Source organism: Schistocerca cancellata, chromosome 6 (genome assembly GCF_023864275.1).
Source record: "Schistocerca cancellata isolate TAMUIC-IGC-003103 chromosome 6, iqSchCanc2.1, whole genome shotgun sequence".
Lineage (NCBI taxonomy): Eukaryota > Metazoa > Arthropoda > Insecta > Orthoptera > Acrididae > Schistocerca > Schistocerca cancellata.
Window position 1 is genome coordinate 417,556,835 of NC_064631.1, and position 68,110 is coordinate 417,624,944.

At 40.3% G+C, this 68,110-nt stretch overlaps 1 protein-coding gene across 2 annotated transcripts; it reads left to right on the forward strand.

Moving 5' to 3' along the window:
* The first annotated feature begins 28,943 nt into the window (after positions 1–28,943).
* LOC126191227 (uncharacterized) lies at positions 28,944–60,737 on the forward strand. 2 transcript variants are annotated; one of them, XM_049932030.1, is made up of 5 exons: positions 28,944–29,075; positions 40,651–40,994; positions 48,205–48,272; positions 55,926–56,136; positions 59,543–60,737. In XM_049932030.1, the coding sequence occupies exons 2-5, from the start codon at positions 40,674–40,676 to the stop codon at positions 60,230–60,232; spliced, it is 1,290 nt and encodes a 429-aa protein (XP_049787987.1). In that variant the 5' UTR covers positions 28,944–29,075; positions 40,651–40,673; the 3' UTR covers positions 60,233–60,737. The 2 variants fall into 2 exon arrangements, with proteins under 2 accessions (XP_049787987.1, XP_049787989.1); XM_049932032.1 differs by lacking the exon at positions 28,944–29,075 and adding an exon at positions 30,231–30,303.
* The last annotated feature ends 7,373 nt before the right edge of the window (positions 60,738–68,110 follow it).

A 68,110-nucleotide genomic window follows, 5' to 3' on the forward strand; every position in this document is an offset into this window, starting at 1 on the left:
GCCGAGAAGCGATTCTTCTTAGTGTTCTAGCTCCCTTCAGTACGTAATAAGAGTTTTTTGGCTTTAAAAAAAAAAATCTCACGAGATAGAATAAACTGATCCTACTTCATTAAGCAATCAGTAAAATGATGCACCCAATATCAAGCGATCGCTTTTAGATTTACATTCAATTATTTTAATGATAGTGCTTATTAGAACACAGAACTGCTTTATTATCTATGTCTCGAAGTGAAGACATTACGATCTATGACTAAGGAATGACGTCATTGTTCAAAGCCGACGGGTTGTATCACCACCACCTACAGACAAGGCCGCGGCGCGAAATTCATAGCAGGTCGTGACGTCACTCCAAGCGGGCCACCATATTGTGTTTCGAAGCGTTTGTTTATTTACACGTTTGTTGGATCGAGTGCTATATTCGTGCTTAAAACTAGCGATTACAGTGTTTGCGTGTAGTGAAGCTACTGTGAACATGGTTTAAAAGTGCTGTGTGCCAAGGTGTCGTGTGAATTACGGAACTCGACCGAAAGTAATGTTGTTTTCCTTTCCGAAAGATGCGAATCTGCGTTGGAAATGTCTTTTAGCGATTCATCGGGACAATTTCCAACCCACTGAGCACACGAAGGTATGTAAAAACTATATACCTAGTACAATTGTTATTTTTTCTGGTGGAATATCTTGCATTTTGGATACATTTGACTAAAATTGTGTGCAAAAGTTCGCAGTAAGTAGGCCTAGTATTCGTTATCAAGTGGCTTTATTTTGATTTTGAAAACGAAATATAAATTTGTGGCTCGTGTTACTTTTTATTCATGTTTAAATTTCTCTGCAGTTCGTATTTTGTTACGCATTACCGATACGTTTTATTCTCTATTTGTGAGTGGGTGTTGTTTTTCACTCTCGCATTAGTTAGCATGAGTGCTAACGAATGTTGAAACTGCTGTTTTCATGTTTAAAAAGCGATCTCTCTGTATGAAGCATATCTGTGTTATTTTTCGATGTGTCAAACAATGGAACAAATTAATCTAGAAATAGGTTAAATTTATTATTGACGTTTTTAGCTTGACACATTCTCATTCCAACAGCTGCAAATGTCTGCTGAAGGTTTGTAGATTTTCACTGTTGACTTATGCTCAAAATCTGCCATATTTTTACAGGAAAGAAAATTTACATTACAAACAACGCATAATTGGTTTTGTGAGGTGAGTTAAAAGTGATTGTTTGCTTGGGGAATGTACTCAGCTTTCCTGAGGGAGTTCTATAAACAGCTACACAATATTTATTTAGGATACTGAAGGCAGAGGAATTTAATATTATACACTGTATTAGTGCAGAATTTTTCAAGTGAGTGTAAATAATAGTTGTCTGGTCCAGAAAGAATGTACTTTATCACAGTGCATTTTTCACAAATGTACCTTGTTTTATCATGTATATCGCAATATTATTTACATCCCGCACTCGTACGATTTCACTGGCTAATGATAAGTCTTATGCAATTACATTACCGGTAAAAAAGAATTATAAACTATAGTTTCTGCTATATCGCGATTGATAAAGTTACTTATTTTAACCATTCGGCAAAGTACTCTCCTCTTTGCGTGGTATCATTTGCCAAGATCTCGTTTCGTTATCTCCAGCGGTTTACGAGATATGACAGGCGTTATGAATATTTCATTCCCGCGCGTTGCGATCGGAAGTGAAGTTGCTGCAGATGCTCAAATTTTTCGAGATTGGAAGCAGATATTGATCCAAAGTTTTACGAAAATTTCAAAACCTCATATGTATTTCATACTCAGCAATAGAATGTGTAATATGCACCAAACACAAATTCACAGCGACCTCTATTTTTTATGGCAACGTTCTCAAATTTGATACTCATCTGTGAAATACCACAATAGTTATGACCATTATCGAAATGATTGGCACTTCATCATGAAGCTGCCATATAAGGCTAAAAGTATTTCAGAAATTAATTATTTTTTACGGAATAGGTTCTGTAAAACCGTTTGACAAAGATTTGCAGGCCGTGCGTCTCGATTCTTTAAGCGCAGCGCCAATCCAACCCCGGCCCGCTTTGCGTGACGTCACAAGAGCGCGCCGCGGCCTTCTCTTTAGGTGGTGGTGGTTGTATCCCCTGCTGCACTAGTCCCGATTTCTCATACACAAACAGCAGTTGACCGGCGTTGTGATGCCTCGTGTAAGGAGGAGAAATGCGTACCATCATGTTTCCGATTTTGATAAAGGTCGGATTGTAGCCTATCGCGATTGCGGCTTATCGTATCGCGACATTGCTGCTCGCGTTGGTCGAGATCCAATGACTGTTAGCAGAATATGGAATCGGTGGGCTCAGGAGGGTAATACGGAATGCCGTGCTGGATCCCGACGGCCTCGTATCACTAGCAGTCGAGATGACAGGCATCTTATCCGCATGGCTGTAACGGATCGTGCAGCTACGTCTCGATCCCTGAGTCAGCAGATGGGGACGTTTGCAAGACAACAACCATCTGCACGAAAAGTTCGATGGCGTTTGCAGCGGCATGGACTATCAGCTCGGAGACGATGGCTGCGGTTACCCTTGACGCTGCATCAGACAGGAGCGCCTGCGATGGTGTACTCAACGACGAACCTGGGTGCACGAATGGCAAAAGTCATTTTTTCGGATGAATCCAGGTTCTGTTTACAGCATTATGACGGTAGCGTCCGTGTTTGGCGACATCGCGGTGAACGCAGATTGGAAGCGTGTATTCGTCATCGCCATACTGGCGTATCACCGGGCGTGATGGTATGGGGTGCCATTGGTTACACGTCTCGGTCACCTCTTGTTCGCATTGACGGTACTTTGAACAGTGCACGTTACATTTCAGATGTGTTACGACCCGTGGCTCTACCCTTCATTCCATCCCTGCGAAACCCTACATTTCAGCAGGATAATGCACGACCGCATGTTGCATGTCCCGTAAGGGCCTTTCTGGATACAGAAAATGTTCGACTGCTGCCCTGGCCAGCACATTCTCCAGTTCTCTCACCAATTGAAAAGTCTGGTCAATGGTGGCCGAGCAACTGGCTCGTAACAATACGCCAGTCACTACTCATGATGAGCTGTTGTATCGTGTTGAAGCTGCATGGGCATCTGTACCTGTACACGCCATCCAATCTCTGTTTGACTCAATGCCCAGGCGTATCAAGACCGTTATTACGGCCAGAGGTGGTTGTTCTCGGTACTGATTTCCCAGGATCTATGCACCCAAATTGCGTGAAAATGTAATCACATGTCAGTTCTAGCATAATATATTTGCCCAATGAATACCCGTTTATCATCTGCATTTCTTCTTGGTGTAGCAATTTTAATGGCCAGCAGTGTATTTTCTGTGGCTTAAGAATTGCACTTGTTGCGTAGCTCGGAGGTTTCGGTGCTTAACCATCATTACTTATGAAAGTAGCTGTTGGTTTTTGTTACGATACATGTCTTGCGAACTTAATAGCTTTAAAAAATCAGTATCACTACCTTGTTAGACTATGAATTTTACGGTAGGTAACTAATTCTGAAATTGTCAAAGGTGAGCATGAACACGTGACGCGATGCGGAAACGTTCATTTTTGGCGCAACTGAGTTAATGGTTCGTTCATTGTTCTTTCGTTTGTCAGTGGTTCGCTCGCCAATCATGTCGACCGACACGTGGAATGAATGCATTTTTGGTGCCTCCGATTTAAGTACCAACTCAACGTATTTCAGACCGTTAGACGAGAAACAGAAACAAGTGAGAGAAATTTTTCCTATTCAAGCGCCAACTATTGGGTAATAAATTCCTAATTTACACCACTGCTTTCGTTTACTATTGGACATACGCAGCTGAGCGGGTAAGATGTAAATATACGTCCTTTCTTGTTTGTACATGTGACACCATTGAGCAGTAATCATAAGAAGATCATCACACAATCAAAAAATTACTACGCTGTACGGATAGAACAGAATTCCGTGTGTCTTTCAAGCCGGCTGTTTGATTACAGTATAAAAATTGCACACGCAGGTCTTTCGTGTCAAAAATCTTGCAAGCAAGCTTGCGGAGGTGAAGAAAGTCTTTATAGAAATGTATGAGACATACTGCGCTACACTATTTCATTAACATAAAAAGAGAAAACTATAATTCTGCCAGTTGACACGAACGACGATAGGATTATAACGTCACTTGTGTATTGTACTAAGATTTTCATTATTTTGAATATCGTCATTTTTTCTGTTTTCCTTAGGTGCTTCAACATTCGTGGAGGTATGTTTCGTATATGCAACTAAGTGAAGGCAGTTTGTTTATTGCCATATGCTTTTCGCTTCTTTTATTTGTGAAGCATCTCCAGTGGACAATCATAGTAACATTTTGTAATTATCACATAATACATTTGCTATATGTATAAAAAGTAAAGGGGTTGTCATAGCGAGACTGAATATTGTAACCCCCAAATCCCCAACAATAAACGAAAAACATACCTATCCCTGAGAGACAATCTCCACTCCTTCCAAATTAATGAGTGTTGACCAGATGTAGTTTGAATTCAAAGAAATAATATTGGCAGCAATTGTGAGACTTGTACCAAGTAAATTAACAAACGACGGAGCTGATCCTCCTTGGTACACAAAACGGGTCAGAACACTGTTGCAGAAAGAACTAAACAAACATGCCAAATTTAAACAGACGCAAAATCCCCAAGATTGGCGATCTTTTACAGAAGTTCGAAATTTAACGCGGACTTCAATGGGAGATACTTATAATCGTTTCCACAACGAAACTTTATCTCGAAATCTGGCAGAAAATCCAAAGAGATTCTGGTCGTATGTGAAGTATGCTTGTCTTCTCTGCGCGATAGCAATGGAGATACTATAGAAGACAATGCTGCCAAAGCGGAGTTACTAAACACAGCATTCCGAAATCCCTTCACAAAAGAAGACGAAGTAAATATTCCAGACTTAGAACCAAGAACAGCTGCCAACATGAGTAACGTAGAAGTAAGTATACTCAGAGTAGTGAAGCAACTTGAATCACTTAATAGAAGCAAGTCTTCTGGTCCAGACTGTATACCAATTAGGTTACTTTCACAGTATGCTGATGCATTAGCTCCATACTTAACAATCATGTAGAACCGCTCGCACGACGTAAGATCCGTACCCAAAGACTGGAAAGTTGCATAGGTCACACCAGTATTCAAGAAAGGTAGCAGGAGTAATCTACTAAATTACAGGCCCATATCATTAACGTCGATATACAGCAGGATTTTGGAACATATATTGTGTTCGAACATTTTAAATTACGACGAAGAAAACGGTCTATTGACACACAGTCGACATGGATTTAGAAAACATCGTTCTTGTGAAACACAACTAACTCTTTATTCGCATGAAATGTTGAGTGCTATTGACAAGGAATTTCAGACTGATTCTGTATTTCTGGATTTCCGGACGGATTTTGACACTGCACCACACAAGTGGCTTGTAGTGACATTGCGTGCTTATGGAATATCGTCTCAGTTACGTGACTGGATTTGTAATTTCCTGTCAGAGAGGTCACATTTCGTAGTAATCGACGGAAAGTCATCGAGTAAAACGGAAGTGATTTCTGGCGTTCCCCAAGGTAGTGTAGTTTTGGGACAACCTGAGTTTCAGGACAAAGTACCGTCATCCAAGATGGCAGCGATGACGTCAATCAAGATGACGGATTTTGGCGGGAAGTTCGAATTTTGGTGCGAAAGTGCCACGCACCACTCGCCCAGAAAAATGGTGCAAAGTTCAATTTCCATCATGATAATGTGTCACACCACGCTTATCTCTAATAAGCAAAGAAAATGGTGGGAAAAAGAACTTATCTTTATCATTTAACCAATTTCAAACAGCTGTGTTCTCCACTGGGTTTGGACTCCGACTGGCTTAGTTCATATCGTTGCCACCAGAGGGCGCTCTCCTGACGTCAGATCATGACGCAAGTACAGTCATTCAAGATGGCTGCACCCAGTGTATCCACCACGAGCTCAAGAGTCCAACTGGCTTAATTCATATCGGTGCCACCAGAGGACGCCACTGTGACAGCGGGTGATGACGCAAGTACCGCTATTCTAGATGGCCGTATACAGTGTGTTCACCGCGAGCTCCAGAGCCCGACTGGCTTAGTCCATATCGTTGCCACCAGAGGGCGCTCTCCTGACGTCAGATCATGACGCAAGTACAGTCATTCAAGATGGCTGCACCCAGTGTATCCACCATGGAGGTAAGAATAAGGGGAGATGGCGCTACGTATCCCAGCCGTACTACGTTTTGAAGCCATGGGGGCGTGGCTCGCTGCCATGACACTGACCAAAACATTGCCAGTGTGCTATAGCGCTGCGTGCATTACAGTCGCTAATTGCACCATATACGCATGTAACGTCATCAAATTGGTTGTTTCAAAGTTTTTGTTTAAAATAAAATCTCGTAAAGGCGAAATTCCGCGTTTCTTGTGATTAAAAATAGTTTTTAATGTAATATTACGAATAGCTAGCCTTAAATGTAAACGATACAATTTTGTTAATCCAGTAATAAACGTGTATCACAAACTAAATAATAGAAACTGAAAACTAAGTTAGCTATACCCTCCCTCCAAAGCCCCATAAATACATCTTGTTTGTAATACGTACTGGGACATTTCAGTTACGTTACACTACTGGGAAACACTGTTCATTACCACCAATATTTACTAAAATACGGCACACAGAATGGCGAATCTACAGTGTCCTGTTTAGGCCTATACTTTACGCCAGTTAATGTAGTGTTAGCTTTTAATTTGGTACATGATGAAGACAAAGTGAGTTACTCAACACTTCGATTATCGACGATACGTAGTATTATACTGAAACGTGAACTTGAAAACTAAGAATTTAATTCTTTGAATTAACATACCTTTTGCAAATGTTTTGGGTGTGTAGGGAAAACTGATGGTACAGCATTTTCTCGGAGCCTTACTGTTGAAAGGAAGTTCGGTCTATGTTCTTCTCTCGGAAATGCTGAGAACATATAGTGCTCCATTTAGACGCACGCCAATTCTTCCTCCTCACGGCATTCTCCCACAGAGCTTTCCGACTTTCATTTTTAGGAAATCTAAAATCATACAGGAGAAAAACACGCTATAGTACAAGTACCGATGTAGCACACGTTCATTCACAATGAAGTTGTAAAATCACACTTAACGAGACAACTTACACATGAAATGTTATTACCTTCGATTTCGCATCACAATCAGAACGATTCGTACATCCGAACACCACACAAGTCACCATAATAGCGCAAAATCCTTCCAAAAGCGAGCGACAAGCATATGCACACAAGCTTACAACAGCAATGTTTTGGTCGGATTGAGATGGCTACCCTCGGCTTCACATAGCTTCACAGCTGTGACGTCACGGCGTCTCCCTCTGTTCTTACCTCAATGGTATCCACCACATGCTCCAGAGCCCAACTGGCTTAGATCATATCGTGGCCACCAGAGGACGCTACCGTGATGTCGGTTGATGACACAACGTCTACGCTCTCTCTCGGCCGGCCGGGGTGGCCGAGCGGTTCTAGGCGCTACAGTCTGGAACCGCGCGACCGCTGCAGTCGCAGGTTCGAATCCTGCCTCGGGCATGGGTGTGTGTGATGTCCTTAGGTTAGTTAGATTTAAGTTGTTCTAAGTTCTAGGGGACTGATGACCTCAGAAGTTAAGTACCATAGTGCTCAGAGCCATTTTTTCTCTCTCGCGCGCCGTGTCACCAGCCCGCGGGCGACCGACTGCTTACGTCAAACACCCTCAGCCGCAACCTCCATACACGCGCCGTACATAGTCTTCTGTAAATATGCTAACTAAACTAACACCCACATCGCGCATCTAACGTGTCAATTACCTAACTACTTAATTCCGTTTCAATTTTAATCATATTCAATAAGTGAATTTAAAATTTCAATATTCCGTTATCAGATGAGAAGTTGGACATTTTCCCACTATCAGCGTGGTGTTCATTCATGACATAGCCCCCCCTCCCCCCTCCCGACCCCTAGAAGAACGCTGCACTACTATTAGCTGCTGCATTAGTCACGTGATTCGACTTCATTGTACCTAGGACTCGGAATCAATTTTCACCAATGCCACACCCACCTGGACCTGGAATCAAATAGTTAAAGTCTCCACCAGGATTCTCAACCCAACACCACGCCACCTTACTGACCCATGTTGACGGGCTAACGTGTACTAACCTGCACTAAAGTGTACTAATGTGCACAGCGCACTACTTCATCCAATATGGTGGGGCGAAATGACGGGAAAACAGGTCTGAACATAAGTCTTTCTTTGCAGGACGTGTCTCCACCATGAGATTTACTGTCCAACTGACATAGTACACATTACTGCCATCAGATCGCAATGTCATCCCTCCTATGACCTAATCCCAGATAGTGGTCTCTAGGGGCGAGAATTATGCTAAAATTACTAAGGCTGCACTAGGTTGCTGGGGAGAGTAAGGGAGGAGTCTGCTCTATTTACTTTCGAACATTTTATTTAGAGTTCGAATAGATTTATCACACTGAGGCAAAACACGCTCCATCTTATGCTTGTGCTCACAATACACACACTACAGACACGCAAACAACTCCTAATTTACGCAAATAATTTGATTACAGACATCACAACCCTCCTAAATATTTCAGCACAGGTATGTCTAGACACGCTCAGTACTTGTCGACTGTTCAAATTAATCATAGCACAGCCTACACATCTGCTCGCGAAATAATGCAATCAATGCCTGCAAGCACCGTCCGCCAACCCCTGTCCACTTGTAATTTTCGCATGTCGGACGCTGCTGTTATGCGTTTATCTGTTTCCTTGTAGGAGGTATGCCCCGCCACTAACTATCATTTTATATAGGCCTGATGCGTGCATCCTATAATTTCTGAACCGTGATTGGATGTGAACAGTGTACACTATACAACTCCGCAAAGCTATATTGTGCTCGTATCATGCAATGAAAATGTTTTACGGAAGCAGTTTTTTCGTTTTACTATTCGATAAGATAGTTCATCGTAGAGAAACCGTGAAGAAGAATGTATGTCATGGGCCTGAAATATATTTCTCACTATGCAATATTAACGGCGCTACATTCGATACGTCTGGTAGGTTGGAAACACAGGAGATCTAAAATTTGTAAGTAGGCTGTTTAGGTTCTTATGTTGGTAACGCCACGTAGCGCTCCGTATGAAAATCACTGACTTTGCTGTGTGCAGCCTGTGGCTGGTTGGCATTGTTGAAATATTCTCTATTGTAGTGTTGGGCAGTTGGATGTGAACAGCGCATAGCGTTGCGCAGTTGGAGGTGAGCCGCCAGCATTGGTGGATGTGGGAAGAGAGATGGCAGAATTTTAAGAGCGGGCGATCTGGCCGTGTGTCCGCCAGAAAGAGTAAATTGGTAATACTGAGTATCATGAACTGATATATACAGGGTGTTTCAAAAAGGTACGGCCAAACTTTCAGGAAACATTCCTCACACACAAAGAAAGAAAATATGTTATGTGGACATGTGTCCGGAAACGCTTACTTTCCATGTTAAGAGCTCATTTTATTACTTCTCACAGCAACAGAACGTACCAGCGTGACTTTAAACACTTTGTTACAGGAAATGTTCAAAATGTCCTCCGTTAGCGAGGATACATGCATCCACTCTCCGTCGCATGGAATCCCTGATGCGCTGATGCAGCCCTGGAGAATGGCGTATTGTATCACAGCCGTCCACAATAAGAGCACGAAGAGTCTCTACATTTGGTACCGGGGTTGCGTAGACAAGAGCTTTCAAATGCCCCAATAAGTCAAGAGGGTTGAGGTCAGGAGAGCGTGGAGGCCATGGAATTGGTCCGCCTCTACCAATCCATCGGTCACCGAATCTGTTGTTGAGAAGCGTACAAACACTTCAACTGAAATGTGCAGGAGCTCCATCGTGCATGAACCACATGTTGTGTCGTACTTGTAAAGGCAAATGTTCTAGCAGCACAGGTAGAGTATCCTGTATGAAATCATGATAACGTGCTCCATTGAGCGTAGGTGGAAGAACATGGGGCTCAATCAAGACATCACCAACAATGCCTGCCCAAACGTTCACAGAAAATCTGTGTTGATGACGTGATTGCACAATTGCGTGCGGATTTTCGTCAGCCCACACGTGTTGCTTTTGAAAATTTACAATTTGATCACGTTGGAATGAAGCCTCATCCGTAAAGAGAACATTTGCACTGAAATGAGGATTGACACATTGTTGGATGAACCATTCGCAGAAGTGTACCCGTGGAGGCCAGTCAGCTGCTGATAGTGCCTGCACACGCTGTACATGGTACGGAAACAACTGGTTCTCCCGTAGCACTCTCCACACAGTGACGTGGTCAACGTTACCTTGTACAGCAGCAACTTCTCTGACGCTGACATTACGGTTATCGAAGAATTGCCTCGTCCATTGCAGCAGGTCTCCTCGTCGTTTTAGATCTTCCCCAGTCGCGAGTCATACGCTGGAATGTTCCGTGCTCCCTAAGACGCCGATCAATTGCTTCGAACGTCTTCCTGTCGGGACACCACCGTTCTGCAAATCTGTCTCGATACAAACGTACCGCGCCACGGCTATTGCCCCGTGCTGATCCATATATCAAATGGGCATCTGCCATCTCCGCATTTGTAAACATTGCACTGACTGCAAAATCACGTTCGTGATGAACACTAACCTGTTGGTGCTACGTACTGATGTGCTTGATGCTAGTACTGTAGAGCAATGAGTCGCATGTCAACACAAGCACCGAAGTCAACATTATCTTCCTTCAATTGGGCCAACTGGCGATGAATCGAGGAAGTACAGTACATACTGACGAAACTAAAGTGAGCTCTAAGATGGAAATTAAGCGTTTCCGGATACATGGCCGTCCGTGGTGGCCGAGCGGTTCTAGGCGCTACAGTCTGGATCCCCGCGACCGCTACGGTCGCAGGTTCGAATCCTGCCTCGGGCATGGATGTGTGTCATGTCCTTAGGTTAGTTAGGTTTAAGTAGTTCTAAGTTCTAGGGGTCTGATGACCTCAGAAGTTAAGTCCCATAGTGCTCAGAGCCATTTGAACCATTTTGAACCGGACACATGTCCACATAACATCTCTTCTTTATTTGTGTGTGAGGAATGTTTCCTGAAAGTTTGGCCGTACCTTTTTGTAACACCCTGTATATATATTATGACTTTTGAACACTATTAAGGTAAATACATTGTTTGTTCTCTATCAAAATCTTTCATTTCCTAACTATGCTTATCAGTCGTAAGTGCCTTCAGTAGTTAGAATCTTTTATTTAGCTGGCAGTAGTGGCGCTCGCTGTATTGCAGTAGTTCGAGTAACGAAGATTTTTGTGAGGTAAGTAATTCATGAAAGGTATAGGTTATTGTTAGTCAGGGCCATTCTTTTGCAGGGATTTTTCAGAGTCAGATTGCTTTGCTGAACATTTTGGGCACTTTCTGACATCAACTTATTTATTTGACGCAGAATGTTACGAATAAACTGATGACGTGGCAATGAGTAGTCCGTTATCGACTGTCGTCGTGAACCTACACAGTACATGGAACATTTTTCAACAAAATCACTATAAAAATACCTACAGGGTGTCCAGAAAAGGGCTCCCTGATTTCAAAATTAAATATCTCGAAAACAAAGATCGATAGAGGAATGCAGTAAATGATATGTTTATTGTGAAAGCTGTAAGAAGTTTATACAGTAGTTTGAAATAATAGTTACAAAAGCTGCTAACAGATGGCGCTGTACGCTGTACAGCTCATATCAGCATACATAACTGAAATAATCTAATGAAAACAATCTTTGCAAACAATCACATCACAATGTTTTCAAAATGTTCACCATTGGCACTACAGAGGTGGCGCAAACGAAGAATGAAATTCGCCATTACATTTCGTAGTGTCTCAACCGAAATGGATTCACATGCCACAGAGATCGCCGATTCAATCTCATCCAGCGTGGCGGGATGCTTCGGGTAGACCATGTCTTTCACTGTGCCCCACAAACAAAAAAGTCACAGGGAGTCAAATCCGGCGAATATGGAGGCCAATCCATGCCTGCACCAATAAATTTGGGATATTCCAAAGCAATGACTTCGATTCCCGAAGTATTCCTCAAGAAAGCGAAACACTTGTTCGGTCCGATGTGGTCGGGCTCCATCTTGCATAAACCATTCAGTACTTGGTCGATCCTCTAACGCTTGCTGTGTGGCGACAAATTGTTCCAAAATTGCAACGTAACGTGCACCAGTGACCGTTTCTCGAATGAAACAAGGGCCAATAATGCCTCTGCTGCATACTGCAGCCCACACAGTAACTTTAGGAGAATACAGGGATTTCGCTTCACACCAATATGGCTTTTCGGAACCCCAAAATCGCCAGTTCTGCTTATTCACGTATCCATTCAGGTGGAAGTGTGCTTCATCTGTAAACCAGATGCAGCCAACATCAAATCCTTCACTATCAATCATTGTGAGCATCTGATTAGCAAAGGCGACCCTTTGTTACACAGCTCGTACGGGTATGGCCTGGTGCGTTTGAATTTTGAATGGAAACATGTGTAGGCTCTTTCTCAGTATTTTCTGCGTGCTGTAACGCTTCAAACCAGTCTCAGATGCAATTCTACGGACGGATGACATTGGATTTCGCTGAATAATTCCAGAAACTGTGGCGATATTTTCAGGCGTAACTGCGGTTTGCTTGCGGCCAACATGCCCCACTAGATCATCAGTTACGCTGCCTGTTCGTTGAAATTTTGCGAAGAGCGTACGAATGATTTTCGCATCGGGTCCTTTTGGAACATTAAATCGTGCTTGAAAACTTCGCCTTGTTGCCGCAGGACTCTCTTCTGACCTGTGGTACTCTAGCACCAGAAAAACGCGTTGCTCAATGGAGTACATTGTTTTAATCTCTTCCTTCGGTACTCTAACCTCCTTTCACGTTTCAATAGTGGAACTGATCGCTCTGGGCTTCGGATCACTATTTATACTAGGCATTACGTATGGCGATTACAGCGCCATCTGTTAGCAGCTTTTGTAACTATTATTTCAAACTGCTGTATAAACTTCTTACAGCTTTCACTATAAACATACCGTTTACTGCATTCCTCTATCGATCTTTGTTTTCGAGATATTTAATTTTGAAATCAGGGAGTCCTTTTCTGGACACTCTGTAAATAACATAACGCGATTTTGTAAGCGCCTCTATGGCAACGGTGTTCTCTCTGCTCACGGATGACTACTGTTTGCTTCTACAGCCATTAGCGCCATCGAAGAATATATATATATATATATATATATATATAAAGAAAAAGCTGACGTCCGCCATCTTACATAGCACAAAACACTAGGTTCACCGCATTTATGCCTACATGGTTCACCGCGGTGTTACTTCCTGTGATGTCACTCTGACATGCCCATGCCCAGGTTCGACCACTGGGGTTACTTATCGACTTTGTGGTCGTATCCCAAATAGCAACTTTGATTATTTGGAGAGGTAATTTTTTGATCAAAAATGCCAGCTTGCTTCGTTTACGTGTGTACTAATCGATTCAATCGTGATCTAAAGTTCACAGGAATCACATTTTATTCCTAAGTGGAGCCGTTCAGGCCATTTTTTCTTTTGTATGCATGAATTATGGTTACAATGTTTACAATTATTCTTTCCAGTTTTTCATTGCCTTCAAAACCGCAAATGCTCCGACATCCGAGCCACACTGTATTAACAGTCCCCACACAACACACGGTTACGTGATCGCGCTGAACGTTGACGTAGTATCTAATACCCTATATTCCTTCCGCCAATAATTATTCATTGTTCCCATTTCCTCCCTCTTTAAAAAAAGATCTTGGCTAGAACAGCAGGAGGCAGCGCTCATGTATTGTATGAATGTGTGTGTGCTTCCTTTCTGAAGTCTTCGGCCGAAATCTTAGTGAACATTCTTTTGGTCGTGCCTGCCTCTTACTTGGCATGTGAAAAGCAGTCTGTCCGCTTCACACTGCTGTTATTCCTCACGAGGTATGCTGTAAAAATAATCCACTGCACTTCAGCAGGAACAATCATGTGCACAATTACAACACTAGAAGAAAAAAAGACATTCATTACACCACATTAAGGTTGTCTGCAGCACAAACACGAGTTAACAATGCTGCAAGTTTTGATCACTTACCCAGTGACATAAAATACCTGCCAGACAGAAAAGTAGGATGTGAAACTAAACTGTAAATGTTTCTCTTTGATAAATCTTCCTATTCCGCAGAAGACTATTTACTAGTGGAAACTGTAAGTGGTGGTGGGTAGGAATTACCAACATCTGCCTGTATTTAATTTAAAAAAAAAAACCAAGAACACTAATAAGTGACGAGCATGGAGGCACACTTACAAAAAACAGAATGAGGTTACCGGTAATACAGTATAAAATAACTCATTCCAAATAATTAGGATTTATCTTGCAAGTGATACGTGGAACATGTAACTAAATAGCTAACTATTTGTACATCACAAACTGTGGTATGAACTTTTACACTTTGAAAACCTCAAAACGAGATTCAAAAGTAAAATGAAACTTTTGATAAAAGACGACGTACATTCCACTTATGACATGTTTGGTTATTCTAGAAAAATTGTTAGGGTTACTGGCAAGAAATATTCCGGGTTAAGAAGCAAACAGACTGGTGTTGGAAGATTAGGCAAATATGTTACACAATTTAGGCTATCATTGCTAAAAATGACTTGTTGTTGTGGTCTTCAGTCCTGAGACTGGTTTGATGCAGCTCTCCATGCTACTCTATGCTGTGCAAGCTTCTTCATCTCCCAGTACCTACTGCAGCCTACATCCTTCTGAATCTGCTTAGTGTATTCATCTCTTGGTCTCCCTCTACGATTTTTACCCTCCACGCTGCCCTCCAATACTAAATTGGTGATCTCTCGATGTCTCAGAACATGTCCTACCAAACGATCCCTTCTTCTAGTCAAACTGTGCCATAAGCTCCTCTTCTCACCAATTCTATTCAATACCTCCTCATTAGTTATGTGATCTACCCATCTAATCTTCAGCATTCTTCTGTAGCACCACATTTCGAAAGCTTCTACTCTCTTCTTGTCTAAACTATTTATCGTCCACGTTTCACTTCCATACATGGCTACACTCCATACAAATACTTTCAGAAATGACTTCCTGACACTTAAATCTATACTCGATGTTAACAAATTTTTCGTCTTCAGAAACGCTTTCCTTGCCATTGCCAGTCTACATTTTATATCCTCTCTACTCCGACCATCATCATTTATTTTGCTCCCCAAATAGCAAAACTCCTTTACTACTTTAAGTGTCTCATTTCCTAATCTAATTCCCTCAGCATCACCCGACTTCGATTACATTCCATTATCCTCGTTTTGCTTTTGTTGATGATCATCTTATACCCTCCTTTCAAGACCGTTCAACTGCTCTTCCAAGTCCTATGCTGTCTCTGATAGAATTACAATGTCATCGGCGAACCTCAAAGTTTTTATTTCTTCTCCATGGATTTTAATACCTACTCCGAACTTTTCTTTTGTTTCCTTTATTGCTTGCTCAATATACAGATTGAATAACATCGGGAATAGGCTACAACCCTGTCTCACTCCCTTCCCAACCACTGCTTCCCTTTCCTGTCCCTCGACTCTTATAACTGCCATCTGGTTTCTGTAGAAACTGTAAGTAGCCTTTCGCTCGCTGTATTTCACCCCTGACACCTTTAAAATTTGAAAGAGAGTATTCCAGTCAACATTGTCAAAAGCTATCTCTAAGTCTACAAATGCTAGAAACATAGGTTTGCCTTTCATTAATCTATTTTCTAAGATAAGTCGTAAGGTCAGTATTGTCTCACGTGTTCCAACATTTCTACGGAATCCAAACTGATCTTCCCCGAGGTCGGCTTCTACCCGTTTTTCCATTCGTCTGTAAAGAATTCGCGTTAGTATTTTGCAGCTGTGACTTATGAAACTGATAGTTCGGTAATTTTCACATCTGTCAACACCTGCTTTCTTTTGTATTGGAATTATTATATTCTTCTTGAAGTCTGAGGGTATTTCACCTGTCTCATACATCTTGCTCACCAGATGGTAGAGTTTTGTCAGGACTGGCTCTCCCAAGGCTCTCAGTAGTTCTAATGGAATGCTGTCTACTCCCGGGGCCTTGTTTCGACTCAGTTCTTTCAGTGCTCTGTCAAACTCTTCACGCAGTATCATATCTCCCATTTCATCTTCATCTACACCCTCCTCCATTTCCATAATATTGTCCTCAAGTATATCGCCCTTGTATAGACCCTCTATATACTCCTTCCACCTTTCTGCTTTCCCTTCTTTGCTTAGAACTGGGTTTCCATCAAAGCTCTTGATATTCATGCAAGTGGTTCTCCTTTCTCCAAACGTCTCTTTAATTTTCCTGTAGGCAATATCTATCTTACCCCTAGTGACATAAACCTCTGCATCCTTACATTTGTCCTCTAGCCATCCCTGCTTAGCCATTTTGCACTTCCTGTCGATATCATTTTTGAGACATTTGTATTCCTTTTTGCCTGCTTAATTTACTGCATCTTTATATTTTCTCCTTTCATCAATTAAATTCAATATTTCTTCTATTACCCAAGGGTTTCTACTAGCCCTCGTATTTTTACCTATTTGATCCTCTGCTGCCTTCACTATTTCATCCCTCAAAGTTACCCATTCTTCTTCTACTGTATTTCTTTCCCCCATTCCTGTCAATTGTTCCCTTATGCTCTCCCTGAAACTATGTACAACCTCTGGTTCTTTCAGTTTATCCAGGTCCCATCTCCTTAAATTCCCACCTTTTTGCAGTTTCTTCAGTTTTAATCTACAAAAATGACTTACATACATGTTAAAACAAAATATCCATTTTACGAGGTCAAAGCGTTTGAAACCATCCCCTTAACCACATTTATAGAAGTGCATGTAGCTGGAACATGTTAAAGAAGTTATAACGTTTTTTGCCCTGTACATTGCTGTTATTAGTCGCACAGTGAATAATGATGTATCATAGGTAATATTTAAAAATGAAAAGATATGTAAACTACAATGAAACTATTGCACTCACAGTCTAATAAAACAAGAGCTCTATGTAGTTCTGGTTTTTTGACATTTCAAAAATCGTCCACTTTGTCGACGTCCACAAAATACAATAGCATGGCTTGCTATTTCCTCATTGCACACGTTTATGGGTTAGGAAAGAACATGTAGGCAGGTTTTTTTGCAAAATGTTGTGCATACGATTGAAAGCTGAAAATGTAAAGAACAAGAAGAAGTACCAATAAGTAAACGAGCTTTGGGTGTTTCAGAGTTTCAGCTTCATTTTCTGCTGATACAAATACAGTAAAAGTGGAATTAAATGGATTTCGAAAGTATGCTTTCCACATCACTTTCTTATCTGCTGGGTTATTCGAAATGTATCAACAAAAAATCAAGTACTTTAACGGAACCAAATGTGTAGTATTACTACAGTAAATATGCATTCAAGAACAGAGAAACGTTAAAAATTGCCTTTCTGACGCTATGTTTTTCATAGAAACACTATAATTTTTAGTATTTCAAACAGTTATTGTGCTCATACGACAGAACCAAGAAGTAATCGTAAACAGTAGCTGGTAACATTTTGGGCTATTTAAAATGGCGGCAGGCCCCGCCCACTCTGGCTTCAAAACAACGTACAGCGAAGCCTATAGGGATCATTTAAACTCTCTCCACGCTAATATAAAAATTCACACTGGAATTTGAAGTAGAGGGCCGGCTACCATTCCTCGATGTGTTAGTCAAGTGAAAACTGGATGGATCCTTAGGTCACGGTGTATACAAGAAATTTCATGCACACTGATCTCTATCCCCACACCTCGAGTCATCACCATCCATTACAGAGTTTCGATGCTAAAGGCTCTGGTCCATAGAAATCGAACACTTTCAGACAAGGAGTCTCTCGCTGAAGAATTATAACACCTACGAAAAGAGGTCCGTTATCGGCCAAACCGTCATTCTGCCCTAATCGTAAAGGCCCGTCCACAAGTGACAATTTGGCTGCGGACGTCACATCGGTATAGAATGTTGTGTGTGAACAGGAGGTTTGTGCAGATATGAGATGTGTGCAAACCTGGAAGTTATGAGTTGGAAGTTTAAGCGACATTACTCAAATATGTGTGTTCAAATCACATCTTTGCAGACAAATTGGGGCGTGAGGACAGTAGATCGCCGCAAATCTGGCATGCGAAACGTGTTTGAGTCAACTGTTGGTTCAGTCTAGTGCAGAGGTCGTCAACCTTTCCTTTTAAAGAGCCAATACTGACATTGTGAAATGGTACCTCGAGCCGCATGTGTACCAATCTTACGAGGGTTGACTGAAAAGTATTGCCTCCACCCATTGGTATGCGGCAGGTACTGGCTTGTTCCGTAGACTCTTCTCTACATCTCCAGTGAGTGGGAAGCCTTAGCATTGAACGGGTGTGTTGTTACAGTGTAAAGTATGGAACCCTGCGCAGACGGTCGGTCAATGCGATTTAAGCAACGTGCAGTCATTGAATTCTTGACAGCAGAAGGCGTCACCCAGAGAATGAAAGCAGTTTATGGTGTTTGTATTGATTTGAGTACTGTGCGTCGTTGGGCGAGTAAGTTTAAAGATGTTGAGGCGGAAACATTTGACCTGCGTGACAATCAAAGAGTTGGACATCCTGTGACAGCCACCACTGAGTTTCACAAGCAAATGTTGACAGATTGATTCAGGACGACTGTCGTATCACTCAGAGAGAAACTGCAAGCACAATCGGCATTTCACAAGAACATGTGGGTCACATTATTGCTTTGCTTAGCAAACCACACACTTCACGTGCCACCACAGCAGAGCTTCAGAGACTGAATTTCACCACCGTACGGTATCCTCCACACAGTCCAGATTTAGCACTGTCTGACTTCCATCTTTTCCCGATAATGAATGACGATCTGCGGGGACATCATTATGCTTCTGATGAAGACGTTGAGAGAACTGACGGACTGTGGTTGCGGAAATAGTGTCGACTTCTTGCGTGACGGCTTCAGAAAACTTGTTCATTGTTGGCAGACATGTATCCAGTTGGCTGGTGATTATGTAAAAAAGTGAATATTGGTTGTTAAAGGTCACATTCGAAGGATTATTTCTGCGTTTGATTTATTAAAATACTCCCATCTAAACCCAATTAACAAAGGTGGAGGCATTACTTTTCATTCAATCCACGTATTATCAAAAGGTAACCTATACAGACCACTATGTTATGGTCCGCCAATAGACTAGATATAGGAAGGGCGCGGTAAATTGGCTGTCGGTTCCGAAGTACTGATAGTTAAAAGTCGGCACCATTCGGGGCATTTCATGTGACTGATCTGTACTTCTGATTGCCGCCATTCTCAACGACCCCAAAGTTGTGACACTGTAAGTGCCTGAGAAGTGTTGTTCTGCTGTCTGCGTGAAAGTATGATTAATTGATCAACACTTTGACTGCCGGCCATGTAAACATTGCCGTTTCTAAGAACGTCGATCATTTTTATGGTTTTCAATATTTCTTGTTAAGAATGCTAGCCAAAATATGACTGTGATACTAACATTTTAAGGAAGCATGTGACTACTTCTTCTGGGATACATACATAAATTGTTACAAATGTATCTCGCATAGCATAATTTTTCTGTGTGGTACATTTTGAAACACGCCTTCTTGCACTTGGTTATCCTGCATTCGCTGCGCTGATATGTACTGTCTTTTCTTCCAGTCTTTCTTGTTTTCGTGTAAAAATTGAAAAGTGTTTCATGATTCAGAAAATGAAGAAACATCAGAAAAGAACGCATCGTTTCAAAGAAAGTTTTATGAAATAAAAAGAAAGGGAATACTTGAAGTTTGCACAAAGTCAGGTTCATCATCTGAATCGTCGTTATCGTCATCCTCACTGTCATTGTCAACAAGAACCTTCTCCAGATCACGCAGAATTTCATCTTCCGTAAGACAAGCTGAAGATTAGATTAGTACTTATTCCGTAGTTCATGAATACGACACTTCGTAATGATGTGGAACGTGTCAGGTTAAAAAAAAGGTGGCTATACAAGATATTACATTACACAAAATATTACATGACAATATTTTTAATTATTCATCTAATGAGTAGAAGGAGTTGCCATTAAGAAATTCTTTTAGTTTCCTTTTATCTATCTTTCCTATCTGTCAGACTTTCGATGCTATTAGGTAAGTTACCAAAGACTTTTGTGGCAGCATAATTTAGGCAAGCCTTTCGTTTCTTTACGTACTAAAGGAACAGCTGTCGCACTCTGAGAGCTTGACTTCATACACAAAGAGCTGTTTTAGAAATTCCGGTCACTCGCAACGGAGTGAAGACCGATCGGAGCCATCAGTAGACGTTGTTTCGTATTTAAAAGCGGGAGAAATTGAAGCTCGCCACATCCCTTCAATTGACGGTATTGGCAGTCAAACTGTTAACAGCATTTAAATTCATTACACTATTATGAGCCCGCGGCTCGTGGTCTTGCGGTAGCGTTCCCGGGTTCGATTCCCGGCGGGGTTAGAGATTTTCTCTGCCTCGAGATGACTGGGTGTTGTGTGTCTTTCATCATCATTTCATCCTCATTCACTTGCAAGTCGCCGTAGTGTCGTTAAAGAACTTGTGGAGCGGTGGCCGAACCGCCCCGCGATGGGTCTCCCGGCCACCAATGCCATACGCTCATTGTTATTATTATTACCCTATTATGAGATACAATCACAGATTTTTACTAAATGTTTTGAATGTCATTTTTCTTCTACTCATTGCGTAGCATTACACAACAACCTTGCTTTAATTTCATATTTCTGCTACAAATAAGTACCAGTACCGTATTTGAAGATGACGGTGAAGGGTGAAGAAAAACGTCGCACTTAGAGGTAGGCACGCGAGTCTTCATCCACATTCAAGAAAAAAGTTTTTTTAGCAAAATCAGATCGGGTACATTATGAAAACTGTATGGAAACGAGGAGCGCGCAACACTGTTATACCTCGCAGCACATCGGAATGTACAGAGGAACCGGTACTACACCACATTACCTTACCAGCTACTGTAGTTCACTGGATGGTTTGAATCTTTGTCAGGTTCCTTTTTTATTTTTTAGACGTCCGTTCCCAAGTCCTCTTCGTCTATAAGCAGGACATCAGTTTGTCACATAATAGCCTATCACATGACAGTGCGATCCATCAAACTGGATGCACGTGTCTACTAACGACGCAATGCACAAGTTCACGTAGGGCGGCTTCCCGATGGAGTACACTAAGGATGAATATGTCGATATGATTTTGGTGCTTGGTGCACCCGACAACCAGGCTGCTCTTGCGTCTGCTGCGCGGTACCTTCAAAGGCACTATCCCGATAAGAATGTTTCTTGTCGCCTGGAGCAACGCCTTCGGGAATCCGGTAATCTTTGTCAACAGAGGTCGTCCAAGGACAACACTAACGGCCATAAGACCGCATTCGACAAGTACAGTTTTGTGAATGACTTTTGCACCCAGCAGAGGATACCAAACATTAAAGTATAATGGACTGACGAATCTAGCTACACTAGTGAAGGTATTTTCAACTTCCACAACTATTACTGGTCGGCACATAACCCGCGTGTCACCTGTAAAAGTGTCTTTCAGGTATGTTTTGGCATAAATCTGTGGGCCAGAATCGGGGAGGAGTGCTTTTAGGCCATTACTTATTTTTATTTTTTTTACTATTAAAACAGTCTTGATCACGATTTATTTATCAAGGTGACCGGTTTCGACCACTACTGTGGTCATCTTCAGACCATTGAGTAGGAACCTCTTTCTGCTGGAGAGTAGTGATTCTCCAGCGGAAAGAGGTTCCTACTCAATGGTCTGAAGATGACCACAGTAGTGATCGAAACCGGTCACCTTGATAAATAAATCGTGATCAAGACTGTTTTAATAGTAAATATTTGTAATGTATTCAAAAGTAATTCATTACTTATTGCCTGGCAAGTTGTGTGCGCCCTATTATCACACGTTTCTTTGCAATACTTTGCCTGACGCATCAAAAAACGTTCTACTTGGCGGCCGGCGACAGCTATGGTTTTAGCATTATGGTACACCGCCACACTTCGGAATGAAAGTGAGCAACTATTTAAATGAAGCATTTCCAGGAAAATGGATTAGTCGTGGAGTTTCAATGTTCTGGTCTCCATGGTCCTTAAGCTATTCGATTTTTATCTGTGGGGACACTTAAAGGAACAAGTTTATAGCACTCGACCCATGGGTATAAACGAGCTAATAGCTCACGTGGATACAGGTGTGTTGCGCAGGGTCGAGCAAAGTATGATCCAGAGAGTGACGAAGTGTTTGCAAATGCAAAGTGGTCACTTTGAACATCTTCCCTAAAGTGAATGTTGCTCTTTGAAGCTAAGCCTGGACGCCAAACATACAAAATGGAATTATTGTGCGCAGCGTAATGTACATTCTAGTGTACCTACATTCTAGTGTACCTCATCTGACACAGTCGATGTTATTTTATTCACTCTTCTTGTAAGAAGTTCATGTTATGTCTTAATTTTTAAATAAAGGTAACAGTAATGGAAAGTAAATCACAAGATACCGCAATGCGAAGGTGTAAATTGGTGCTTCAACAGAGGAAAAAATAGTCCGGTGCGAACGCAACTCGAATATCGGCGAGCCTATAGACACGTTCCGCACAGCATTACCTCGTCTCACTTAGCTAATGGGACAGCTCCAGCAAGCCACAGAGTTCATGCTGCCTGTTCCTGGCCATGCTGCACGCAGTTACAGCGTTGTCAGAGCCTCTTATTTTAAATCGCATTTCTATTAACCCATTGGCAGGCTTAGGTTTTGCTAGATACGCTTTTGTCTTGGACTGGGACGAGCAATCGCATGCCAACCTCGAAGTGTGGCATTTTTTTTTCTTCACTTGGTATAATGGGCATTAACGAATCCATGTTACTTACGTTTGAAATCTATACCATGATCAATATGAGACACATACGCCAATGACTTCTCAGCGCTGGAAGACAAACAAGTAAAACTCCCCGCCGCCCCCAACCTCACAGTGGCCGCGCTATTTAGCCCTGTGCCCTGAGGTAAGCGGCAAACTTTTCTTAGCTAATGGCCAAATCCACCAACGTCAAATAAAATTAAGCACGTCTTAAAATATAGCTTTATCTGTAAGTATTTTCGTTTGTTATTGAGCAGGAAAACTACACTCTTAAGAAGCTCTTAAGGTCAGTTTTTGGATGCGTCTGTTAAAATTTGTTCACAAGGAGAAGAGGCGAGGCCGCCCTAGCTTTGAATCGGCAGAAGTCGGTCGACTTCGGTCCGCTGCCAACGTCAGCAATCTAATACAGAATATTGTGTATTTGACCACTGTGGACTGACAGTTGAGCTTTGCCGAGTTCCGTTAAATAATACGTCTCTTGTGAGTGAGTGACGGCAAAGCGGTTCCTGTCCCATCATGGGCAACGCCAGATTCTCCTTTCACTCCTCCGAGAAGAGCAGGGGGAGGGGAATTTTTACTTGTTTGTCTTCCAGTGTTGACAAGTCATTGGCGTGTGTGCCTCATACCGATCACAGCACATTACGGTATAAAAGAATTTCTTGTCATACAGTAGGTGGCTCAACAGGCGATAGCAAGGTGAATTTTTCGGGCACCATTCTGTAGCGTAGTGTTTATTGCCGGCATGATAGCTCAGTTTGTTTGGTACTAATAATAACTAATAACAATAATAAACTGAATGATGTATTCAACGAAGAACTTGTCAGAGTGTCATGTCCACCCACACCAAATGATGAGAACAATGACGAACATAATGAAGAAAAAAAGTGGTTAAGGTACTTGGCTGCTACGCGCAAAGTAGTGGGCATGAGACCCATCAGATGTCAGGTTTTTTTATGGTGTAATAGAAATGCATCTGGGGAAACAGAAAATTGCTTCCTTTTTTATTAGACGTTTATTGTGAGTGCAACAAAAAATGACATACAGTTGAAGCGGTTTTCCAATTTCCATTATGCATATCCAAGGCTGTAGTTGCCCTGACTATACTGTCTTTTGTAATAGAAATGTCTGCTACAATTGCTTTCATTCAATTACTTGCGACTGCATCGTGTGATACCTGGGACCATAACCTATACTACTGCATAAGTGGTTTCAAAAAGTCGATCGTTCCCCTTGGGACCTTTTCTTGTTACTTCTAACTATACATTCTGCGTAAAGCTGAATTCTACTTTCTGGCATTTTTTTAAAATTCCTTTTCACTTAGGCCAAGATCTATGGGGAAAATCCAACTGGATAGCTCTGAGGGGGTCTCTTGAGACAAACAATCGAAAACTTGTACTTGGTGCAAAAGATTGCTCCCGGTCTGTGGAAACTGCGATCAATACTCAATACTGGACATGGGGTATTACATCTCTGCGGAATATGTTGTCCATGGGATTCACGTGGAAAACAGTGCAGAACAGCTGTGTTGCACTGCCAGAGCGTGAAATCATTACTGATTGGTGGTCATTTTATTGTAGAAATGAAAAATATTAGGGAAGCAGGCGCAGAAATATTCTGTCTGGATGAAACTCGGATAGACAGTAATATGACGGTTGGTAAATGTTGTCAGAAGGATATGATGTCGGCGTTATGACTTATTATTGGCAGTGCTGGATCGAGGAAGGGGTTTTTCAGGGAAGCCCAATAAAAATTCTGGGCTAAATCCACAAAAGGTGGTTACCATGGTCAAATGAACTCTGGAAATTATGAAAGGTGGTTTTAAAATATAGTTCTCCCAAATATTCCACCAAAATTAGTGATTGTGATGGACAATGCCCACACCATAACAGACAGGGGGACAAAACACCCATATGGTACGATACCAAAGCGAGGATGTTGGAATCAGCCTCTGTTTGCTTTAATTCAAGAACATAGACGTGCTAAAGAAATGTATGTTATCGACGAAATGGCAAAAGAGAAAGGCAGCATTGTTGTCCACTAGCCACCCTATAATTGTGATCTGTGTGCGGATGAACTGGCATGGGCAAAAGTAAATCGGTTGCTTAGAGAGCACAGTATCTAAGGGGACCTGTCCAAAGAGAATTTGTGTAAGATAGCAAGTGAATTCTTCCTGTCAGTAACTGCTGATGACTGGGCAGTGCACTGCAGGAAAATCCAGCAAATGGGAAGATTACTGGACGCGTGACGGTGTCGTCGAAATCGCAAAAGAAGAAATCAGGTAATGCTGAATCGAACAGTAGCAACAATAATGCACAGATGAGACTGAGTCAGATGATTTATGTATACATACATTTCATATGTGAATAAATGTTCAAAATTTTACTCATTCTTTTTTATAGCTGCAATATAAGTTTTACTACTAGTTCTTTATAACTCCGAATTGAAAGTGAAAACTGATACGGAATTAGTAGCCGCAAGTACCATCGTTCAACATGAACCTACCAATTTCCATTTCACGAATCGTGTAAACTTTATTACGCCCCTGTTACTCAAGTTTGCTTCTGTAGACCCACAATATGTAGTAGCTGACAGCTGTTGCAGCGGCGGGTAATAGATAGCGCTGTCAGCGCCCCTTGAAGCACAAATTGTATATGAACGCAAACGTGTTGTCGGCACTGCTTGACGTAAGCGCATTCCAAGGGGTACTTTCCAATAGTATAACGCTCGCACACCAAAATGCTCTATAGACTGTCGAGATGTTGCCTTGACCTGATCGAGCATCAGATCTGTCTCCAGTCGAGCACGTTGGGACATAATCGGACTATAACAACAGCATCATCCGCAGACAGCATTAGCCGTCTCTGTACTGACCTACGAAGTGCAACAGGCACGGAACTCCGTCCCACAGACTGACATCCGGCACCTGTACAATGCAATGCATGCACATTTGCATGCTTGCATTCAACATTTTAGCGGTTAACCTACCAGCCTTTCCATATTTCCAATAGCTTTTCTCACGCTTACATTAACCTGCAGATATTGCAAAGTTGATCACTTAACTATGTTAGCAGAGAAAAGTATTCACGAAATTTCGTTACTCTACATTAATTATTTTTTTAGTGTTCCGATATTTTCCCGTCAGTGTATGTGGTTCATAACATTAGTGAATTGCAGAATTCACTACTGTAAAATTATAAGTAAAATTTTCCAGATAAATTATGACTACTGGACAGTGGGTTGCGCCACTCGTTCCGTGGAATGAGTTGCACGCAAGTGGTTTCATATACAGGGTGTTACAAAAAGTTACGACCAAACTTTCAGGAAACATTCCTCACACACAAATAAAGAAAAGATGTTATGTGGACATGTGTCCGGAAACGCTTAATTTCCCTGTTAGAGCTCATTTTAGTTCTTCCACCTACGCTCAATGGAGCACGTTATTATGATTTCATACGGGATATTCTACCTCTCCTGCTAGAACATGTGCCTTTACAAGTACGACACAAGATTTGGTTCATGCACGATGGAGCTCCTGCACATTTCAGTCGAAGTGTTCGTACGCTTCTCAACAACAGATTCGGTGACCGATGGATTGGTAGAGGCGGACCAATTCCATGGCCTCCACGGTCTCCTGACCTCAACCCTCTTGACTTACGGGAGCATTTGAAAGCTCTTGTCTACGCAACCCCGGTACCAAATGTAGAGACTCTTTGTGCTCGTATTGTGGAGGGCTGTGATACAATACGCCATTCTCCAGGGCTGCATTAGCGCATCAGGGATTCCAATCTACGTAGTGTGGATGCATGTATCCTCGCTAACGGAGGCATTTTGAACATTTCCTGTAACAAAGTGTTAGAAGTCACGCTGGTACGTTCTGTTGCTGTGTGTTTCCATTCCATGATTAATGTGATTTGAAGAGAAGTAATAAAATGAGCTCTAACATGGAAAGTAAGCGTTTCCGGACACATGTCCACATAACATGTTTTCTTTCTTTGTGTGTGAGGAATGTTTCCTGGAAGTTTGGCCGTACCTTTTTGTAACACCCTGTATGACTAGACATAGCGAAACCAGTATACACTTCAGTTTCGTCGTTTTGTGGGTCCCTGAGTCGTGTCTGAAATGAAAGTTTTGGCATCTGCACGTCGCATGTGTTGTGATGGAATTAAAGATTGTTACATGGAATCGCTGTATAAGAAAAAAAAAGAAGAAACGAGTTTCGATTCGTGTCTGGATGAATAAAACACGTCAGCTCGGTTGCTCAGCATCCTGGCTGAAATAATTTTCAACGAAAGATCCAAGAAGTTCTTTTAATTATTTTAGAATGTCCCCAGAACTGTTCACGTTTCTTCTAAATAGAGTTTATTATGCGATAAGGAATAAAGGTATGTAATGCATAAAGCACTGTCGCCAGAGCTGAAATTACATATCATATTGCGTGCATTACAATCGAGAATACTCGGCAAGCTATAAGATGCGGTTTTACTTGGTGATGCCGCTTTTTCAAAAACACCAACAATTTTTTTGACATGAACAGTAATAGTTATTAACATTAACAGCATTAATTAGTCAAAGCAGGCCGCATTAAGAAGAGAATGGTTTGCAAACTACTCTCTTGAAGATGAATCTGAACAGTGGCAATAATTCAAAATTCGAACATATGGGAATGGGGAGCACTGCAGCGACGTTTTAAATAGATGAATATTGAATAGAATGCAGCTCCTTGAATTTGTATAGCCTTCCCCTCCTGTCAACAATATTGCTTAACAGAGTTGGCCAAATCGAACGATGGGATTTGTAGACGAGAGCATTGCCATAGTTAGAATTACACTTGCTTGAATTTTTCGTAATTCAGTTGTATATGTAGACCTAACTCAATAAATTTTGCCCTGCAGCTCAGATATTGTCAGACCATCTGTGTTATGATCGCACATGACGGTCTCAGCGGTAGCAATATGTTGCTTATTTTTGTAATCAGCATCACTGAAATCCCACAAACACCTAGGCAAGGAACAGATATCGAAAAAAGCGAACATTATTCTCCGTTCTCCACTTCATATTTCAGTTTGTTTACACTCTACGAACACACAGAACCTCAAACTCACGTAACTAGTGTCGCCAAAGTTGGAACATGCCGAAAGTGTTTAGTTTCACCAACGAGTTGCGCAAACGCGCGGCGCGCATGCGCAGTGGCCGTTAGCGCAGTTGCCTGCAACCTAGAGTCGTTTTGTAAACTAGACCTATTATTGTAATGCAATAGTCTTTAATAGGTGACTGGTAGACTTCAGGCAGAGAATTGAAAATCTCGACGTAGAAACAAGCTACACTGCGTAATACTGACTATTAAATAATTTTCTTACAAGAACACCTCACTACACATTATTTTTTTTCCTTTCCGTGAGTGGGGGGACGCCCCCTTGACCCACGGTGATTTAGAACAGTAATAGCATATAATAATTCGGTGAAGCTACCTAAGAGAACAACAATTACTTAATAAATAGGAGCCTTGATCCCTCAGATTTCAATTCAAATGAGCGACTTTACAAGAAAACAGACATTCTCATTACAGTTTCTCGTTTTAACTGCTTTCTAGTGCGCATCCGCAGATTCGTGCTACGAATATTTCGTGTGTATCGTGTGCTCAGGCGACGTGAACCACGGCCGGCTCTCAATAGAGGCGGCCGTGCGTGAACCAATCTGCAGTTTCAAACATTTACGGTCGCGCCGCTGCTGCAGAGATACATCTTCAACGCACACCTTCAAGGTGCATCGTGTATAGGAACTTTATCAGGCGACGTGAACCAGTCGGTAGTTCCAAATACGTACGCTTGGAGCGTTGTTGCAGACGTTCCTCGTCAAGGTCTATATAGACCTTGTGTATCGTGTATCTGGGCATACACCGCCTGGTTCTGTTGTACTTCGCGGCGTCATTTTTGAGATCTTCTACGATGTTCTCAGCTTTTCATCAGTGACACAGATATTGACAAATTTGACCTGCGCTCGTCTGCTTATCGTGAGTAAATGAGATTAATGTCCTCTAACTAAAACTGTGAAAAATCAAATCTCATCAAGTGCCAGTAGCAACACTAATGATATCTGTGAACAACTTTGTCTCATCAAGATTCTGGAATATTGCGATGATAGCACACAGACGACCTCATTGCCGTCACTCTTGCGCACTGAATAATGTTGCGCTCAAAGCGAAATGTTGGTATGGTCCTGTGTTTTCCAACGTTTCAACTGACTTCTAGCCAGGTACGGGGACGGGAGGCATTACAAGGTACAATTTTATTTGTACTCCGAATTACGATTCAACAGTACAGATCGTGAATCATGCTAAATAGTACCCACCCCGTTGCACATGAATGCAATACAATAAAACGAATTACAGAATTACCACATACAAAATTATGAAATGTAAACGTCAAAATTAGTTAACAGTTTACAGCAAGAATAAATATTGCTGTATCCCATCCCCTAGCCCAAGATTAAAAAAAAAAAAAAAAAAAAAAAAAAAGAGGAACTTAGAGGTGTGATCAAAATTTGGAAGTAATAAGACCTGATCACCGAAAAAAAAGGTACGTCCGTCTGAATGGAATTCAGGGAACAACAGAAATATTTGCTCTGATTGTTAGAGTGTGATCAAGCGACAATTTGGTACATTACAATCGATTCATATCCAGTAATTGTAATATGACTTATTGCGATCGTACGTTTTTATTTCCTTAGGCTACCAGTACTTAACCAGATTACTATATGTGGGGTGTCCGTGTAATTTATTTAACTTTTGGCAACTACCGCCACAATAATGTTAGTGCAGTTGGCACTGTTGTTTCACTTACCGTAATAACCATTAACCAAGTTTCATGGAGGATGGAACAATAGACCGATTGACAAGAGTCAGGAATTGGCGTGACTTTTCTATGGAAGATCCAAACTTAATATGTTAGCCCTGTATGTACTTGAAATGTTACGTAAATCATAGTGAACGTACTGAATCGAACTTCATTTCGCTGCAGTACGAACTTTTTTTTTTTTTTTTTTGCCCCACTTCACTGTGCCGCAACACTGACACTATTTTGGGTTCCAGATGCACACAAAAATTTTCTGACGGGGGCATATAGCTTTTGGTCCTAGCGTTAAAGAACATCTGTAAGCGGCCACCGCTGTTTACGATTAATGTAAGCGCTTACCGATTGGACAGCCCTGTCAAAATGTACGGCAATTAGTGTTGGAGCATGGTAGGTTAAGAAATCATTTATCAGAGCTTGATAAGGGAGAGATAGGGTACGGTATTACACTGGTGCCCGGAGTAAAGGCTGAAGACTGGCTGTACGGCAGTTCATTATATAATATACTATCAATAATAACTTTGCACTGTAAATATAGCTACAATCTCGAAACTAGACGGAATGAAAATAAAAGTTTCGTGCAATATGATCTGCTGTAAGATGGGAGTTATTTTGGACAGCTTTTAACATACAGTATTTATTGATCGGCAACCAGTTATAAAGATGAACACGAAATGAACTTCTGCGACAATTTGCTTCGGGTATACAGTTCGCCAAATCATTTTACGTGCTGTACAGAAATTGTATTCCTTTCCAAACTTTGAGTTTTAGTTCGGCAGTGGTACTAAAGAAAACGATTGGACATTTTTATCTGAATGTCACAAACGTTCGTTACCTATCCACTGACTTTGGCGTAGAGTATATGAAATATCAAATCTAGTCCTTTATGCATAATAAATGTTTCATCCTACATCTTTATTAGTGGGCTGACTGTTTCTAGAAACTTTTTACAACATGCACTATGTACCTCATAATAAGACTCATTCTCCTTCCTTGGGTAACGCCAACCTTCAAAGTTAACAATTACAACATCACATGTTTTGAAGACATGAGGCAGTTTTAATATGATGCTGTTATTTAGGTACAGACAATGCAGTACTCCCTGCATCCAACATGCATGAAACGTGTCAGTCATTCTATTCTGTCTTTGGGGTCAACAACAGAAATGGACACTATGGGCTCTTTGTCATCTTCATGTGGAGAAACTGCTGTAGGCAAGGATGTAAGTCAGTATTGCATTGAACAAGATTTTGAAAGCTGTGCAGTCAAACTAGAGCTAGAAACCTGTCCATCTTGATTATAACTATCTACAGGGCACCAGTAGGAAATACCCCAAAGTTCCTTGCGCAACTAGAAACTGTGATTATAAAGCTTTGCAAGAGCAACAGTAAAAATTTAATTTGTGGATTTTAACATTGACTTTCCATCAACCAACAGTAATCATAGACAGTTAAAAACACTAATGTCTAGCTTTAACTTACACCCAATGATCTCATTCCTGACAGAGGAGGATGACTACAGCAAAACTGTGATTGACAAGTTTTCCTGGACCCCACACACTATTGTGATGTAAAAGCGCAGGCTGCAGTAAATGGCCTATCTGATCATGGTCAAATAGCGGTCCTATAACCCAGCAAAAGAAAAACGTTTAATGTACACACCCAAGTTAGCAAGGGTGCCCATCCCATAGTTTATGGGGGGGGGGGGGGGGGGAGGGTTGGATAGGGCTAGACCTGGGAGTGTGAAGTATTTTTAGTATTTTGGAAGTGAATGCCAACTTGAAAGTAGCCATAGAAAGTTGGTTTCAACTCTGTTAAAAACCTGTGTAACACAAACTTTTAGGTCATTATCTTGAGAGAAAAATGCCTGTCCACACTACATTCTTTTTCTTTCAGTGAGAGCATGGGGGGGGGGGAGGGTATGGGCGCCCTCACAAGTTATTCGTGTTAGAATAATAAACAATGAATCGACCAATATTTTTAGAAATAGTCTACAACAGGAACGTTGAGAAGAAATTGATCATGAAGACACTGAGAATAAGAAATTTAATTCATTATTAAACCTGTTTCTCAAACACTTTGAAGTCAGCTTCCAAAGACAAATCAAATGTAATAGGTTGAAAGTCTGGATAACAGCTTGGATTAGAATATTATGTGCTAGAGAAAGGGAACTTTACCTACAACAGAGGAATAGTACACACAAAGAAGTGAACGTAACTATAAGAGATACTGTAAAATCTTAAATTAACAAGGCAAACAATAAAACAAAAACCACATGGAAAATTGTAAAATCTGAAACAAACAAGTACAAAATATTAGAATAAACAGGGGTAGCAGAGTTAATGGAAACTGGGGTGAACCACAATAATCTGAAAACGGCAGCCTCTGAGTACAATAAAATTTTCCTCTCTCTAAATGAAAAAAACAGAAATACAAACACTCAACCTCCCTCAGAAGCCATAAAACTACTTAATTTTACACAAAGTACACCACTGAAAACATTGCACTTCAAATCCACAACAGCCAACCCAGACCTATTGTCTATGATGGAATATCAATCAGGGCACTAAACTTATAGGGTGGCTTAATCAGCAGCATATTGTGCTGTTTATGTAACCAGTCTATGAAAATATGGGTATTTCTTCATAGATTAAAACATGCTACAGTGACACTAATACACAAAAGTGGTGATCAGACATATAATATCTGAGTATTGGTCTATCTCTACACTGCCAGTTCTTCCAAAAATATTTGAGGGGGTAGCGTACCATAGGCTACATGAACACCTAACTCAAAATCGCTCACTGGCACCCTCCCAGTTTGCCTTTAGCAAAGGGCTCTTCACAACAGGAGCAATATTCAGTCTCACAAAGGAAGTTCTTGATTAAATGAACTGTAGAAGATATCCATTACAAATTTTCTATGATACTGCTAATGCTTTTCATTGTATAAAACATAAAATATTTGTACAGATACTCCTACACTGTGGCATCAAAGACCAACCATTAGCTTGGCTAGAATCTTACTTACATACCAAGAAACACTGTTGCTCTAACAGGTGTGGGTGAAACAATAAAATCAGAGGGGGGAACTATTAAGTATGGTGTTTCCCAAAGCTTGATCCTTAGACCATTGAACTTCTTAGTGCACATTAATGACCTACCAGCACCAGGAAATAAAATTGCAGATACAGTAATGTTTGCTGATGACAAGTATCATGATCAACAGTATGCAATCCTCAGTGCAGATTAAAACTGAAACAATAATGCAACAAGTGTGCAAGTGATTTGCAGCAAATAAGCTATCATTAAACCTTTCAGAAACAAATTTAATGCAGTTTCGCATAGCAAATAACAAGCTACAAGCTCTCAAAATAGATATCAATGGTCAGAAAATAAATGAAACTTCACATATAAGATTTCTAGGAATACAAAAGGATAATAAATTAAGATGAAATGAAAATATTGATTACCTGCTGAAGAAACTTAGATCAGTATGCTTTGCACTAAGAGATATTTCACCCTGTGTTGAGAGGGAAATAATAATGTTGTCATGCTTCGCTCATTTCCACCCTCTGATGTCATATGGGATAATATTTTGAGGAAATGCTGCAAAAGTTGAGAAGTTTTCAAAATGCAGAAGTGAGGTGTGTGTTGATCTGTGGTGTTTCAAATCTGATATCCTGCAGGTGCCTATTCAAGACAAATGGAATCCTGACAATTGCAAGTTAGTGTCTGCTAGTTGATGGAACTTGTAAACAACATCAGAAAACTTTTCCAAACTAATGATGCAATCATGATGCAAGTTAGAAGCAAAGCCTTCATAATGACTCAGTAACTCTCTACACAACACAAGAAGGAATTATCCTGGCCGGAATAAGAATTTACAAAAACTCCCACTGAATATAAAAAAGGACAGCGGCAGTCCTTATGTATTGAGGAGGAAACTGTAACAATTCCTCATAAATCATACCATATAAAATTTAAATGAATTTCTAGAGCTATAAGATTTCTAAAATATGTATTATATTATAAACCATGTAATTTGTATTGCAATGCATGTAATATTGTATATCTTGTACATGTATTGTCTGCAGTATTGTTGTTTTTCTTGAAACCTTGAATGTAATATTGTATGTCTTGTATTGGTGTTGTTCCCATATTGTTTATTTTTCTTCTCTTGTTGCCCATTTAATATTGTATTCATTGAACTGTGCTACATTTCTGCACAATCTTTGTACTGCTACGTTCCAGCACAATTTTTGTACTGCTACATTACAGCACAATCTTTGTACAAAATATAATTTAACAGGACCAAATAAAAATCAAATCAAATCACTGTGATACTTTGCTATAAAGATTGCACTTTCCTCAATGTGCACGTTAGTTGCAGATTGTTAACGTACTTTAGATGACATCATAGAGGTTGGCAGCAACTACAGTTTTTTTCTGACAGAACATTTACCTTACTCCGTCTCTTCATAACGTGTCTCTTTTAAGGAGTGTGCTCTCCTCGGTGTGCATGTTCGTTGCAGATTGTTCATGTACTTTAGGTGACATTGTAGAAGTTGGCAGCAACTAAACTCTTTTCTGACACAACATTAAGCTTATTCCTTCTCTTTATAACATGTCTCATTTTGTTGTCACCATATGGTCTTATTTTTCCTTACTTTTCTAGAAGTACCTCACCCACTGCTCTGTCATCTAACTCAAGATTTTTTCAAGAGTTGCTTGCTTAACTCAGTGCAGAACCTCATTACTATTAAAGAAAGACCTTGTTTTGTGTGCATTGCGGAGGGGGGTCTGGTAGTGGATTATAATTTAAAATCTTATTACATCAGGAGATTTCCAACCTCTGACAAAGTAATCTCTTCTTTTTCTAGATTTGTATGAATTCTCGTATCTGATACACCAGCAAAGAAAGCTTACTTTGCTCTATAATACAATTATATGGATTTGCAAGGTTTCAATGGATACAGTCAGAAATTTGAATCCACAGTGCAGTAACAGATTTTAGCAGAACTTTTGGCAAGCTGTAGGTGCAACTGTTTCTGGCCATGGATGTTAGGGTGTTGCGCAAAACTGGATGTATAAATGACTTAGAAAGTGACACAAAATTAAGTCTATAGTCACTTTGTAATGCTATTTCATGGCATTAAAAGATGTTTGGCAGCGTAATTATTACAATGATTTTATGGGCACCCATAGCTGCCACTTGACAGTCAAATGGCATACACCTGATAAGCATAACACTCTGATGTTGGCTACAATCCACCTTTCACACCTCAGTTTGCTTTGCTGCCACCACCTCCCTACCCCCATACCCTACTCACTCCCTTAAAACACTCTATAATCCACCAAAGAAACGTATATGGAATGTAAGCCCATTACCAACAGCAATTCACTTAATGCAAAGAGCATGCCAATAAAATGTTTCAGAAATGGAGGAAGATGAGTTTATCTTAAGAGCCATGTCTCTTATTCATCAATTTTGATGGAGCAATGCATGTTTGTTATTATCTACATGGAGCTCTGAATCACTGTGCATGATGTTCACAGTACAGTGTGGTAGTAGCGATTGTCATGTGTGCTACATATAACTGTAGATGGTATGGACCTCTGATTTGTTGAGAGAAAGATATAACTTGTATCGAATGTAAGACTCTTATTGTAAACTTGGTGGATCTGATGATGTTGCACTTTTCTCCAAATAGTTATGGCCTCATCTTTCATTATCCATTTTACACACCCTGTGTAGTAATTCGAAGGGGGGAGTGGGAAGAAGAATGTCTGATGTTTGCAGTACAGATAATATTTTGTTCCAGTGTGTCAGTTTTTGTTGATTACCCTTCTTCATGCCTGTATCACATTTGGAAACACTGCTTTCTAATATGCATTGACACAGTTTATCAGATGTTCACCAAGTTTATAATTATGTAATGTTAATAAGCTGAAATTCTGAGACACAGAGGTGAAAACACAAATCTAAAGATATGGATAACAAGAGGCATAAAAATATTGAGCAACACAAAAATGGACTTTCTCAATTATAGAAAAAGTTCCTTAAGTTATATTACAAAGTAAACTCTAAAAAACTGATGCACCATGAAGGAATTATTCGAATGGGATGGAAATCTGTAGATAAGATGCACATACACACCATGTGATCAAAGGCATCTGGACACCCACAAAAATAGAAGTTTTTCATATTAGGTGCATTGTGCTGCCAGGTACTCCATATCAGCAACTTCAGTAGTCATTAGAAATTGTGATGGATCAGAATGGGGCACTCTGTGGGACTCAAGGACTTAAGACGTGGTCAGGTGATTGGGTGTCACTTGTCATACGTCTGTAGGTGAGATTTCCACACTCCTAAACATCCCTAAGTCCACTGTTTCAAATGTGATAGTGAAGTGGAAACATGAACGGACATACACAGCACAAACGTGTACAAGCCGACCTCGTCTGTTGTCTGACAGAGACTGCTGACAATTGAAGAGGGTCTTAATGTGTAATAGGCAGACATCTATCCAGACCATCACACAGGAATTCCAAACTGTATCAGGATCCACTGCAAGTACTATGACAGTTAGGTGGGAGGTGAAAAACTTGGATTTCATGGTTGAGCAGCTGCTCATAAGCCACACATCATGCAGGTAAATGCCAAACAACGCGTCGCTTGGTGTAAGGAGTGTAAACATTGGACGACTGAACAGTGGAAAAACGTTGTGTGGAGTGTCAAATCATGGCACACAATGTGTCGATTGAATGGGTGTGGCGAATGCCCGGTGAACATCATCTGCCAGCGTGTGTAATCCCATTAGTAAAATTCAGAGGCGGTGGTGTTAAGGTGTGGTCCTGTTTTTTATAGAGGGGGCTTGCACCCCTTGTTGTTTTGCATGGCACTATCACAGCACAGGCCTACATTGATGTTTTAAGCACCTTCTTGCTTCCCACTGTTGAAGAGCAATATTTGGGGATGGCGACTGCATCTTTCAACATGGTCAAGCAGCTGTTCATAATGCAAGGCCCGTTGTGGAGTGGTTCCATGACAATAACATTCCTGTAATGGACTGGCCTGCACAGAGTCCTGACATGAATCCTATAGAACACCTTTGGGATGTTTCGGAATGCCGACTTCATGCCAGGCCTCACCGACCAACATTGATATCCCTCCTCAGTGCAGCACTATGTGAATAATGGGCTGCCATTCCCCAAGAAACCTTCCAGCACCTGATTGAACGTATGCATGTGAGAGTGGAAGCTGTCATCAAGGCTAAGGGTGGGCCAACACCATATTGAATTCCACTATTACCGATGGAGGGTGCCATGAACTTGTAAATTGCTTTCAGCCAGGTGTCTGGATACTTTTGATCACATAGTGAATGTAGACATGATGCACATATACAGACAAGCAAATGATTACAATTTCAGAAAAACAGTCATTTATTAAAAAAGAAAGAACTTCACAAATTGAGCAAGTTAATAATGCGTTGACCTACCCCTGGTTCTTATGCAAGCAGTTATTCAGTTTGGCACTGATTGACAGAGTTGTTGGATGTCCTCCTGAGGGATATTGTGTAAAATTCTGTCCAGTTAGCACAGTAGATCATCAAAAATCCTGAGCTGTTAGAAGGTCATGCCCATAATGCTCCAAACAGTCTGAACTGGGGAGAGATTCAGTGACCTTGCAGGCAGAGGTAGAATTCGGCAAGCACAAACACAAGCAGTGGAAACTCTCGCTAGGTGCAGGCAGGCATTATCTTGCTGCATATCTGAAGGAACAGGCACTGCAGCAACTGCAGCCTTCATGAAATACACGAAATGTATTTGCAGTTGAAAATATGGGCAACCATCAGCTGCATAATGAAATGGTGACAATGAAAATTTGTGCTGGATCAAAACTCAAACATGGATTTACCAGTTATTGTGAGGGTTTACCTTACTATTAGGCTATTCGAACATGACTCGTGGCCAGACCCAAGCTTCTATAAGTTGTCAATCATGTGTCTACAACCTGCACTCATTACGTATATTCCTGTACAAGGGAGACATTTTAATCAAATGTCACTTGCCCTTGGCAGGTAAACATGATATTGCTGTGCCTGTGCTGTACACACATGGTTGATAATGTGCGAAAGTTTGGGTCAGGCTGTGAGTCGTGCCCGCATAGCCTAATAAGGCAACACCTATTGATAAGTGGGGAATCTGGGTCCGAGTCATGGTCTGACACAAAATTTCATTATTTTCATTCCATTACAAGGCAGTGGTTGTCCATATTCCCAACTGCAAATACATTTCATGTATCAATCCTGGTTGTTGAATCGTATAGCAGGCATCACTCAAGTTAGTATCTTGCCACCGTCTGGGCCGACTCCAGACACTTCTTAACTGGTCACTGGGGCTTAATCCAAAGCAGGACTCATCACTTCTACTACAGTTCTACTCTATTCAATGAGATTCCTCACTGAATTTGCCCGACAGCATTACAAACTGGCCTTTTGGTGTACAGAGAGGTAGTCAGTGCAAGGGGTACCATGATGCAGCCCCTTTTCTGTGAGCCACCAGTTAATGGTCTTTGTGATAAATGACACACCAGTTGCACTTCAGATTGATGATAATAATGAATCCAGGGCTCTGAGTGCCTCTCCGATAATTTCTCAGTCTTCACATTCTGTTGTCTCTAGGTCAACTGTTTTCTTCTTGCCGATGTCTTAGGTCATGGTTCACCCATTTTTGCCAACATCGTCAAATGATGACACTGCTGCTATTCAAATATCGAGTGATTCACTGATTACTCCAACTTCATTGAGGCCAATTACTCATCCTCTCACAAATTCTGAGATCTGTGAACATTGTTCGTGCTTCTGTCTGCGAGGCATAGTTACTGTCAAACGAAGTACACAGAATGAAATTTGTGAAGACTTTGTGCCCTGTATCAACATGTCCTCTAATTACTATCCTTGCCAGCTGTTTGGTCAATACCTGTATGAATACCAATTTGTGACTAATTTGCATAACTCCTTCATGGTACATTTTCTTCCCCTTTTTCTTAGATTGTAGATTGAGATATATGGACAAGTCATACATCAGGCACAAACAATGGCTAGTGATAAGTTTATATTAGAATTATAAAATAAAAGCAAAGCAATGTGGAAAGTAATAAAGAATGAAATAGTGAAAAGGAAAATATCAGCCTGAAATGTGACAAGAATTACTGCCCCCAACAGATTGCAAATCTTATCAGGCAGTACTATGCAAACAGTACAATAAAATCTGATAATCAATAGCCCAAACAACCACCATAACAAAGTAAATTCTTGCTTCCACACAGTCTGTTGGATGAAACGACACCAAATGAGACATACACAAGCAAAAATCTTCAAAACATGTCCTCAGGAGTTGATGGTGCTCCAGACTTAATCATTAAGGAATCTATTAATAACATTGAAACACCCCCTTGCAGATATAATCAACTCATACTATTCAATAAGGAACCTTTCCTGACTGTCTTAAAATTGCCACACTGATCAATATTCATAAAAAGGTGCCAAAGCAAATTTTGAAAACTATACACCATTCTCTTTACTATCAAGTTTTGCAAAAATCACTGAAAGATTCTTGAAAAACAGATTAATGAAATTTCTGGAAAAGAACAAAATACTCACTAATGCCCAAACTGGTTTTTGGAAAAATAAATCTATGACTGATGACATCTATAATTTTTTACAGAATGCTCTAGAAGCAATGGACGGAAAACAAAATGGGGCTGGTATTTTCTTAGATCTAAGCAAAGCTTTTTACATCTTGAAGCATAAAATTGTGCAGGGAAACCTCCAAAAGTTCAGCATTAGAGGCATTGCATTAATACAGTTCTCCTCATCCTTAACAAATCAGCAGCAAACACTTGAACTGATAGCCCCATATGTAGGAATAATGAAAAGAGGAGTCCCTCAAGGATCCACTTTTGTGCCTATACCTTTCTTCTGCACAAAAAAACCTAGATCTAAACACTGAATCACAAATAAATACCATATTTGCAGATGACACTAGCAACGTTCTTATGGGAAAACTGCACAACAGCTACAAGTAAACGTAAGTTAAGCTACAACCCAAATAAAATAGATTTGAAGGAAATAAGCTAATAATACATACAGCCAAAACAACTTTTATAAACTGCTGTTTATTGAGGGGAAGACTCCAACTCTCCTGTGGCAATAAGCTGCAGCAGAATTGCACCCTCACTGGAAACAAAATTTTTAGGCTTAAGACTTCAACAGTATTTTAAATGGCACACACATAAGGGACAGAAATGTGGCACTGAAGGAAGTGTGCTATAGCCTATGTTTACTGGTACACAAAACAAGTTTCCACACTGTTCGAATTGCATATCGAGCCCAGTTCTACAGCATTCTACAGTATGGTAGCACAACTGCTAGTTCAATCATCTCCTTGGCACAAAAAAGAGCAATGTATTGTGCACTACAAACAGATGCCTGCAGGTCCCCCTTTCAAAAGTCTTTGATCCTCCCACTTTCATATATTTTTACACTAGAAACATGCACATATGTGGAAAGAACGTAAAAGAGATAAATAAAAACTTTAATTACTGTACATGAACATAATTAGTTGAAAATAAGGAGGTAATTTGCAGTCATTCATTATATTTGCAAAAGACCTAAAGAATGTAATAGATATGTTGCTGGCTCAAAATAACATGAAGTTGCTTTTAATTACAGCTGCTGCAGTTAAACACAAAACTATGTCTGAAGTCACTGGAACAGAAGCAGAGTTACTGAAAATTTCAGCCATGTTCAAAGAAAACATTCTTACTGATATATTGAAAGATGTGAGTGGGCAGTCAGATGTAGCACTCAAGGGTTACACATTGTCTCCATTAGATGATAAGGGAGAGTGCTACACAAGTGACATTAGAAGAATACGAATTGAAGGCACATCACATAATGGCTCTGAAGCGCATTCTGTAGCAGTTGTTATTAAAGCTCTACCTTCTAATATTTGCCATAAACAACCATTTGGATTGGCACAATTCTACAGAAATGAAGTACACTTCTACAGAGAGGTAAGAAAAATACACTTCAGTGAAAGCTCACACATTGTTTTTATTTTCTTCATAATCATTGTCATCATCATACAATACGTGGCTTATTCAGAAAGTAAGTGTAGTGGAAAAATAATGCCCTCAAAGATCTCACCTGCCAACTCCTTCCCCCACTTAAGAACCTCTTTCTGCACCTGCACATCGGTTGAAAATTTTTATTCCACTCCTGTGTGCCTTCACAGAGGCACCAATCAGTGGGCTACAGCGGGTGGTTCTAAACATCCCAACCAAATGAGTCCAGGAACACTTTGGTGGCTAAGACTGTATGAAGAGAGGTGTTGTCCTACAAGCACATTCCTCTCATTGGCATTTCCCCTTTTGTTTTGAACAAACCTTGAGTTTTTTTAGGTGCTCACAATATTGTTTTGCATTGATGGTCTCCTTCTGAGGCAGAAATTCAATCAAAATGATGCCTCTTCTATGTCAAAACACTGAGGCCATGATTTCCTCTCCTGAAATGGTGGTTTTGAATTTTTTGGCACGGGGAGTTGGTGTGATGCCTCTGTGCAGACTGTCTTTTTGACTCTGTGTGTAATAATCTACCCACATTTCATCATCAATCACAATAGAGCTCAGAAAAGTCTCACCTTCCAATTGAAGCTGCTGAAGAAACTTATGGGTGCTACTGACCTCGTTTTTTCTTGAACTGCCCTGTCAGCATTTTGGTACTCATCTTGCACAGTTTCTGGTATAGGAATCAGATCACAGCATCTGATTCAAACCTGTTGGGATTTCTTACTGTCATATTTGATTTAACTGGACACTGCAATGTAAGTGTATGTTCTACCATGTTTTTGCGATGCTCCCCCTATTCAGGGGATCCCCTCTACCACCCACTGATGAAAAAAACCGCTGCCCGTTATCCCATTATGGTTGCAGTACACTTAGTGTCTGAACTTGCATAGTAATATACATCGCTATTTCCCATACACAACAAACATTATCAAGTGCTTTTCAAAAAATATTGGGGGGGGGGGGTGATATGTATGTCACCCCCCCCCCCCCCAATATTTTTTGAAAAGCAATTTCAATTTTTTAAGTCTTTGTTGACAAAAAATGACACCACTGAATGACTATATCTAAGCTTAACTAACTACACATACCAAAATCTCTTTGCGGTAAGAATTGATGGTTTGCAGGGTTTACCAACACACCAGTAAAGCAAAGCTACTTATATTATTAACTAAAAAGACAATATTCCCAGTTTTAATGAATTATGTTGGTATGTCTATGAGTGATGAAGGAGCGGGGCGGATTAGCACGAATATGCGTGGTTTTGCTTCAAGTGTGTAGGAGGGGAGGCTAGGGGCCAGATGGTTGACATTCAAACACTATGTGACAATCAGTTCCAGTCCTGTGTTGTTATAATAATAAAGTTAGTCAATGATGTGTCAAGAGGAATTTATATGAACAGTGTTCAAGGCAGTTCATCCATAAATATTGTCCAGATAATCTGATCATCAAGCAGCGGCAGAACACACACATAAAATACAGTTGTGATTGGCAAGCATTTGGAGCCAGAGGCTCCTTCTTCAGGCAGAAGGGGAAGGAAGAAGGGTGAAGGAAAAGGACTGGAGAGGTCTAGGAAAAGGAGTAGATTTTGGGAAAGTCACCAAGAACTGCGGGTCAGAGGAGACTTACCATACGGAATGAGAAGGAAAGAATTCAACCCTTCTGCCTGAAGAAAGAGCCACTGGCTCTGAAAGCTTGCCAATCATAACAGCCTTTTATGTGTGTCTTTTGCCAGCTGCTTAGTGAGTAAATTTTTTATCTATCCAGTTAAATAATTTGATAAGTAATTGATTGTTTTCGTTGTTACATAAATATTGTCCCTTTTTTAAAGACAAAGGAATGGCGGTTCATAAATATTTACTGCAAAATGTAAGCCAATTTACTCAATTTTCATAACAGAAGAAACATATTTAGGTCACTATAGGATGACCTGTGTAAAATTGTTATAGCTTATGCTCCTGATACTGTACTTAATTACTGTTACTGACTTTTTAACTGCTTACATTTACATCCCTAGTTTCTGAAATTTCCTATTCATGTTTCTAAATTATTTTTAGTGTCTGAAAAATAAACTAAATAGCCTATTTATTTATTTTTCCAATACAAATAGAGCTGAATTATTTTGAAAAACTATTCAATTTCATATACTTTCCACAGTTGTTAAGGACATAATACATAATTATCGTACACATACTGTCGATAAATTTAAATGTTAATATCATAACGTTTTTGTACTGGGTAATTGCAAAATACGTTTTATCCAGGCTTAAATTGGCATGCTTTAGGAATTTTAAGTGTCATTGCAAAATATGGTACGAGGTATCCAGAATGCTCCAAAAAGTGGTTGTAGGTCGTAATTTTTTCAACTTGTTGAAGGGGATTTCTTGTTTAGACTGCACTGTGATCTATAGCCTATTTATTGAGTACACACTCCCCTCCCCTGCCCTGGCCAACAATTAAGTGCCGGTGACTCCCACGATATAGAGCTGTATTGAAATGGTTCTTGACAATTTGTTTTCAGTTAAAAAATACTGTGAGAATGTATGATTGATCAGATTTACACTTTGTCTTATTGGACAATTACAAATAATAATTCAATCACAATGTTAAAGGTAGTTTACAAGAAGAATTGAAGCTTAAAGTGCAGGCAATTTGAACAAGACATTTAACTATGTTTAGAACTATTCCCATAACCCCTCTTGTAAATTTCTTCCAGTTTTCTTATTTCAGCTTGCTTGAAGACATATTCTCATTTGCTCAAACTAAACCAAATAAAATGATACAATGGTATACCACATGCTATAGAAACAAAATTGTAGAGGGACCAGTGGAAAACGGCAAAATTCGTAACTATGTTACTTGGGATGAACAGTTGTATCTCTCACATGTGCATGGCATACTGTTGTTTTCTGAAGCCTTTCCCAGAAAGATTATAGAAAATAATATTAAAAAAGGGTGAGTTTTATGATTACATTAGGCTCTTCCTAACAGACTTTTTGGCACAGGTAGTGCAAATAATGACAAGTAAAGCAAAATACTGTTACTCATCAGGCAACATTGAAATTATAACTCGTTTTTCAGAAAACATTTACTAAAATTCTGGCTTTCAAAACTAGAGATACCTTTTCTTAAGTAGGAAGAAAAATGATAAATACAGGTTGAAATGATAAGGAAAGGAGCTGAACCAATTAGTACATCAGGAAAGGTGGAGGTTCAATGAGAAAAACCTGGTCTTCCCTTCGTGCCCATGTGGTAATCTTACCTTATCTTTCTCAGTGGAAATCTACAGTTCTTTGTCAGTTTTGCATTGGCTCCACTTAGCTGATCCACAGTCACATCCTCCGAAGTGACCATCTACCCCACTGTGGTGTGGAGCCCTTCTGACAGTGTCCCACATCCTATTGGACTACCCTAATTTGGTCACCTTATGGCGAAAACTTAAACTTGATGACATGCTACCCAAGATACTAGCAGACAATGCCAAAATGGCTGATATGTTTCACCTGTGAAAGTGATTTCTATTCTTCTCTATGACATGGGGCACATTAGCCTTTTCGGCCATTTAACCCTTTGGCTGCTGCAGCCACGCATCAATCAAGCAGGGTCAAGCGCCCACCATTGAGGCCGCCTTATCCTGGTAACTGCGCTAATGGCTTTCCCCAGGTCAGGAGCGCACAGGTGCCACTAAGGCGGTGCGCATAAAAACGTTCAGAGTACTAGGTAGAAGGACTGGTGGCGCGCATAAATACATTCAGAGCACACAGGGACAGGTACAACGGCATCCTTTAACACGTCAAGAGCAGTTAAAGGGTTAAGGGATTGGAGGGGTGCCCCGTTGCCTGCTCCTACCCAGGGGGCTCATGTGTGCCTTTGCTCAGTGGTCTGGCCTGGCTCCTGCTCTGCCCTCTCAACCTTTTTAACCTGTTATCTCCCAGTGATCTGTTTTTAGACTCTATTGGTTTTCATTTTATTGCTAATAAAAAGGTAACTTATATTTAATTCCAGTATTATATTATAAAATTACATTATTGATAATAATTATTGTAATTTTTCTATTAGTGAACACACAAACAATGGGATTTTTCTTATATTTTAAAATGAGGTCACAATTGCAGCACGTTACTTTTTATATTTTTTCTATGCTTATCAATTACTATTTGTGTCTGTTTAGTCTGGTTGGGCTTACATTGTCGTTTAGCAAATGTAAAGACAATCAATCTATTTTTTGACCTGAGATGAAATGGTATCATCTGCTGACACAGCTGTTATAAAAGCCATGCAATAATAGTATCGAAATGGTAACGTCTGCTGACACAGCTGTAATAAAAGCCATGCAATAATAGTATTTGGTTCTAGCACTGGTGTTGGTGGTTGAAATTTATTTTATGCAGTGTAGCACATAAAAAAATAGAACAAATGCAAGCAGTTATGATGCAGTGTTCAAGGGCATTACAATGGATGAAGTTTTGGTCATTATAAATAATTATAATTTTGAAGGACTGATTGATGAAAACAATGAAAATGTTGATGAGGTTGTTGTTCCTCTGGATAATGATGCGTTAACTGATGAAGATGAGGCAAATGATGGTAAACAAAACAGAAGGAACTTTTCAGCCACCTGCAGACTTACAGTAAAATGAAGCCATTATATACTGCAACTCCTACACATGGCATTTCAGCTGATGCAGCTGTAGAAGAAATGAAAAACAAAATAAAGGACCTCACACCAGTTGAAGTTGGAGAAAATATCTTGAATTTCAATAATGTATGATCATGAGAGAATCAGTGCAGTATGCAAGTTGTTCTACAAACATACAAGGCTTCTCTTTTGACACTGAAGAACTGAGAATATTCCCAAGCTTACTACTTTTGTCAGGGTACCACAGACTTCCATCAGAAACACTACGTTATTGGTCGTAAGATGACGACTCAGGACTGGAAATCATCAAGAAAGCTATGTTGCGATATATCAGAAGATAAAATCTTTAATTGACTTGAATGATAATGATCAAGCTCAAGACAACAAACATGGTAGATGGTGCAAGGTTAGACCATTAATTTCAAAGAAAGTCCTTCCAGCAGTTTGATACATTTTCAGAAAACCTGAGTGTTGATGAAATGACTGTGAAGCATTATGGGCATCACACAATAAAACAATTCATTTGAGGCAAATAGTGTTGATTTGGCTATAACCTATGAATATTGTGTACCACTAATGGTTACTGTTTAAATTTTGATTTGTACTGAGTGAGGAAGTGCAGTGGTTGGCACACTGGACTCTCATTCGGAAGTACAGTGGTTCAAACCTGCATGTGGCCATCCTGATTTAGGTTGTCCGTAATTTCCCTAAACTGCTTAAGGCCAATACCGGGAGAGCACCTTTGACAGGGCACAGCCGCTTTTCTTCCCTAATCGGAGCTTGTGCTCCATCTCTAATGATCTCGTTGGTAACGGGACATTGAGCACTAATCTCCTCCAATTTTGATTTGTACACTGGCAAGGAAATGACAAAAATACTGACCTTGGTGTTGGACATAGGGTAGTGTTAAATATGCTGGAGTGCACTGAAAATCCTCAGGTTCATACTATTTATTTCGACAACTATTTCACTAGTTGAGATCTCTTGCTGCATCTGCGACACATTCCATTTAGGGCAACAAGTACAGTGCAAGAAAACAGAACTGAAAAGTGCTCTCTTGAAGAAACAAAGCAATTGGAAAAAAACTGCCTTTTGGCACTTATGACTTTGCCTTTGATATAAGTGGTGAAGTTCTGTTTGTTAAATGGAATGATAATATGATAATAAATGCATCTGTACGGCACCAGTTTTGATACTGTGGAGCCACTTACTTCTGCAAGTAGGTGGAACAGAATAGCTTAAGCATAAAACCAACATTCAACAGCTACAGTTTATAAAGAATTACAATATAAATATTGAAGGAGCAGACCATCACGACAGGCTTGTTGGGAAATATGCCACTTCTTTACATGGCAAGAAATGGTACAGGACTCTCTTTGCAAGAATAATCGATATGGCTGTTGTGAACAGCTGGATCATATAACACATGGTACATGGAGCAAGATCTCTGGATTTATTGGAGTTCCAATGATGTCCTACTGTCCAGTATCTGAAAACGGCTACCAATTGCAGAACAAGACATCCTTTATCAACACGTGGAGGAGCTTTCCATGAAGTGAGGAATGATGGAAAATACCACTTTATGTCAACACGTAATTCCCAAAGATGGTGTCAGTTTGAAGGTTGCAAAGGCAGATCACTGACATTTTGTGACAAACGTAACATTACACTTTGTCACGACTGCTTTCGACACAAAACAAGATGGAACAATTTAAAAGTGTAAATTGTTGGTTAGAGCTGAAAATCTGGTTTTTACAATGATAGGTTGTTGTAAAGTAAATTTTAGCTTTTTCTCCTAAAACTGAAAGATATGTGTAATACAAAATATAACAACAAGTAACAATATAATAAGTATATGTAATTTTGTTTATTATAAGTAATTAACCTTTACAAATAACAGAGCTGTTATAATTTAATTATGAAAATGAATATTCAACAGAGATAAGAAAATCTAAATGTTTGTATAAATGTCAGATAGTTTGTCAGCAACTCTATTCATCTGAGTACTTTAAAAAATAAATAAAGGATTTATTTATGTTATTTGACATCACTATAATATATAACACAGAAAAATGTTGTCATCATTCTCATCATCATCATTCTCTTTCCTGAGATTTTATCAATATTTCCTTGTTGCTAGTTTTCTTGTGGTAATGGAGGGTGTGGAGGCATTGTTCGGATGCAGAGGGTGTGTCTCCCATCGCAAGATGTCCTGGTGGCCTCCAGCTGCTTTCTGGGCGGGGCACTCTCCCACCTTCACCCTTTTACTCCTCTTTCACTTCTGTTTGCTTCTATCTCATGGCGTATTTGATTGTCAGATACAACAGGATTCATCAAGATTTATCTTTTATGCCCTTCCTCTCTTGACACTCCTCCTGGCTTGACACATGAAGGATTGAGGGACTGATGACTTCGTAATTTGGACCCTTTGACCTCATCAATCCATCCATCTTCATGAAACCTCATATTTGTTATATTGTACCTGCAGGAGCTGTCAGTAGCTTTCGTCTTGCATTTCAGGTACTTGAGAAGTTGATGGCATTTCAGAAGAAGAAAAACCCGAAAAATGTCTTTACACAAATTCCAAGGTTAGTTTCAAGACACGCAATTTCCATTGGACAAAAGTGATCATTGTTAAGTCCCACTATAAAGGAGGATGTTGAGGGGTATGGAATGAGAAAAAATATAAATTAATAAAAAGGTGGCAGTCAGAAAGTACTTCTCTATGCTGTATTAACAATTCACTACAACTAAATTGCTATCTACCATTTGTACTTACACAAGTAAAAATGGATATAACAGAATTAGAAGAAGAAGAAGGAAAAAAAAAAAAAAACAAAAAAAATCAGTTTATTGCATCTTTCACACAGTCATGTTTTCTAACAATAATTTCTTCTCTACTATCTCACCCTCTTTCCTTTGCTCCTTTCTTGCCTAGCAGATGTAACAATCTGTTGTTGTGGTAATGCTATCTTCCTTAAATAATCAGTCGCTATATAAACAACGTAGTATCTGGAAATAATTAAGAGCTCATAAGAATAGAGTGTGGTAGTGTATGGTGAAATGAATCAGTCCAGATGATGTTGCTTTAATACACAAATCAAAAAAAGTTTTGCATCACCCCAGTTCTGAAACCGGTACAGAAAAATGGAATAGAGATCAACATAAACATAATTTCCGCCCTTTTTATTGCTCATGAAAACCAAATATTGCATGTTGTACCACCATACAGTGAGACCTTCAGGGGTGGTGGTCCAGATTGCTATGCACACCAGTACCTCTAATATCCAGTAGCACGTCCTCTTGCATTGATGCATGCCAGTATTCGTCGTGGCATACTATCCACAAGTTCCTCAATGGCAATTTAGCATATGTCCCTCAGAGTGATTGGTAGGTCACGTCATCCATGAACAGCCCTTTTCAATCTATCCCAGGCATGTTCGATAGGATTCATGTCTGGAGAACATGCTGACCACTCTATTTGAACAATGTCATTATCCTGAAGGAAGTCATTCACAAGATGTGCATGATGGGGGCGTGAATTGTCGTCCATAAAGATGAATGCCATGCCAATATGCTGCCGATATGGTTGCACTGTCGGTCGGAGGATGGCATTCACGTATTGTACAGCTGTTACTGCACCCTCCACGACCACCAGTGGCATACTTCGGTTCCACATAATGCCACCCCAAAGTAGCAGGGAACCTCCACCTTGCTGCACTCACTGGACAGTGTGTCTACGGCGTTCAGCCTGACCTGGTTGTATCCAAACACATCTCCAATGATTGTCTTGTGTTGAAGGCATATGCGACACTCATCAGTGAAGAAAAACATGATGCCCATCCTGAACGGTCCATTTGGCACATTATTGGGCCCATCTGTACCTCGCTGCATGGTGTCGTGGTTGCAAAAGATGGACCTCGCCATGGAAGTTGGGAGTGAAGTTGCGCATCATGCAGCCTATTGCGCACAGTTTGGGTCATAACACAATGTCCTGTGGCTGCATGAAAAACATTATTTAACATGGTGTCATTGCTGTCAGGGTTCCTTCGAGCCATAATCTGTTGGTAGTGGTCATCCATTGCAGTAGTAGCCCTTGGGCGGCCTGAGTGAGGCATATTGTTGACAGTTCCTGTCTCTCTCTTATCTCCTCCATGTCTGAACAACATCACTTTGGTTCACTCCTTGACGCCTGGACACTTCCCTTGTTGAGAGCCCTTCCTGGCACAAAAGAACAATGCGGACGTGACCGAACTGCTGTATTGACTGTATAGGCATGGTTGAACTACAGACAACATGAGTCGTGTACCTCATTCCTGGTAGAATGACTGTAACTGACTGGCTCTCGGACCCCCTCCGTCTAATAGACGCTGTTCAGCACTTCTGAACAGTCAAAGGGACTGCGTCTGTGATACAATATCCACAGTCAATATCTATCTTGAGGAGTTCTGGGAACTGGGGTGATGCCAAAACTTTCTTTGATGTGTGTATAAAATACGGTTCAGGATTACATGCTTGCTGTCACGATTTATGAGAGGCACCGCAGCAAAGTCTGTGCTGTGGCAGTTGAATGGAAAGCAGATACAACGCAGATCAAATGCAAATTGAAAATGACTTAATTAACTTTTGAGAATCATCCTGGTAACAAAATCTGTGTTTATTGGTGCACCTTTGAAGTCAAATGGCAAATAAAGGATTATTAATTTAATACCTCTTTTGGGAGCTGTTAGTGCAATGTTTCATGTTGATCAGCTAAGGTGGCTGAGGTAGCCACAAACAGAAATTATTTGAAAAAGTGGCACACAAATAGCTTCCTCTTTTCTTAGCAGGAGACACAAGGCTTTCCATGATGGAAGTTAAGATTGCTCTTACCCATTGTAACCCTCCAGTGCTTGTGTGCAACTTGGACTTTAAAAAGAAAACCTAAGTTCATTTTCCAAATTCTTTTCATGTTTTCTCCACTTCTTTATTAACTTTAATACATCTCTGGACTTTGATTTTTGATAATTTAGCTCTTCCAGAACTATGTTTGCCAGAATTGTAATTCTTTTTTTAAAAATCTAACATTCCTTAGCTCCTGACAGGGGCAACATTAGTTCTGAAAGCCTGAAATCTCAGATCATTTGTCACTGCAAGTATGTTTTTAACTTAAAAAGCATAATTTACTGACATACGATATAACTTCCACCATAGTTAAGTCATCTAGCATAATTTACTGACATACGATATAACTTCCACCACAGTTAAGTCATCTACAAAACTAGGAATTGTGCTTTCAGACTATGTACAGTTTCTTCAGACCCATTAAAATATTATTTTAAAGAAACAAAATTTATTTTTGCGTTGTAATGTGCACCCATGAGCAATCGAAGTACCCAAACATACCTATTAGCATACAGTGACCCCTTTCACTCTGATGACAGTACTGACATACTATGGCATGGACTCTGCAAGACACAATTCTCTCAAATGTCAGATCCTTTAAACAAAAGTTGTGCCCAGTGACTGGAAGAGAACACTGATCACACCCATCTACAATATACAGTGCTCTTGCTGATGTAACCATGGAACTCGACTGTCATGTGCATTACCACTTGACAGGGCCGTTGGTGCACTTTGTCATTTTCAATTAGACCAAATTGTGGAGATGATTGGGTTCCATGCATTGTCCAACTGGCGGTCACTGTCACAGTTCACCAGCTTTCCACCAGGTGTACTTCCACAGATACTTTAATAATGGCATCCCAAAACAGTGTTGCTGTGGTCAGAATTATAGTTCTGTCTTTCTCGATTGAAAGTCCAAGAGAAATACAGTGTTCTGCAATAGCGGACTTGAGCGCAGTGTTTATGTTCAGTGCAACATTCTTTCACAGTGAGCGTGGTCTGTCCTATGTAAGCCATACCACATTACAAAGTATTTTGTAAGTTCCAGCCTTCCGCAATAGCAAGTCATCTTTCACAGATTCCAAAAGGTCTGCAATCTTAGGTGGTTTGACAGAAAATCACTTTCACCTGAAATTTACTGAGGATTCTTGCTATTTTAAACAAAATGTTGCCCACAAACAGAAGAAAAGCTAAAGCTGGCATGTTTTGTCCATTTATCTACTTCCTGATTCTTGGTTTTAAATGATAGTGTCCTGTTAATCTGCAGGGTGAAATATCAATTTTTTTCTGAACGCTGTCATTAGGTGGGCGTGAGCTCTTTAGGCGAACTATCTCAATCTGACACAGCGTAGGCTCTGTGTAAGATTATTTTAAGCATGCCCACAGTTTGTGATGTGTAATAACAACTTGACTCTTGCAAATACAAATCAGTATGAGTGGGCTTATGATTAACTGAATGAATGCCCCAGATAGTCATCATTCTTTTGTGTAATCTAGACATCCATGTTGTTGTGAATGGAGTTGAAATGGTAAAGAAACTCCATCAGTTTATCTCCTCGTCTCCATAAGGCCACAATATGAAAGTATCGTTCACATACCTCCAAAACACAGTTGCTTTATTCAAGTGCTCTCTCTACTCAGAATCCTTCATATAAGGCTGGCTACCAAGGCAGACAAAAGGCTGCATGTTGCAACACTGTCTGTCTGTTCTTTTTTGAACATAAAACAGGTTACATCTTAAAGTTGCAACACATCTTTTTCCTGTATCATGGGATTGGGTTGATGGAATGACTTTGGCCAAGTCTGACTGAATCCATAAGAATACAAATTTCCAGCAGATGTCAAAATTTGATTGTCTGTTGCCACAGCCATTGTCGCCACAAGAGGTAACTGCCCAACCTTCCGTTGTTAATATAACAGAAAAAAAATTGAATGATCTGATGCTGTCTGCACTAAGCAAAGGACTCAATTTTGCACCTAAACCTAGAGCATCACCTTTAATATCTGTGAGTGGTGTTGAAGAAGCTGTACATCTTCTTCCTTCGAATTCGGCAGAAGAAATTAGAAGGGAAACTTACCATGCCCTTTTGAAAGCTCCTCCTTAATGTAGTATCTTAACCTCACAGTATGTATGATGATAAAACGTATGGTCCGCTAAGTGACTCTGCCTATAGAAGGATCGATTATGGCCATACAGGACGTGTGCAACGATAAACTTCTGCACTGCTGAATTCTTCCTTCTTACCACAAGAGATCATTAAGAGGTTAAGACCACACAGTTGTGTATCACCAAGACTTTATGTCCTTCCAAAAATTCAGAAGGAAAGTGTTCCATTACGTCCAATTGTGAGCAACATTGGAGCTCCTACATATGATTTAGCCAAACATCTCGCTTCTTTGCTGAGACTGTTGGTGGGTCAATAGACCGGGGGCTTTCCATCTTAGCTGTTCTGACCATTAGATATGGCATCACTTGTTACACAGGTGCCTCTTGAAGATTCTTTGCCACTAACTGACAACAGGTTTCAGGTGGACATAACTGCTCTGTTTTGGCAAGCTTTATTTTCAACCTATTTTATTTTCAGTCAAGAATATTTTGAACGGATTGACAGTGTCACCATGGGCAGCCTTGGTGGCAAACCTTTTTATGGAGGGTTGCAAGGACAACACACCTAAATCAGTTACCCTTAAATCAATTGAATTTTGGAAGTATGTGGATGATTCTTTCATAGTATGGCCTCATGGAGATGATAAATTGATGCAGTTTCTTCACTACCTCAATTCCATTTGGTTCACTACGGAAATAGTGAAAGATGGTTGTATCCTTTTCTTCGATGTCTTGGTTACATGAAATAATGATGGTTCTATGGGCCATTCAGTTTATCGTAAGCCCACTCAAACTGATTTGCATTTGCAAGTGTCAAGTTGTCATCTCCTGTCGCACCTGAGGGGGTGGTATGGGTATGTGATAACACAGGGAACTCTCCGCAGGTCATCGTCGTACTTGTCAAAAAAGTGCAGGACTCCTGCTCACCATCGAAAACAAATGTGAGGCCATCTTTCGGTAGCACGTGTCTTCCCGGTCACTGCAGACACAGCTGTTCGTCTCTCGCGTTATCAGCAGCCTACGCAATGCACGGTGATTCCCTAATCCTCCTGCTGCTAGTCTGCAACCGATGGTGTGGGATGACACAGAATGTGCCAGGGTGTCCGGCACTTGTTCTCGGACAGAAGGTGCAGATGTGAATAGGTTACAAAGTACTTCGTGCAAAATCTGGAGATCTTCCCAGGTGGCAGTCAGAGATGGTTCACAGGAACCTCGATGACGAGTACCCCTGCCTTCACGTTCTGAGGCAGTCCAATATCAGGTCACTGTCACACCCTAATACCACACAGATCCAACCCCAATACCACACATTTCCAAATACTGCATGACTCGACCAGCTGGCCGACTGGAGAGACACACTTAGGCCGCTTTCAAACTCTGTCGGGTGCTGATAATGCTATCTCACATGAGCATGCACTATGTTCAACGCTGTTCACGCCACTGATAAGCCCTACCCATGAACAACAGGAAAGGATTTTGGTGGCCATTCTACCTGTCGCACAGAATTGCAGTTCTAATAATTTACATACTTGTCGCTGGTGCATACCTGTGCGCTTCATATTTTTGTCAGGTAGTGTGTGTTACGTGAAGACAAACCGACCACAGACTAGCGATCAGTATATTACATACGTGTCAACATGACAGGACAAGACAGAGCATACATCACTGTGCTTAAAACACTTATACATGGAGCCCCACTGTCTCAGGTCACAATAGTTTGCCTAAAGAGCTTGCAGAAAAGAACTGATATTATACCCAGCAGATTGACACAGCATTTTCATTTAAAACCAAGAATTAGGCAGTGGATCAAGAGGAGAACACACTGAGAAAATCTTTAGCTTTTCTTCCTTTTGTGGGCAACATTTCGTTTAAAACAGCAAGAATCCTTAGTAAATTTTAGGTGACAGTGATCTTCCAGCCATCATCTAAGATTGCAGACCTTTTGGGCTCAGTGAAAGATGACTTGCTATTGCAAAAGGCTGGAATTTACAAAATACCTTGTCAATGTGGTATGGCTTACACAGGAGAGACCATATGCACTGTAAAAGAATGATGCACTGAACATCAATGTTGTACTCGTCTTTTGCAACCAAGCGAGACCACAATTGCTGAACACTGCATTTCCACTGTACATTCAACTGAGTGACAGAACTACGATTCTGACCACAGCAACATCTTTTTGGGATTCCATTATAAAAGAAACTGTGTAAATACACCTGGCAGAAAAGCTGATGAACCATAGTAGTGGCCACCAGTTGGACAGTGCATGGAACCCCATTATCTCCACGATTTTTTCTAATCGAAGATGACAGAGTGTGTCAACAGCTGCAGCGAGCAGTAAGGGGACATCAGAGTTCCACAAATCCACCAGCAAGGGCGCTGCTGCCAGGAAGCGTGGTTCGTCTGTCAACTTTATTTTGACTCGTGTGGAACACTGACAGGTGCAGAAAACTCACACCATACTTGCGGAATAGAGGAAGTCTTCGTCAGTCATTGATGGCTTACATGAAGGCGGCTGGCAGGTACCCAGTTGAATATTTTGGGATGAATTACACGACGATTGAAATTTGTTTGAACATTAATGACCTTGTTTGTCTAACCATTCTAACATAGATTAGAAGAAATGGGGTGGTGCATCTCTTCCTAAAATTACAGGCGCTGTAGTGGAACAGATGGATGCACATGGTCTAACAGTAGATTATTGTATCATTTTGAGTGAGGCATGGTGGGATTTGTATCTTAGACCCCATTTTACCCTATGTGAAATCCCCCACCATAGAAAGCCTCGATTCGTGTTGACCAGCATTGAATTCGCAAATGATATGCTGCCCTGTGGTATGTCTACAAACTGTTACAGTATGTGATAGTCAGTGGCAATCCGCTATGAACAACACATTACCCACTACAGCTGGCTCAAGCAGTAGCAATTTTTTGATAATTATGTTACACTCTTCAAGATGAACACTTGAATAGTGCAGTGTCTGCATGACTTCAGAGATGGAGTACATCATTGTGAATTAGGCAACAACTGACTGGCTCTGATCATATGCCCTCTTACTGCGGGTGCTTCTCATACTGCATTTGACTGTATCACCTAAATTGCAGTTGCATGATACCATGAACTGTTCTATTTGCCATGGTGGCAGGAGTGCTCTCCAACATAACCATTATCTCTAATTCAATTGCTCATGGGTTTCGTACCATAAAAGTTACATTTTGAATTCTCTGATACTATATTTCAATTTCACAGATGCTATAAGGCATTTACAGATGGTGAGCATGACTACATTGTTTTGGAAGACCTGAGTGTGCTTGGTTTCCAGCCAGCCAAAGGACAAGAAACATATAACTTTGAACATTGTGCAGAAGTTCTGAAATGTATGGCTAAGTTCCATGCTCTTTCATTTGCTATGAAAGACCAGGAATTGGAAGAATTCAGAGCAGCTGCACACAATTTGGAGGTAACGTTAACATCTGTACTCAATGAAAATGAAACAGTGGATTGAATTCTGAAATGTGTCACACTTATACCTTAGGAAACAGGTATTGTACAGCGGGATTAATCTTAAAACACGTAAAAGGACAGATCAGTACTTATCAAATAAAGGTGACACTGAGTAGAAGACATTCATAAATCAAAAGCCTGAAAACTGTTTTTACAAGCAAATGCCTCATCAGTGCTTCTATATCTTGCCGACCTAAGTTTCAAAGAAAAGATTCTACAATGGAAAATCCAGGATGTAATGTAACAATATATAGTGGGCATGCTGAGTTGCAGATAGGTGCAACAAAAAGACTACCACAAATGAAGTTTTTGGTCAGTAAGGCCTTTGTCAATAATGGACCACACACACACACACACACACACACACACACACACACACAAAAAGCAACTCACACACGACTGCAGTCTCAGGCAATGAAACCACACCACAAGCAGCACCAGTTCATGATGGGCATGTGGGTGGGTGTAAGGAGGAGGCTAGGGTGGGGAGGGGGAGGGATAGTATGGTAAGGGTGGCAGACAGTTAAGTGCTGCAGGTTAGGTGGAGAGCAGGGAAGAGTTTGGTAGGGGGGAAGTAGCGGAAAAGGAGAGAAGTAAAAAGATTGGGTGTGCTAGTGAAATGACGGCTGTGTAGTACTGGAATGGGAACAGGGAAGAGGCTGGATGGGTGAGGACAGTGACTAACAAAGGTTAAGGCCAGGAAGGTTACTGGAACGTAGAACGTATTGCAGGAAAAGTTTCCGCTTGCGCAGTTCAGAAAAGCTGGTGTTGGTGGGAAGGATCCATATGGCACAGGCTGTGAAGCAGTCATTGAAATGAAGGATGTCATGTTTGACAGTGTGCTCAGTAACAGGGTGGTCGCGGTGGCTATTCATGCGGACAGACAGCTTGTTGGTTGTCACGAATGCAGCACAATGGTTGCATCTTAGCTTGTAGATAACATGACTGGTTTCACACGTAGCTCTGGCTTTGATGGGATAGGTGATGTTTGTGACCCAACTGGAGTAGGTGGTGGTGGGAAGACGTATGGGACAGGTCTTGTATCTAGATCTATTACAAAGGTATGAGCCATTAGGTAAGGGGTTGGGAGCAGGGGTTGTGTAAGGATGGATGAGTATATTGTGTAGGTTCGGTGGACAGCGGAATACCACTGTGGGAGGGGTCGAAAGGATAGGGGGCAGGACATTTCTCATTTCAGGGCATGATAAGAGATAGTCGAAACCCTGGCAGAGAATGTAATTCAGTTGCTCTATTCCTGTGTGGTACTGAGTTAAGAGGGGAATGTTCCTCTGTGGCTGGATGGTAGGACTTTGGGAGATGGTGGGAGACTGGAAAGATAAGGCACAGGAGATTTGTTTTTGTACAAGGTTGGGAGGGTTCAGTGAGACCCTCAATATATTTCGAGAGGGATCACTCGTCACTGCAGATGCGACGATCCCATGTGGCTACGCTGTACGGAAGGGACTTCTTGGTATGGAATGGATGGCAGCTGCCAAAGTGGAGTTTTTGCTGGTAGTTACTACGTTTGATATGGATGGAGGTACTGATGTAGCCATCTTTGAAGTGGAGGTCAAAATCTAAGAAGGTGGCTTGTTGGGTTGAGTAGGGCCAGTTGAAGCAAATGGGGGGAGAAGTTGTTGAGGTTCTAAAGGAATGTGGATAAAGTGTTCTCGCCATCAATCCAGATCGCAAAGATGTCATCAGTGAATATGAACCAGGTGAGGGATTTAGGATTCTGGGTTTCTAGGAAGCATTCCTCGAGATTGTCCATAAACAGGTTGGCATAGGATAGTGCCACAGGCCCATAGCTGTGTCCGGATTTGTTTGTAAGTAATGCCTTCAAAGGAGTAATTGTGGGTGAGGATATAGTTGGTCATGGTGACTAGGAAAGAGGTGGTTGGTTTGGAATCCATCAGGCATTGGGAAATGTCGTGTTCAATAGCAGTAAGGCAATGGGGGATTAGGAATGTTAGTGTAAAGGGAGGTAGCATCAGTAGTGACGAGCAGGGCATCATGTGGTAAAGAGACAGGATCTGTGGAGAGTTGATGGAGGAAATGGTTGGTATCTTTTAAACAGGAAGGCACTTTCTGGGTAATGGGTTGAAGGTGTTGGTGTATGAGAGCAGAAATTCTCTCAGTGGTTGGCCACAATGGGGCGTCCTGGGTGGTTACATTTATGGACTTCAGGGACCATGTAGGCGATACGAGTGTGGGGAGTGGTAGGGGTGAGTAGAGAGGTGGACTCAGGGGGGAGGTTCTGGGATGGGCCTAAGGATTTGGGCAGTGACTGGAGATCCTGCTGGATTTCTGGAATGGGGTCACTGTGGCAAGGTTTGTATGTGGAAATATCTCACAGCTTGCAGAGTCCTTCTGCCAGGTAATCCTTGCGGATCATAACAACAGTGGTGGAGCCTTTGTCTGCAGGTAGGATTATAAGGTCGGGATTCTATGTGAGTAATCCATACATCTGGTGCATGAGGAAAGAGCAAAACTCAAAAAGCACTTACTTAAAAAAACGATAAAAGAAAATGAGTATTCACTCTACCTTTATGTTGCTTAGATTAACCACATTTACAAGATTTCCTTTCTTATACAAATCAGATACACATTGCACATCCTACACAGATATCACAGTGCAAAATTTTCTACTTTTCCCAGAAATATACAAGTATGGTTCAGATAGCTTATAAAATAATTATTTATGATGCAATTGTTCTTATATCTTCATAGAGAACTGTGTTCTTGTATATCTGATAGTTATTTGCAATTTAACCTGTTCCAAGTTTAAGAGTCAATGTAGCATAAAAAAAGATTTGACAAGCATAAGTTCACAGGTTTTTCTTGCAGATGTGATTCAGCCCTTGAGGATCTGCATGACAAATATCTGTTTAATGTTATTTTAATAGTGTAATTAGTGTAGCATTCCAAAATGTAATTTATGAAATCAGAATTTTATTAGAAAGATGATTTGTTTTACTGAACATTTTAACTCTATATTTTTACCTGAGCCTATATGTGTCGTCAGTCTACTGCATGAAGTTGTACGACCATAGTGTAAAAGACTATCGTATCGTTTTTCTGAGATTTGCATGTTTTTCTTTGCTGTATTTTTATTTTATGTGTAAACAGAAATCCAGCTCCTAATTTGTGCAGCCAATTTTTAAATTCAGCCTGAAAATGTAATCCATGCAATCCTGACACCAAACCACCTACATAACACAATTTATATCTAATCTGTCACACTAAATTATACCATGAATAATTCTTGGGGCAAATTTTATATTTGGCTGGTCAGCTTTGTATTTATTCTTAAATATTGTTTAAGTAAGTTAGAAATACTTAATAGCAATCCTTTATTACAGGAAGTTCTCTACAGTGAAGCGCAGCGAGAATGGTACCGAGGAATGATGAAAAATATACTGAATTATTCTATGCAGGCAGTTTCCTTAGAATATCCTGACAGTGTGTATGAACAAAAGATGAGAGAATTCTGTGAAAGTGCAGTCTATGATAAAGCCATTGATCTTGTTAAGTCTGACAAGCCGCACTCTGTAATTCTGAATGGAGATGCATGGGGCCCAAACTTTTTATTCCTTTACGGTGGTTCTGATGAGCAACATATAAAAGATCTTCGTATAATTGATTTTCAAATGTCACGCTGGGCAAACCCAGTATGTGATCTCTCATTCTTTCTTTATTCAAGCACATCCAAGGAAGTCAGAGATTCAAATATTTCAAATCTGCTTAAAACCTATCACCATAGCCTTTCTGAAATGATTCAGGATTTGGGATCTGATCCACAAGTTGTTTACCCATATGAAATATTTGAAGCAGAAGTAAAACAATTCTCTGCTTTTGGATTCATTATGTCATTGGAAGCTGTGGCAGAGAGCACACTGGATGAGCCTGATAAACCAAAACTTGATTTAATGGAAGGGAAAGAATTTATTCCGCTGCATGAAATTTGGAAGTTTCCCCCATTAACAAATAAACAAACAATCAAGCGGCTAGCAGATAATGTAAAATATGCCGTAGAAAATGGACATATTTAATACGTAAGGAAACCTGTTTCAGCTTTTAACATGTTGACTGCCATGTGGCCGCTGACGACAGTAGACCTTTGTCTTACACCATGGTCTGTCCCGGCAGTGAAATATCCATCACTATGCATGTGGCAATCAATATGTTAAATAATCATAATTTTAAATAACTAATTTAAGAAGTCCTGGTCAATAGCAAAACATAACCAGAAGAAACTAATTTTTCTTGTCTTTGTCCTTCATGACCATGTATCAACAATGATTAAAAATTTGTTACATTTAGTTGTAATCAATATGTGCAGTTGTTTTACAAGTATTTCCTAATTTTTCTGTAATGGAAATTCTATATCTAATGCATCCTTTCATGTACATGGAAAATACCAATTATAACTGGAGTCACGAGTGACAGAAGTCAAGTTTAGGCTTGTTCTACGCACATGATGTCACGCATCATCAGGCAGCCAATGAGCACTCAGTAGTGTTGCGAGCACTCTCCTGTGAAAATTTCATAACCAAAGTGACCATTAAACTCAACTATAATGAGTTATTTACTGAATTTTTATTCCATTTGTTGCTAGTTGTCATGGCTGATGAAAGTGGTAAGTGACAAGATCTACATAAGCAAGTGAGAAACACAATTTGAAGGATACATACTTTCTTCAAGTGGAAAGACCCTTTACATGCTAACTTCAACTGTCGCTTGGAATCGGGAATGCTGCAATCCCCTTCAGTGCCACAACCTGTGCGACCTGCCATTATTCGCGAATTGGACTATAATTGTCTTTACTTCTGGAGCCATGCTAACATTGTGATAAACAACTTTCTTCAAACAGATGTGGAATCCTACAGGGAACTTGATGAGATGAAACCAAGTTATGCATAGAAAGCTTGTGATGTAAAGTACTTGCTGTAATCAGGCACAGCAAGTTTAGTTAATTGCCTGAGTTAGGAAAATAAAAATTGAATGTAGCATTTATGCTACACGAGGACTGAGGAGGCAATAAACTGTTTCACATTTATCCTTCTTTCACAGAGGCTATGTGATAGAATTTGATGGTGCTTAGTTTGGACTAGGCAGTGCATGTTGTAAGACAAACTCAGAGTGATTAAGGTGGTACAGACAAAGATTTTTCACACCTCTTACCCAGCAAATGGGTTCATTTGGGCACACGTTTTTAGGAAAACAAACAAACCTTTTTTTTTTTTTTTTGCCTACTGGATAATGGTGACAACTTCTACTTCACAATGGGGCTATCCAGGCCATTGTCACATGCTACCTTGCATTAACAAGATACTTAAAGACTTCAACTTCATGCAGTTTTTGTCCAAATAGCATAGGAAAGGCATTGAAACAATCCACTTTTCATTGTATTTTCAACGATCTGTATGCCAGATCTTAGTATACTGCTCATTTTGTGGCATTGCTTGTGAACAGTGACAGCAAAAATTTGCCTGTAGTCCACAAGTGCGCACCAATTGAAACATGAACTACAGTGCCTCACTGTGTTTACACCCACTGCTCTGTGATTATTCACCTATACCATTGTCAGTACATGTCAATGGAAACCATAATGCTATTAGTAAATTTTATAGACAAATATCACAACAACTGATCATTTTATTTATGACTAAAGGTTCCTTAAAGCTGTTCTGTCAGAACAGGCTTGCAAATAAACTGTGACAAAAATGGATTACAATAATCAAATAAAATACCAGTCACATTCCCAAGTGTCAAAAATTATCATAGCTTTAGTCAATGACTACATAAAATATTAAAATGAGCTTGAACATTTGTTGCATCTGGTGGTACACATAGCTGTTATTAGCTTACCAGGTGAGAAAGCATAGTGATATTTATGAGGAGTGCGGGGAAAATATGATTGAAGGGCAACAGAAACAAAGTTTGATGTAAGAGTACACAGCCCAATAACACAGCATCATTAACTCTTTGATGCACAGATTTTATGTTTAATTAATTTTTTAATAAAACATGCATTTTCTATGTCTGGTGGGGTTGCTAATAAAGGAAAACATGAATTAAAATTTTTTATTGTATTGATTTTGGTTTTAGATGGTGGTATATATAATATACCACCATGCCACTTAGGGCCGTACCTAAAGTTTTTGAGATATCTTGGTTTGTGCTTGTAACTCACCTTTAAATTCTACTCTAAGCAGTAATAATTAGTATAATTAATGTAAAATAATTTTATTTCTGGCAATTGGTCATTTACAATACAAAATCAAATTACAAACCTTACAAATAAAATATGTTTCTTATTCCTTTTTGTGAAAATCTTGAAAGCACCTTTTTGTTTTGCTAAGGCACAAAGGCACTTTGCATTCAGCGCACATCCAGAAAGTGCGCACTTGCTTCTTTTTTGTACTGCATTTCGCACAACGTCTGGCGGTAGTACGCTCTGGCTGGTGGGATGAATTGTCGAGACGCTGGCGTGAGGAAACATATGGCTTGTTTTTCTTTACGTGGACTTGACTCTCATGAAGTCTAGATGGCCTCAATGGTGTTTTCTGGGTTACTAAGCTTTGCAGGATACTCATCCTGAAGACTTTGGCAGTCATTTTTTCTCTATCGCCTAGTTCCTTCCAAATTATATAGCTGTTGACGATACTGACATCAAGCAGGTGAAAGAATATTCGGTGCCACCACTTTTTACTTCTCCGGCTTATTTCATATGATTTTTTCAGTTGGTCGAACTTGTCGACATTGTTCATGTGTGCATTGTAATCCATCACTGCTTGAGGACAAGGTAGCTCTATGCGTGAACCATCTCTTTCACGGCGAGTCACTGTAGTAACTTCAGGACTGTGAAAATTTGAAAGGAGATGAACAGCTCTCTTATCTTTCCACTTCAAGTAGAGGATGCCACAGTTGCTGACCCTCCAGTCAAATTCACCTCTGCTTAATTCTTTGTCTGTTTTTAATTTGGGTAAATGTTTCCTTGTTGGTTGAACTGTCCCACAGGCATATATGTTTCTCTGCTGTAAACCAGCCAACAAGTTATAGCTATTGAAATAGTTGTCGAAATAAAGATAATGGCCTTTATTTACGAGTTCAGAGGACAAACTCAGCACTACATGCTCCCCAAGGCCTGTTTGCACTGTGTCACCTACTTTTCCGGTGTAAATATCAAATTTCAAGTTGTAAGAGGTCTTGTCACACAGCATCCACACTTTGTAACCACGCTTTATGGGTTTATCTCTCATGTATTGTTTCATACTGTTGCGGCCTTTGAATTTGATCATTGACTCATCAATTGCTAGGTGTTTGCTGGGTTGGTAACACTTGGAAAAAGATTCAGATAGTATCTTGATCACTGGTCGCAGCTTGTACAGTTTGTCATAACCTGGGTGTCCTTTTTCTGGATGCAATGTGTTATCATTCAGATGAATGTTCCTCAGTAACCATCCAAACCGATTTACTGCCATCAGAGATGCAATATAACGATCATGAAGTTCTGGGGCACTAGACCAGTAGTCTCTGTATGCTGGCATACGCTTTATACCCATCAAAATGTTGATTCCCAGGAAAGTTCGTATTTCATTGTCAGTTGTTGGAGTGAAAGACTTGCCAGATTGCGTCGCATATAAATTTGTTTGGAAAACGATTAGCTCAACTAGCTCTTTTGGAAATATTTTTTCGAATATATCGATAGGTTCTGGATCATCAATGTCCCTAATAAAAGCACTTGGTCCTGATTCACTGTCGAACTGCATTCCTGAGGTAGCATTGAATTGTTGTCCCCAAGTTGGCGCTGTGTCAGCAGCGCGTTTTGGCGGAGTGGACTCACTTTCTTCCTCGCTCTCTGAAACTTCGCCTTCAGACGACACAATAGCCTCCGCAACAATGCTTGCTTCATAATCAGATTCGTCATCTGTGGTGTCAACAGTGGAATCCTCGTCTGATGGAATTTCACACAATAATCGTTCGATTTCTTCATCTCGTAAGCCTCTTCTTGACATTTTCATTTTCAAACAACAGCCTGAATCCAAGTAAAGAATACGTAAGCAAAACAAAATGGAGAAAGAGCTAAAATAAGTCACAACACAATTAAAAACTAAACTTTGTAGCGGAGGATTTCGAATTTTATACTAGGAAACGAAATGCAATAGAATACTGCTACATGCACGGTGGTACAAATAATATACCACCAAAATAAATTGTATATAAATAACGGAAGATTGTGCATATGAATGTATACATGGGTTCATACCGTAGCTGTGACGTCCAAGATATGGAAAAAACACAGGCGCAACAAGAAATTCGTTATAAACCACTATTCACACGCAAAAACCATGCACAACTCAGCACGCAGCTTTCACAGTTGTAATCTATGCAATTCTTGGCGGGAACTGATTCCTTATAGGCAGTGAGTGCCATCTGTCTGATAAGTAGAGAACTAGGTGAGCATATTAGAGTGGTGGTCGTGCAGTTAAACCACTGTGCAAAGAGCCAAGAAAATTTTCAAAAGGTGGTATACTATGTATACCACCGTGCTCCAAAGAGTTAACTGACTGTGATGTTAATTTGGTGACTCATCATTACATTAAAATGACAGGTAACAGACAGTTTCTGAAGACAGTTGTACTGACATTTGTGTGGTTACTGGTTAAAGTCTACAATAGCTGTGTAAATTTATTCCTGTTATAGTCAAGCAGCAATTCGTTTTGTAATGAAGACGGCAAGGCAAGAATGCAACACACCATTTTTTGTAGGCTGTACACCGTTTGTTACTTATGGCCTAATCCAATTGCATGTCTGTAGTATGATTTCCAAATAATGTAAAGAGATATAAGAATAAGTTTGATTCGAAGTTTTAACTGAAATTTTAGACTTACTTTTATATTTACCACTGAGCATATATTGATTATTTTTATGTAATTCTGTATCCCACCATGGATGTTGTTCAAATGTACATGTATATTTTAAGTGAATTTATTACAAGGGAAAAGGACCATGCAAATACAGATGCTGGATAAAACTATTGAAACACAAAAAACAAAAAATTACCATGCCTAATACAGTGCAGGAAAACTGCTGGCATTCGAAACAGCTTCCAGTCATCTTAGACTGGATAAATGCAGGTCCTGTATGGTTTTCAGGTGAATCTCTTAGCATTCTTCCTGCAAAATAGTGGCAAGTTTAGGTAATGATAGCGGAAGTGGACAGCAATCAGACACCCTTCTCTCCAAAGTAGACCACATGGGCTCAGTAATACTGGTGGCTGTGTTGACCATGGGGGGGATATGACAATTCATACCTGTGCTCACACAACCAGTCCTAAACAACGCGAACTGTGTTAACACGGGCTCTGTTACCTTGGAACATAGCACCACCATTGGGGACAAACATTGTACCATAGGGTGGGCCTGATCAACCAAAATACGGTGAAACCCCTATTTTACATTTTAGTGCAGTTCAGCTCAGACTTAAAAGAAAAAATAAATAAATAAAATAAAAGAAAAAAATAACCAAATTGAGGAAAATGTTAGCCCCTCTCCCAAAATATGAGCAAACACATGTGTGATTGGCATATATGATTAAAAATAGCAATTGTCTCCTATACTTTGCATAAAATCTGTGTAAGTGAAAGACATTAAATGTACAATACAATAATTTGTGGTATAATGAATTTCATCAGTTCCTTAAAAATATCACAGGTGTGTAAGAGCAAGTAAAAACTCATCAAAAAATTGAAATTGATATCTGGGTACAAGGTAATCATGCCTTTTCCGACATACTACGACCACAAATTATACGTTCAACAAGCATTTTTGAGAGATCATCCTTTGTGCTCACCCGGGAGAGGAAAAAAACAAATTGATGAACATGTTGAGTTAAACTAAAAACGTCACAGTAGGTAAGTGGTTAAACCATGAGCATAAATGCACACATCTGCTTAATGACATACTTTATTAACATTGCTGTTAATGTTTTTCTTATGAGCTGCACTTAATATGCTGACCACTGTTAAACTGCTTTTATAACGTTTGATGAGAGAAACAGAGACATGAGAAAGTGAGTTTACTTCCCCAATTGACGTTAGAAGCTTATTAGAAGTTGGCTCTGTGAATTTCTGTAAACTGTGTACAATGAAAATTTGAAAGAAAGCTCAGGTGCCACAGTTTCACCTCATGCTCTCTATCACTGTTGCTAATCTTTATGATCTACAGTGTGCACACTGCAAGGTATATACACAAGTAGTGTATGTAGTTGTTGCAACTGTACAATGTCGGATTTGAACAAAAAGTCTTTAAAATGTGTTATCACAAAACCCCTGTTCTATTTTCTTGTGACATCTCGATCATAGCACACCACCTGCATGAAAAGTATTTTCAACATATCACAAAATCCTTTCAGCCCTACCTGCACTCTCATTGTGGAATGGCCACTCCCCCTTTCCACACATCAAGTAGGCGAGCTCATTTTATGTGTGTTAGTGTGGTGGCGACTTAACAAGTCGTCTATTAGACAGTTCACTGACCAGAAATGGGCGACATTTCTTCGATTATGACCAAGCGTATTCTTCAAGACTCAGTATATGAATTTAAAAGATTGATATTGTTGCTGAATACAGTACATAAGAAATACATGCAAGAAGATAAGAGTTGTAAGTGGCACAAGAAAAGGTTATGGCTGGGCCCCTTTTTCACGTTTTGGCTCAGTCTGGAATATTTTGCACCGACTTATTTTTACATTACTGTTGCAACCTAGCACTGTAGTTGTATCATAATTGTGTGGTGAAGTCAAATATTGCAAGTTGTGTTGGTAACACTGATTGTGGATTATGCCAGCAGTTCCTCTCCCACATCTCCCCTCTCCACAATGGCCTAAAATACTCCCTTAACTCCACCACCACCCGTGGTGCAAACCATCTGTCTTTTGTGCCACTTATAACTTGTTCAGTCATATCAAACGTCAACAGGAAGAAAATGGGACGAGTCAAGGAGACGCTGAGTATGAACTTCGAACAGACGTAAACCTTGTTAGGAAAAAATGTAAAATCGGAGCATTTATAGCATTGATCTTGCGAGTTTTTTGCAAAATCGAAGTTCCACTGCAGTCACATAATTCTTGTCAGTAATGCACCCTTGCAGATTACCCATGGAATAACTTGATATGGCTGCACAAATCATCACTGAACCCCCACAAGATGTCATTCTTAGAGTTGGAAACAGTGTGCAACAAGACTCATCTGACCAAATGACATTCTTCCATTGCTCCATAGTTGAGCTTTCATGGCATTGGCACCATGTTTTCCTGTTACATGCATTTGCATCACGGATGCACGGTTTTGGAATTCCTCCAATTCCCTGCTTATGGAACTCCCTATATGTTATTTTGGTGTTAACAGTGTGACATTCAATTCTGCAGTGACTTTTGCAGCTGTTGTTGTATTACCTTTAGTCACATTCCTCATACACGGCCATCTTTCATGATCACTAAACACACACTTTCATCTGCACTGTCATTTAGTAAAAGGTGCATCACCAAACACACAGCCCTATACGAGCACAAGCAATTCTCCCCTGTCCAAGTCACTTACCTCTGACATAACACACTCACAACTACACAGAACACCGTTATGGTCATGGTCTGACCCTTGCAATAACACTGATGACATTGCACATGTGCTCTTCATGGTCAAATACAACACAACTTGTAGGCTTGGCTGGCATCTGCATTTATGTTGAAGCATGCATTTTTCATCATGTTTCGATATTTCTGTTCAACTCACATATATACATAAAGTAACACACACAACATAATACAAAGTGATCCATACAAATTTATATACGAGGTTTGTCCGGAAAATACATATAAAAGTTGAATAATAACTTTATTTTACAATTATTCAGGTATTACAATAT

What these genes read in the sequence shown, in the direction of transcription:
- LOC126191227 (XM_049932030.1), top strand. Translation starts at nt 40,674, where the DNA reads ATGTCTGAAGTCACTGGAACAGAAGCAGAGTTACTGAAAATTTCAGCC. An exon ending in AAGTACACTTCTACAGAGAG is followed by an intron (nt 40,995 to 48,204) that starts GTAAGAAAAATA and finishes CTTGCATTTCAG; the next exon opens with GTACTTGAGAAGTTGATGGC. An exon ending in GTCTTTACACAAATTCCAAG is followed by an intron (nt 48,273 to 55,925) that starts GTTAGTTTCAAG and finishes TCAATTTCACAG; the next exon opens with ATGCTATAAGGCATTTACAG.